Below are 72,089 nucleotides of genomic sequence, written 5' to 3'. Positions count from 1 at the left end.
CCATTTCAAAAATCAACTTAATATCAACCGATTTAACTCATTTATAAAGCTTTAAACAATCGGTTCCGCAATAAATCATTTATCAAAACCAGAGCAATTAAAGCAACCCCGGCTGGATTTCAAGAGCATTCTATCTTTCACATCATCAAATAATTGACTCAATTCAAACCAATCCTCAACAGATTAAACTCATTTCAAATATCTAAAGAATCAACTTCAAACATTACATTTCACAAGCCACACAACAATTCAGCCAAGCCAACATCCATAATCGTTCGAGTCAATCAAATAATACATAAGGCAGATACAATCACTAATTACACCATATCTCACATCAGTATCCATATGTAATAATTCCAATAATAAACTGTAGTTTTCGAAAAGCGCCCCTACCTCAAAACGCAAAACCATAGCCCAAACGCGTCACAGAATCCTTTTCGCCTCGACCCGAAATCAACAATCAAAATCCCGGCAGCCAAAACCTCGGTTCCAAGCCACTTTCGCAACAATCTCAACAACTCTAATCGCAACATACAACAACCGAAACTCAATCGTATAGCAATTAACGCCACAAACCTCAGCGTATGATAACAGAACAGTAACTAAGGGGCTTTAAAATCGAAAACGCTTACCGAACCAACGAAAGAATGGCTGAACCGAAACAGCGGCGGTCTCCGAACCGGTTCGGCGGCAGCCCGGCAGCCACCTCAAGTGGCAGCGGCGACGAATTCCGATCACGACAACTGAAACCAACATGCAGTGACCATAATATTCTCGGAATTCAAAAGGACGGAGGCTAATGACAAGACCCTTACCGGCAGAATTTTCCGGCGACGGCAGCAGGGGCATTTTCCGGCCGCAAAGGCTTACCGGTGCAACTCAACACAGAACCACAAAGAGCGGTGACAACCTCCACGACTCCGGTGAGTTCCCTCAACGACAGTGATGGCCGGAACCTCGGCGGCGCTAACGACGGCAGGAACAGCGCCGTTGGCTTCGCACAGCACGGATCAGCAGCGGTCCTTGGGCAGTGACACGCGCGACGGGACATACGGCCTCCCTCTCCCCGCCGCTCTCTCTCCCGTCTCGTGAACGTGTCCCTCTCGGGATTCAGTTGCTGCAACGCTTCCTCTCTGGACTCACGGTGGCGATAGTAGCGCCGTTGGAAGACATGGAAGCAGTGGTGGCGACTAGGACGGCGCAATGAGCAGCGGCTCTGAGGTCTCCAGCGACGGAATGGGTTGATGGGTGGCAGAACCACGACTGGCAGGGATGAACGGGGCAGCTTCGATGGCGGCACTCCTCGCGTCTCTGGCCCGCGTCCCCTTCCTTCATTGTCGCGCAGTCTCTCCTTCTCCTCGGCGCCAGCAACGGTGACAACACTCCTTGCCGGCACCGCACAGTCCCACGTCTCCGGTTCCCCCTCCTCAGTGCAACACAGCGGCGCGGCGGTAGTGACGCCCGCCGGCGCCGCCCTTCCTCCTTCTCCCTTCCGGATCTCTCTTTCTTTCACAAATCTGTGTGTTGCGTTCTGCTGGGAAGAAGAGAGGGCTGCTGCGTTCTGTTGTGGCAAAGGAAGGGTTGGGGTGTGGCAGCTGAGAGTTAGGAATTAGGGTTTCGTTTTCAAAAATTAGGGTTAAGGGCATTTTAGTAATTTTACTTAAAAATAAGGATAATATAGTAGTTAGAAATAAATTCTAACCCAACAATAATAATGTATAAAAATACTATTTACTCATCAATCTCACACTTTATTTTCAATAAAATGTCCAAATCAAAATAATTAGAAATAATATAATTAAACCCTTTATTTTCCAAAGTAACAATATTAATATTTAAAATATTAACTATTTAATCCGAATCATATAAAAATCCTTATTATTTCACAACTACCAACTATATGATTTAAATATAGAAAATAATCCAATAATTGTAAAATTGGATAATAACCATAACTTATCTCAAATTCAATAAATCAAAACTTGCCTTAATCATCTTTAATAAAATGATCTCTTAAATTAAGGCTATAAATAACTGTAGGATTTGAGACTTGATCATAATAAGACTTTTCAAAGATTCTGGGTCTTACACAAGTGGCTTCCCTATCTCAAAAAAGCTGTATGTACTATACTTTTCCTAAGTTTAATCAAGTCTTATTAACTCTTAATTAGATTCCTAAATTAATATTTTCACTACTATCTACACAATTATTATGAGGATTCATAAATTGATTGATATGTCTATACTTATGATATCAGTGGTGTGATTTGTGAAAATCGTTTCTGCAAGAAGCAAAATGGTCCAACAACAAAATTGTACCAGGATTCAAGGACTACTTAGAAAATGGTTCAGTCTCACGCTCAGGCGGGGTTTTTCTTACTCACTCCTTCTTCTTACTCAATCAAGAAATAACAGAGCCAGCACTTCATTCGTTAACTAACTACAGTGGATGAGAATTGATGCATAGAAACAGATCACAAGTAACAAAACAATGCTCTTCAAAAGATTTTTTTTCTTTTTTAAAAAAAAAATTCATAATGCACTTATGATGAAAAGAAGTTTTTCTTAAATTATTTATTTAAGACAAACAGCAAGCCAAATCATAACAAAAGCAAAATCCAAATCAGAACAAAAGTAAAATCCCTAACCAAAAATCAGTACAGAAGGAGAGTATGAAATAAGTACCACAATCATTTCAATTAAGCAGAGAAATAATATATTAAGAATTCATGAAGCAGCAAATTATGACCAGAATTTCTAGATTTAGAAAATAGGATATTACAATTAGGTCATAGTTTACACCTGAAATATGGGATTTCCAAATGAAACTGAAGTTGGCTTTGAAAAGAGTTCAGTAACAGTCAGAAAATGATACCTGGTTTTTGTGAGTTCGATTGAGAGAGAGCGGAGAAGGACCAAAGTAGGAGGAGCTACGACGGCAACAGAGAGAAGGAGCGACTGTGTGGCACGGCAGCAACGGAGCGACAGGCAGCGCCAGCAAGAGGAGCGACAGTGGTGGCGCGAGCAAGAGGAGCGACAGTGGCGGCGCGAGCAAACTGAGTGATGGTGGCGCAACCGTGAAGTGGTCTGAAATTGTGTTTCTGAATGCAGAAAAGAAATGATAAAATTTTGTTTCTGAACTTGGGGTGGGAAGTGGGCGCAGACTCGTGTTTTTAGCAATAAAAATCGATGGTATGTATGTCGATTTTATTTTATACATTCAATCCACATCATTTATTTGATTTTAAAAAAAAATCTGGAACGTTCAAATTTATCGACAGAAATATTGTCGATATTTTAAATATAAAAATAGACGCTATGTCTGTCGATTTTAAATTTTTAATATAAAAGTATTTTCATCCCCCGGTTTATATTTTAAGAAACAATCTGGAACGTTTAGATTTATCGACGGAAACGTTGTCGATATTTTAAATATAAAAATAGACGCTATGTCTGTCGATTTTAATATAAAAGTATTTTCATCCCCCGCTTCGTATTTTAAGAAACAATCTGGAACGTTTAAATTTATCGACGGTAATGTTGTCGATATTTTAAATATAAAAATAGACGCTATGTCTGTCGATTTTAATATAAAAGTATTTTCATCCCCCGCTTCGTCTACAATATGACGATAATTAAAAGAGATTTAATGCATCATCAAAAAATCGACAACAAGACTGTCGATTTTATTATTTTATTTTTAATTATTATTTTTTTTAAATATCGACGGCAAGCCGTCGAAAAATATCGACGGGAGAGATAGCCGTTGATTTTTTTCGTCGATAAATACGCTTTTTCTTGTAGTGCTTAATATTAACTTACATAGTTGATTAAAATAGTTATACATTCATGTAATAGTAGTTGAATAAGTTTGATAATAGGAAAAAAAATAACAGCGTGTTGTAAAACCCAAATTTTTAAAAATTAAATAATTAACTATTTATAAGTTATTATATTATATTATATTGAGATATAATTTTTTAAAAAATTATTTTCAACAAAAATAATTAAATAAAATTTTACGATTATTGAAGTTTAATTTAATTATTATTTATTTTATTAAATTTAAATTATCTATCAAAAAATATTTTGATTAGACAAATATTAAATTATTATTATTATTATTATTATTATTATTATTATTATTATTATTATTAAAAATAAAGTTAAAAAAAAAAGGAAGGAAAGAAAGGATGGAAGAAGTTGGCCGAAGCCTTAAGGTAATTGAAACAAAGATAGCCAAATGTGGCATATATATATACACCTATTAGCCTCCAATATTTTCATTTCCTTCATTCATAACCACCGAATGAACTTGCAAAAAAATAAGAAAGGAACTGAGCGTGTGAGAGAGAGAGACCGAACCTTGCATGAGAGAACCGTGACTCCACCAAGAACTTTTGGCTTTGATTTCTTGTGATCCGTAACTCCAATAAAAAATCTAATCTGGTAAAAGTGTTCGTAGCTTCCTTCTCTACACGTTGATGTTACTCTTATTTGGTAGAAGTTGACGGTGATGTATCTCCTCTTTTCCTTAAGTTCGGCCAATTGAAGTTCTAGGAGACACAGACGATTTCTAATGCTTTTCTCTTCAGCAGCTCGGTCAGAAAGTTTCTCCAGAGCTTTCGTTGATTTTGATTTCATACGGAGGTATGGGGTTTGTTTTTAAAATCAAATGTTTTAATTTAAGAATGCCTAGAAAGCTTATTGAATAATTGCAAATAATTCGTAAGTGTGTCATATTACTAATTGATGAGGATTGGTTGATTTATGGTTGTGAATGGTGTTTAATTGGTGTTGTTTGTTAAACTGAAACATGAATTGAGTTTGGATTGAGATTGTGTTTGTTGCTAAAATTTTTAGTTATGTTAATTTCTTGGTTTGGTTGTTTATATGAGATTTATTTGATGATAGTGGGCTCTGTTGCAAGCTGGTTTGGAAATTGTTGGTAATTGAGTATACTAGCTTGATTGGATATTGTTGTATTGAATTTTAAAGTGAACCGTTGGTTACTAACCTGAAATAAAGTAGATTGATTACTGAGAAAATAAGGGAGCCTGGAGGGGTGTTGAAGTCTAATTTTTTTAAGAGGATGTCTTGTCCGAGTTTTTGTAAAAGTGTATGAAAAAGTGATTTTGTTTTGAAACCTGATTTAAATATGTATTTACATTTAGGTGCGAACTTTGTATTAAAAATTTGATTTATAGGCATATTTGAGAAATGATTTTGAAATTGAACCTGGTTAGCTTTTAGATTTGTAAAATGATTTGGCATTGGAATTGGAATGTTTGATTTATCAAGGATGATCTTTGAGAATCGAAAATGATTTGGTTGGGATCCTGGAAGGGTGGCATAGTCCGAATTTTAGAGGAAATGCTGCCGAAATTTTTATAAAATTTGAGATTTTATTTGAAATTCTATTTTAAAAGATTTGATTTTTTGCAAAATTAAATTATTTGAAATTTATTTAGTTAAGAAAAGAATTATTCTATTTTGAATTTGATTTATTAGAGAAAAGTATAATGTTTTAAATTCTATCTGTTGAGAAGGGATTTTGCTTTAAGTTATGTTTTGAGTTTAGTTGATAAGAAAGAAAAGAAGAAGAACGAAAAGTAAAGTAAAGAGAGATAATTAAAGGGGTCTCTACCACAGTAGACTAGAGAGCAAAGATTGAAAAGAAATTGAATGTTGTTGGGCCTTAGTGCCAAGTGTCTAGTGGAGACGGCGATACGTAACGCTCACTTGACACTATAACGATAGCTCAGTGAGGACGGCGATACGTAATGCTCACTGGAGACCGAAAGGAAGGTTACAGCTCAGTGAGAACGGCAATACGTAACGCTCATTGGAGACCGAAAGGTAGTTTCCCCCATGAGGACGGCGATACATAACGCTCATGGAAGGGACGATGGCTGAGATAAGGACGGCAGTACGAACGCTTATCTCAGGACCAGTGTCGGAAATCGGGCAACTAACCGACACATGAGTTCATGGCCTGTTTAGGACAAACATGCATCATGATGTTTGCGCATATGCATTTGGTTGTGTTTGATTGTATTACTTCTTTGTGATTGTGTTGTTTGTCTTATTGCGACTTGTTTGTGTGTTGAATTGAAACCTTTACTTGTGCTATTTATTTGTGGATGTATTGAGGTGATTAATAACTGTTGTTGTGACTAATAATTAATTAGGTGGCTAAGAGATAGTTAGTATGACTAATTTTGTGATTAAAATTTGTTTTGAATTTAGAAATTTAAAGAAAAGTAATTATTTATCTAACGTAGAAGTAAAAGTATTTTCAAAGGTTTAACAAAATAGTTTTACTAAGTAAATTAATTATTTGCATTAAATTCATTACTTTTACGGCATTCTCATTCCCTACTGAGAACGTGTAGTTTGTTCTCACCCCAAAATCTTCCACCCTTTCAGTGACGGGTTCGAAGATTCAGTATGAAGCTGCATACGATTAGTAGATTTACTTGTGATACCCGTTGTTTTTATAGAGTTCCCTCGTCCTTATTGCTTTAGCTTTTGTTTTGTCGAGAGGGATAGGTTTTGTCTTCAAATTTTATATTGAATTCATTTGTATAGCATTTATTATTATTATTAATTGTGTGATTTTAATTCCTAAAAATAATTTTCTGGTTTTTTTTATAAATTAAAACGCAATATCAACGTAAAAGCTCAATATTAAATAAATAATAAAGGAAATCAGGTCCGTAACGCCTTACTTTTGGTATGATCATGACGTGCTAAAAGTTAGGATGTTACACGTGTCAACTCTCTTTTGGCATGGATGTTGAATGTTCTTCTTCTTCCTTTCCAAAGCAAGTGATACGATATTATTTTTCGGTTATTTGAGCGCCAAAACCAAAATAACATCATTTTTAGGAGTCTTTGTGTCATCCAACTGTCTAGTAGTTAAGTGCTCCGTTAATGTTATTTATTTTTTACGCTCAAATAGCCCAAAAATAACGTTATATCACTTGCTTTTGGAGGAAAAAAGAAGAACAGTCAACATCAATGTGCCAAAAGAGGGTTGATACGACATTATTTTTTGGGATTTTTGACCACCAATACCGAAACGTCATCGTTTTCTAGAATTTAGTGTGGTAACTACTTGTCCAGGCCAACATGAGTATCTCAGAGACTAACATGAGTCACGTTTGTAAATGTTATGGACTAAATAGAAGTCATTGAAATTTCAAAGACTAAATTAAGACTCACATGCGAATTTTGGGACCAAATTAAATATTATTTCTAAGAAAAAATAACTATAATTATGCATGATTGGTATATAATAAATAATAATATACGATAGTTTCTTTTTAAATGATAACTTTCTTTTGAATTAATGTTTCTTAATATTAACTTACATAATTGATTAAAATAATTATGCATTCATATAATAGCAATTGAATAGGTTTGATAATAGGAAAAAAATTTAATTAATGCTAAATTAATGTCAAAAAACAACGCCATATCAACTCTCTTTTGGCGTGAATGTTGAATGTTCTTCTTCTTCTTTTCCAAAGCAAGTGATATGACATTATTTTTGGGTTATTTGAGCGCCCAAAGCACAATAACATCATTTTTAGTAGTCTAATGCGACACTCAACTGTCTAGTAGGTAAGCATTCCGCTAATGTTATTTTATTTTTGGTGCTCAAATAGCCCGAAAATAACGTTGTATCACTTGCTTTTGGAGGAAAGAAGAAGAACAGTCAATATCAATATGCCAAAAGAGGGTTGACACGATATTATTTTTTAGACTTTTTGAGCGCCAAAACTGAAACGGCATCGTTTTCAAGAATTCAATGTGGTATCTGCTTTTTGAAACTAACATGAATCATGTTTGTAAAATTTTATAGACTAAATAAAAACAATTGAAATTTCAAAGACTAAATTAAAACTCACGTGTGAATTTTTGGACAAAATTAAATATTATCTCTAAAAAATATTACTATAATTATACGTAATTGGTATATAATAAATAATAATATACGATAGTTTATTTTTAAATGATAACTTTTTTTGTATTAATGTTTCTTAATATAAACTTACATAATTGATTAAAATAAATATGCATTCATATAATAGTAGTTTAATAATATTGATAATAAAAAAATATTTTTTTATTAATTAATGCTAAATTAATTTGATTAACAATTTTAAAGATAAATAAGTATAATTCTGCATGATTGGATCAAAGAAAAACATTAATAAAAATTTTTAGTGCAACTAATAATACATTTTTCTCTTTCCATATAGATATTTTATTATAACGTTAATAAAAAAATTAGTACAATTAGAAATATTTTAAATGAGTTAGGTTTTGTGTATTAATAATTTAAATAATAGAAATAATGATAGTTACGCAAAGTATTATAATTATATAAAATATTGTCAATTATAATTATGCATTCATATATAACGGTAATAATGATATGATTGATCTATTTTAAAATAAAAAATTTTATTATTGTAAATTAATTTAATTATTTATTTTAAGAACAAATAATTTTAATTATGCAAGATTGATATATAATCTAATTATATATGATAATTTTTTTAAATGATAATTCTCTTTCATATTAATGTTTTTAATATTAGTTTTACTTAATTCTACATTCATACAGTATAATAATATAATAGAATTGTGATCCTTTAAAATAGGAAAAACATTTTTAATTACTACTAAATAGATTTAATTATCTATTTTAAGAACAAATAATTATCATTATATATGATTGGTTTATAATATTAATAATATAGGGCAAATCACTTAAACAAATGAAATAAGAACCAAATTTACATGAATCCCCTAAACTAAGAAGCGTTGCGTGGAAAGCCTATTTTAATATAAATCGAATTCATTTATGTCGATTTAATCATGCATATGTAAATCGAATTAAATACATTTGATTTAAGGTTTTCGTAGTAAATGGAATTAATGAAATTCGATTTAGGGTTGATGGTAGTAAATCGACCTTATTAGATTCGATTTACTTGGTATAATGCATGCACTAAAGTAAATCGAATGAAGTGAATTTGATTTACGGAAGAAAAGACCATAGGGTAAATCGACTCTACTAAATTCTAAATCAAATAATTTAATTCGATTAAAGTAGACGTCCAACCTATATAAATACCAACAACATGTTGAATCCTCATTAGAGTGACACTCAAAATGGCTACAGAGGATAGCTTTCTAGTTCTTGTGCACTACAAAGGCACGATTAAGAAAAAAACACAATCGAGAATTAAGTTTATTGATAAAGATCCGTTGAGCATCTTTATCAGACCTTCTATGAGCCTAGTTGATTATCATAATATTGTACTACAGAAATTGAGTCTGCATGGAATGAAACGGATCGAGAAATTATATTATCGAATCCCGATTTCTGTTATTCGAGATGGGGTGAAGTACGACTCATTTGTGATATGCAGTGACGAAGATTTACAAGTTTTATTTCACTACCAATGGCTAATGAAAGGCGTCAAACCCATCCAGCCTAAAACCCAGGAACCGCCAAAAGATCCATGACTAGAGGAGTTGCAACAGACTGACTAACTTAACCACATTCCTGTTGGCCACACGGCATAAGCATCGGTATAACCACGACAAAGTAGCAGATCCCCAGCTGTATCCACCCATATCTTCCAATCTTGCAACGTATGGTAGCCACCGGATATGCATGCGTGTACCGGACTTGTCACCGAAGAGCTGGGTGGATAATAGCATCATGATGTGTGCCCTCGCGTACCTCCTAACTATCTCCTCGTCTGCGTCGTGGAGAATGCGACTGAACGTCTCCTGCATCCAAGTGCACTTGACGAACTGATTTCCTATCGGTAAAGAATAAAAGTGATCGCGTTGTAAGTATAGTTTCTAAACCAACAGAAAATTCTTTCGTACAAACGTTTGGTTGTCACAAGTAACAAACTCAATAGAATTTATAAACCGAAGTATTCAAACCTCGGGTCGTCTTCTCAAGGAATTGCAGGGAGGTATGACTTATTATTAGCTATGGAAAAGGTAGGATTTTGGGTTTTGAAAGGTTTGAACAAGGAAAATAAATTGCAGGAATTAATAAATTAATATCTAAATAAACTCTTGGCAAGGTATGAAAATTCGGAAGTCCTATCCTAGTTATCCTTATCGATGGTGATGAGAATTGAGTTTTAATCCCACTTAGTTAACCTTTTCTAAAGCAAAGGAAAGTCAAGTGGACTAATTAGTTAGATCCTCAAGTCCTAGTCAATTCCTAAGAAAGGACTAGAGTTAGTGGAATTCAATTCAATTAGCAAAAATAACAATTATCAATCACAATAAGTTTGATAACTCAAGAGTCTCCAGTTAATCAATTTAAGCCAGAATATAAAAAGCTAAATAAGAATCATAAATCTGAAATACCTCAATTTATATTAAATAAAGAAAATTCTAACATGAATTGTTCATAAGCCAATTTGGCAACATAAGTAATTAACAAATAAAAGCATTAAAGTATCTGGAAGTAGAAGAGAAATATAAAGTAAAAGGAATATTGAACCTGAGAGGAAATTGAAGTCCTAAATCCTTTAAGAGGAATTCTAATCCTAAAACCTAAGAGAGAGGAGAGAGCCTCTCTCTCTAAAAACTACATCTAAAATATCAAAAGTGAATGTATGTTCTCTTCTTCTTTGATTTCTCCATTCTCTGGCTTATATTCTGTGTTTCTGGATTCAGAATTGGGCTGAAAAAGGGTCCAGAAATCGCTGGGAGCGTTTTCTGCAGATTCTGGTGCGTGGCGTCTGTCACGCGTCCGCGTGGGTCATGCGGTCGCGTCATCTGGGAGTTTTCCTTGTCACGCGTTCGCTTCGGTCACGCGTACGCGTCATTTACGTTCTGATCAAGGCACGCGTCTGCGTCAATCACGCGTTCGCGTTAGTGCCTTTTCGCGCTGGGTACGCGGCCGCGTCGTCCATGCGTTCGCGTCGCTGCCCTTTTCTTCAAAACTCCATTTTTGTGCTTTCCTTCCATTTTTGTATGTTTCCTTCCTGTCCTCTAAGCCATTCCTGCCTTAGGAGATCTGAAAATACTTAACACACAAATCACGGCATCGAATGGTAATAAAGGGTAATTAAAATTAATATTTTTAAAGAATAGGAAACGTGTTTTTCACATATATCACATAATAAGGAAGGAAAAGTAAAACCATACAATTTACATGAATAAGTGGGTGAAGGATTGAATAAATCACTTAAATTGAGCACAAAATACATCATAAAATATGGGTTTATCAACCTCCCCACACTTAAATAATAGCATGTCCTCATGCTAAATCCAAGAGAAAGGGTAAAGTTAGAATGGGAGAATCTCATGCAATGCATTCTATTCTAAATGCAAGCTACCTAAATGAGTCATGCAATTCTAGTTTTTATTCACTTGTATATAAAACTTACATGTAGTTAAATTAATTCATATCCTCAAGGAATCATATATGCATAGCCAAACCCTAGATAATGTTAAAGCACTTTTACAATTGAGATGGGTAAAAGTATTTCACAAACTTGCAAGGCAATTAACAATTAAGCAGAGATATATGGTGATGAGCTATTGAACCCTCACTGGATTTTGTGTTTACTCTCTAGTCACTCAGTGTTTATTGGGTTAATCACTCTATTCTTTTTCTATCCTTGCTTTCTAAAATTTTGTTCTTCATCTAACCAATCAACAAATATGGAATACAGACATACAAAAATCATGAGGTCTTTTCAAGGTTGTAATGGGGCCAAGGTAAAGGTAAGGGTATATGTATAAGGCTAAATGAGCTAATAAGTGAATCCTTGATTAGTCTAAGATCTCACCTAACATACATACGTTATATAAATTAAAGTTTCTTAACCTATTCACCCAAAAATTTTCCACCTTGGATTACAAGCTCATCCATTAAATTTAATTTTGAAATTTTTGCCCCCATGTGCATTGATTTTTTTTTTTTTATTTTGCAATTGGAGAATTTTTTGTATCCCCTTATTTAAATACTGAAATATATATATATATATATATATATATATATATATTCTTTTTAGAATCATTAATGCACATGATAATTCAATTGTTTTGATTTCACATGAGCATGCTTCCCAAGTTTTGTTTTTGAAACAACTTATTCTATTTAAATTCCTACTTTGTTTCTATCATCCCATGTTCCCATAAAATTTTCCGCACTTAGATTGTACACAATATCTATCTTAAGCTAACCAAGGATTCGGCTTGGGATTTTTATTTTGTCTTTCTGCTTAAGGCTAGTAATGTGGTTATAGAACAAGAGGGGACTAAAAAGCTCAAGGGGACTAACAAGGGTGATGTAAAAGGTAGGCTAATTTGGGATAAGTGAGGAAAAATTCAAATGATGGCCTCAATCATCTCTTGTTATGTATCTATATTCTATATTGGACATATAAATTAAAACAAAGAAAAGAACACCAGAATGAAAAAGAAGGGCAAAACACACAGGAATGAAATTTATGGTTTGAATGTAACCATACAATTAAGCTCAAAACTCACAGGCTGTGTGTTCTCCAGCTCAAAAAATCATATATCAGTTATGTATGTCATGCAAGTAGAAATCAAGAGTTCCCATTATTCTCAATGTAAATCTTAGGGTGGCTTTTTAAAATCTTAGTGTTCCTCCTTGATGAAATGTTGTTAACTAACTAACATGTTATGCTATATATACAAGGTGTGTGGATGTTTGATTCTGTTAAAGTCTCTAGTTTACTTCCTTTTATTTTCAATTAAACCAAACTATTATATGCTAAATGGGTAAACTATACTAATTAATCCACATATTCTATAACTAATAAGTTAGAATTGCAAACTAAACTAAATGTCTAAGATATAAACTAAAGTGCAAAATGCGAAAATAAAGTAGAAATACAACAAAAGAACAATGTGTAAGTACTGAAAAATAAAAATAAAGATAAAAATACAGAAAATTAAACAAAATAAGATAAGAAAGAGTCTGTAGTGGTTCACCAAAAAGATAGGCCAGAGATGGCGACCTCCCCACACTTAAAATATAGCATCGTCCTCGATGCTCACTCAAGCTGGGTGTGAAGAAGTGTCATCACCGGAAGGATGGGCTGCTGGTGTCTCTGTGGAAGCCTGAAGGTCTGCAGACTGGATAAGTGTAGGAGGATCTGTCTGCTGCAATGGAGGTGCTGACTGTAGAGGAATATCTGGGTCTGCGGCCTGGATCTGGTGTGGCTCCACATGCTGTGGCACAGCCTGCTCTGGTCCTGCCTACTCAGCCTCTCTCTATGCATGTGTCTCCTCCTCATGCTCATCCGCCTCCTCCTCAGATGGCTCTGATGGTGTGTCAGGTTCGGAGGGGATGTCGCCGTCAGATCGGATCATCAACTTGAGGTGCTCATAGCGTCGCTTGTTGCGACGCTCAGATCTCTCATATCGCCGCCGGTTGCGGCGCTCTATTTGGTCCAGCTGCTGAAATAGGCGGTGCACGAGGTGGTAAATGTAACACCCTACCATACAGAGTCTTATGCTTAAGTCATAATTGAGAGATGGCAAGGTATTACGACCTCTAAAACAAAAATTTAGTACGTATAGTAGTATGAATAATTGATTATAACTAGGAGCCTTGTAGAAAAAGGGGTAAACAAAAACCGTAACTCGAAAATACAACACTCCGATCGATAACGTAACGAACAGGGATAAGCTAACGCAAGATCATATATATATACAAAGGAGTGTCAAAAACAGGAATATCAAGACTCAAAATCCGGCTGCGAAGATAACCGGTCTGAGCATAGCAATATATACATATAATAAAATAAGGAAAACCCCAAAGGAAACCCAAAGGGACACAAATACAGAAACCTATTCTCCAAAACCTCCTATAAGAGGAGTCATCATAGTTTGTATTATTTAATGGAGATAAAAGTATCTAAACAAGATATATAAACCAAAACAGAGTCCCGAGAACAAGGATCTTCGCTAATCCAGAAGTCCCCAGCATGCCTTAAGGAGAAGCCTCGCGTCCTGCATCTGAAAACCACAAAATCCGCATGGGTGAGAACCAGAGGTCCCCAGCACGGTAACAGCTTCCACATATATAATACATAATAATAGAGGAAAGCCGAAGGCAATCCTAGAACTTTCTCCAGATAATATCAAAGCTTATAAACAAACTAAACCGTAAGTGGCAACTGACTAAAGATCCTTCAGTCTAACTAATACTTCCCTTTCCAATTCCTTCAAACCTCCCAACCACCAACAGGAGTATAATATAACAAACACAGTTATATCAGACAAGAGATTTACAAATAGGAACATATAAGGCATTTAGACAATTAGCAAGTAATATGCAGTCAAATAGGCAATCTCAAACAATTCATGTAGTATGCTTATGATGCATGCCTGTCCCTAGTGGCTGATGATATCATCTGTCGGTTATAGAGCCAACCCGACAAGTCCTGGTAGCTAACCATTGGACTGTCCCTCTGTCGCGCATCCCCAACTCGAGTTATACTCGTCATAAACTTGATCATAATCATGATCCATATCCATCACCCTCACTGGTGAATATTTACAGGGGCGAGCTCATCCGGGTCTTTCAAAGTGCCTAGCCACACTTACAACAAAGGGTCAAAAGAGCTTCGAGTCTCAACCTAGAGCACGTGGTGGCTAGCCACTGCTTCCTCCCAGGGAAACCCTCATCTCCGATGGTGGAAGTGCAAACATTCACAATTCATTCAATAGCATATATGCATTTATACTTAGCCATAATCATGGCTCCACCGTAACACGGCAATAATCTAGCCATCCGGCTCACGGTTAAATCCATAACCAGCCAATTCATTAACAATTACGGCCCTTCGGCCCATGGCACAACAAACACTTCCACCGCCATCCACCGCACCTCACATAATCATCTTGATCCTCAATGATCATCCATTTTCCCTTGCTTCACTCGCAAGTTACCACATTCACTAGCCCTTTTTCTCATGCTAGGCATATCATAATGATTTAAGACATAAGTGGTGAGATCGGAGGCTTAGAAGTATGAAATTTGGCTTTTAAAACTCAAAAATCAACTTTAGGATGAAAACAGGGCCACGCGTACGCGCACGCGTGGATGGCCAAAAACTCATCGACGCGCAAGCGTTATACGCACGAACGCGCGGGTTGAAAAATATCCAAACGGCGCGCAAGCGTCAGCCACGCGTGCGCGTGGGTGCTCTTGCGTCCAGGCACAAAACTGGCACAATTCTGGCACAACTCTCTGGAAAATAGCTGGGCATATGGCGCAGCGCATCGACGCGCCCACGCACACCACGCGCACGCGTGGATGGTGCTTCCTGGAAGAATGGCGCGCACGCGCCAAGTGCGCCTACGCGCGGAGGGTTATTCTGCTAAAAATTTTCTAAGTTAAAAGCTGCAGAATTCACAGATTCAACCCCCAATCTTCCGACGGTCATAACTCTCTCATTTTAAATCATTTTTCACCCGTTCTTCGAACGGCATGGACATCCCGAATCCAATTTCATTTCTAAATAGATTTGGCACAAATCAGATATCCGTAGTCCAGGTTATGTCCCGTCAAAGTATGCCCAAAAACCATGTTTTCATACAAAACCACAAAGTGCCATTTTCAAAACAAGCCACTTTCAACTCTTTTCAAAATCAATCAAAACATGCCAATTTCAACCCTTTTCTTTGAAATCATTCAAAATGTACCAAAATCAACAACAAGCCATCCTCAACTCACACATTGACACTTTACCAAAATTTCCAAAACCACATCCAACCATTTTAACACTTCTCAATCAAATGGCTAAAGGACAAACACAATATCATGTCATACATCCTCCCTCACCCCAATTTCCAATAATACCATTTCCAATCAACCATCATTATACATAATCAACATCATACTCACCATCAACATGTTATCACCCATCAATTCAACCTCAATCATCCATCAAGCATATATCACAACATGCATTTCTCATATATCACACAATCAAGGCATCAATATTTATAATCACATATATGATCACATCATATATCTCAACCATTCAACAACATCAATAATTCAATGCCTATCTTAGGGCCTCTAGCCTAAGTATTTCCTACCACATTACATATTAGATACGGAAAACCGAAACCATACCTTAGCCGATTTCCCAAGCTCAACCGAAGCACTTCCAAACCACTTTTCCTCAAGCTCTCAAGGTCTCAACACCTCCAAGAACAGATTTTATCACACAAAACCCTCTTCCAAGCTTTCCAAAATCACCAATCAAGCTCCAATATTCACATATACACAACCTAAGCCACAATCACCATACCCATACACAACATCTCAATACCCAAACATCATAGAACAACAAATCACACTAGGGTTGAGAATCTTACCACACCCAAGGTCCAAGGAGACAAGATTAACCTTCTCCTTCAAGAGAGTTGGGTCCTATAATATCAAAGAGCCCAAAATCTCAACATTTTTGCTCATGAAACTCGAAATCAAGGCTGGAAATTCGAATAAAAAAACATGGCTTACCTCAAGATTGATTGTATGGGTTTTGTAGAGCTCTCCGCGGTGAACGCGTGGCCATAAACGGTGCGGCAATCGGAGCTCTAGATCAAAAGTTATGGTGGTTTGAAGATCAACCAAGGGAGAGAACTTGAGAGAGTGTTCTTCCCCCCTCCATCTTAATTTTCAGCATGTGTTTGTGTGTTGTGAGGAGAGAGAGTGCTGAAAACTAGGGTTTTAGTTTAGTTTAGTTGGGCCAAAGGCCCACTTTAGGTCCGGTTGGACCGGTTTGGCCCGTTTAGTCCAATCTTGGTCCGATTTCTATAAAATTGGTACCGAAACTCTCATCTCAATCTCCTCTATCATATTTAGCCATAAAAATAATATTTTTGGCTTTCTAGAATAAATTCTCATTTATGGGTTAATTAGCTGTTAATTAACCGGGTCTTACATTCTACCCACCTAATTAGGAATTTTGCCCACAAAATTCAAATTCAATTACCTGAGAATAAGTGCGGATAATCCGTTCGCATCTCCGACTCAAGTTCCCAAGTGTGTTCCTCAACACCGCCTCAACTCCACGCCACTTTGACTAATGAAACCTCTTTTCCACGCAACCGTTTGATACTAGTATCATCAATTCTGACTAGAGTCACTGGAAGCGTCAAATCTTCCCTTAACTGAACTGATTCAGGTTCTAACACATGGCTAACATCAGCGGTGTACTTCCGAAGCTGCGACACGTGAAACACATCGTGCAAGTTCGAAAGATGAGGTGGTAGAGCCACCCGATATGCCACCGGCCCAATCCTCTCCAGGATCTGAAATGGACCAATGTATCGAGGATTCAACTTCTTTGCTTTAATCGCTCTACCTACTCCTGTGGTCGGAGTAACCTTAAGGAAAACATGATCTCCTTCCTCAAATTCCAAGGGCTTCCGCCTCCGATCGACGTAACTCTTCTGGCGACTCTGCGCCGTAAGCATCCTATCTCGGATTTTCTTAACTTGTTCAGTGGTCTCAGCTATCATGTCCGGCCCCAACAAGCCTTTCTCTCCAGCTTCATACCAACATAGCGGAGATTGACATTTCCTCCCATACAATGCCTCATACGGAGCCATTCCGATGCTCGCATGGTAACTATTATTGTATGCAAACTCTACTAACGGCATATACCGATCCCAACTCGCCGGTTGGTCCAAAACACAAGCTCTCAACATATCCTCTAGGGTTTGGATCGTCCTCTCGGATTGACCATCTGTTTGAGGGTGGTACGCTGTACTCAAGCTTAATCGGGTTCCAAAAGCTTTCTGAAATGCACCCCAGAACCTCGAAGTGAAACGAGGATCTCTATCAGAGATTATAGTAGCAGGTACACCATGGAGTCTCACAATCTCCTTTATGTATAACCGTGCTAGATCCTCAAGGGTGTAAGTCATCCGAATGGGCAAAAAGTGAGCTGACTTCGTTAGTCGGTCCACAATCACCCAGATAGCATCAAAACCAGTCCTAGTCCTTGGCAATCCTGACACAAAGTCCATTGCAATACTTTCCTACTTCCATTGCGGAACCTCTAAAGGTCGCAACATCCCGAAAGGTCTTTGATGTTCAATCTTTACCTTTTGACAAGTTAAGCACTTTGAAACATATTCCGCCACATCATTCTTCATACTCGGGCACCAAAACATCGCCTTTAAATCATGGTACATCTTAGTACTTCCCGGGTGAATGGAGAATCCGCTTTTGTGTGCCTCCTTTAAGATATCTTGCCTCAAAGTACCAACATCCGGCACAATGATCCTACCCTTGAATCTCCATAACCCATCTTTTTCTTCCGACACTCTCCACTGTTTTCCTTGCTCGATAGCTGGTAACACCTTCCATAACACTTCATCATTTTCATGAGCCTTTAGGAGTTCGGACTTAAAGTCACTCGAGATTTCTAATCGGCTCAAACACAAGGTTCCAGATACTTCTCGAACACCAATTTTTAGACTCTCGAATCCCTTGAGCAACTTCTCCTCTTGAAGCATCATCCAAGCCGCATATAACGACTTCCGACTTAACGCATCCGTCACTACATTTGCCTTTCCCGGATGGTAATTCAACTCAAAGTCGTAGTCTTTCAATAATTCCATCCACCTCCTTTGCCTCATATTAAGCTCTTTCTGATCAAAGAGATATTTCAAGCTCTTGTGATCGGAGAAGACTTGGAACTTAACCCCATAGAGATAATGCCTCCATACCTTCAAGGCAAACACGACCGCAGCGAGTTCCAGATCGTGCGTAGGGTAACTAACTTCATGAGGTCTCAACTGTCGTGAGGCATACGCCACCACATTATGATGCTGCATCAGCACGCATCCTAGACCCTTTAGTGAGGCATCATAGTACACCTCAAATGGTTCGTTCGGCTCAGGTAACACCAACACAGGTGCAGTGGTCAACTTTTCCTTCAATGCCTGAAAGCTCTCCTCGCACTTAGGAGTCCAAACAAACGGAGTGTCTTTGCGAGTTAACTTTGTCAATGACAAGGCCAATTGCGAAAAGCCTTTGATGAATCTTCGGTAATAGCCAGCTAAACCCAGAAAACTCCTTATCTCAGTTACTGTGGTTGGTTGCTTCCAATCCATCACAGCTTCTACCTTGGTTGGATCTACGGCTATTCCCTTCTTACTCACCACGTGAGCCAAAAACTTCACCTCACTCTTCCAGAACTCACACTTAGACAGTTTCGCATAGAGTTTCTTCTCCTTTAAAATCTGCAACACGGTCCTCAAGTGTTCCGCATGCTCTTCTTCAGTCTTGGAGTAAATCAGGATGTCGTCAATGAAGACAACAACGAATTTATCCAGAAACGGACGGAACACTCTATTCATGTAATCCATGAATACCGCAGGAGCATTCGTCAACCCAAAGGACATTACAGTGTACTCGTAATGACCATAACGAGTCCTGAAAGCAGTCTTAGGGATATCCTCACCCCTCACCCTTATCTGGTGATAACCGGATCGCAAATTGATCTTAGAGAAAACCCCAGCTCCTTGTAACTGATCCATGAGATCTTCAATCCTCGGCAATGGGTACTTATTCTTTATGGTGACCTTGTTCAGCTACCTGTAATCCACACAGAGTCGCATACTTCCATCTTTCTTCTTTACCAGTAACACTGGAGCACCCCACGGGGAAACACTTGGTCGGATAAAGTTCTTACCCAACAATTCCTCTAACTGAGACTTTAGCTTGGCCATCTCTAACGGTGACATCCTATAAGGAGCACTTGAGATTGGTCCCGCCCCAGGCACCAATTCAATAGCAAACTCGACCTCTCGGTTAGGTGGAAATTTCTCAATATCATCGGGAAACACTTCCGGAAACTCACACACTATCGGAATCTGATCCAACCTCTGATCATCACCCGAAACACCAGCGGTTAACAACAGGATACCTTGACATTCGATTCCAGAACAGTTCACCATCATCGAAGTCAAGTAATAATTATTCACCACGACCGGCCCGTCTGTATCTTCCGGCATAAAGTACACCGACTTTGTAGAACAATCAAGCAGGACATGGTTCTCAGATAACCAGTCCAATCCCAAGATAAGATCAAGACCGGTCATCGGTAAGCAGATTAAATTATGGACAAAATCACGCTGCTTGAACCTAAACAAAACTTTCGGGCATCCTAGCCTAGTTACCATGGCTTCATGGGTAGCATTATACACTTTTAAGTCATAACCTAAGGTCACAATCTTCAATCCTAACTCATGGGCTTTCTCAAATACAATGAATGAATGCGATGCTCCCGAATCAAATAAAGCATTTAAAATTTGACCAGCCATTTCACAGTTACCTCGAATGAGTGTCTCGGATCCCTCTGCACCCACAGCTGAGGTGGTGAACACCCGACCAGTCTGTTGTGCCTTCCCAGCACCTTGCTTTTGCTTCTCCAGACAACTTGCAGCTTTATGCCCCGCCTTTCCACAATTGTAGCACAAACCCCATCCGGCCTTGCATGGTACTCCCGGATGGTGACTTCCACACCTAGTACAAGCTTGATCATTCTGAAGCTGCTTCCCAAACCTTTTCCCTTGGGAGTTGTTGTTGTTGGGCCTCCTAAAGGAACCTCCCTTCTTGAAAGGCGGACCTCTAGGTGCAAAACTCTTCCCTCGGTTCTGTGGAAATGATCCTTTGTGACTTCCTTTCTCAGTGGCTGCCCTCTTCACACACTCTTCAGCAACCCTACACTTGTTCACCAACTCGGAGAAAATCCTAATCTCCATTGGTCCCACTGAACTGAAAATATCGCTCGGAGTCCTCCTTCGTACTTAACACACTTCCATTCCTCATATTCCACCGGAGTCCCTTGACACATACGAGAGAATCTGAACAGCTCCTCAAACTTGTCAGTATACTCAGATACGGACATAATACCCTGCTTCAGCTGCAACAATTCAAGCTCCTTGGCCGTCCTAGCAGAAGTCGGAAAGTACTTCTTATAGAACTCCTCTTGGAAGACATTCCAGGTGATATAATCATCACCCTGCTGCAGGAGGCGTCGGATACCTTGCCACCAATGCGACGCTTCACCAGTGAGCAAATAGGTAGCAAACTCAACACGCTGTCCTTCAGGCACCACCTGTGCTCGTAGTGCTCGCTCTATAGCCTGAAACCATGTATCGGCCTCAGTCGGGCTAGTAGTTCCCTTGAACTTCGGGGGATTAACCTTCAAAAAGTTCGCCAGTGTCATCGGGCCTTGAACTCCACCTCCGTCATTACCGTGGTTGTTCATCTGTTGGCCAAGAGCCTCAGCAGTGGCTTGCATAGTAGCAGCCATGTTCTCCAGCGCAGTCATAAAATTCACGGGTCATTAGGGTTAATCCCTGGCGCACGAGCATTCGTATGACCTCTCCCACGGCCTCTACCGCGTCCACGAGGCGCCATCTGGTTCCTATACACACCAAACAATCGATATTAAGTTGATCAGTCTCAATATCGGAAGTCTAGTGCTTCAAAGTCCCAAATGCATGCTCATGAACGTTTATGCCAATTATATCAAGCAGATATACTAACAGCACATGACACATATACAGAGAATGCACAGAAACATAGTCAGTCCATTCCTCAGGCTCTACAGGAACGAACTGCTCTGATACCATAATGTAACACCCTACCATACAGAGTCTTATGCTTAAGTCATAATTGAGAGATGGCAAGGTATTACGACCTCTAAAACAAAAATTTAGTACGTATAGTAGTATGAATAATTGATTATAACTAGGAGCCTTGTAGAAAAAGGGGTAAACAAAAACCGTAACTCGAAAACGCAACACTCCGATCGATAACGTAACGAACAGGGATAAGCTAACGCGAGATCATATATATATATACAAAGGAGTGTCAAAAACAGGAATATCAAGACTCAAAATCCGGCTGCGAAGATAACCGGTCCGAGCATAGCAATATATACATATAATAAAATAAGGAAAACCCCAAAGGAAACCCAAAGGGACACAAATACAGAAACCTATTCTCCAAAACCTCCTATAAGAAGAGTCATCATAGTTTGTATTATTTAATGGAGATAAAAGTATCTAAACAAGATATATAAACCAAAACAGAGTCCCGAGAACAAGGATCTTCACTAATCCAGAAGTCCCCAGCATGCCTTAACGAGAAGCCTCGCGTCCTGCATCTGAAAACCATAAAATCCGCATGGGTGAGAACCAGAGGTCCCCAGCACGGTAACAGCTTCCACATATATAATACATAATAATAGAGGAAAGCCGAAGGCAATCCTAGAACTTCCTCCAGATAATATCAAAGCTTATAAACAAACTAAACCGTAAGTGGCAACTGACTAAAGATCCTTCAGTCTAACTAATACTTCCCTTTCCAATTCCTTCAAACCTCCCAACCACCAACAGGAGTATAATATAACAAACACAGTTATATCAGACAAGAGATTTACAAATAAGAACATATAAGGCATTTAGACAATTAGCAAGTAATATGCAGTCAAATAGGCAATCTCAAACAATTCATGTAGTATGCTTATGATGCATGCCTGTCCCTAGTGGCTGATGATATCATCTGTCGGTTATAGAGCCAACCCGACAAGTCCTGGTAGCTAACCATTGGACTGTCCCTCTGTCGCGCATCCCCAACTCGAGTTATACTCGTCATAAACTTGATCATAATCATGATCCATATCCATCACCCTCACTGGTGAATATTTACAGGGGCGAGCTCATCCGGGTCTTTCAAAGTGCCTAGCCACACTTACAACAAAGGGTCAAAAGAGCTTCGAGTCTCAACCTAGAGCACGTGGTGGCTAGCCACTGCTTCCTCCCAGGGAAACCCTCATCTCCGATGGTGGAAGTGCAAACATTCACAATTCATTCAATAGCATATATGCATTTATACTTAGCCATAATCATGGCTCCACCGTAACACGGCAATAATCTAGCCATCCGGCTCACGGTTAAATCCATAACCAGCCAATTCATTAACAATTACGGCCCTTCGGCCCATGGCACAACAAACACTTCCACCGCCATCCACCGCACCTCACATAATCATCTTGATCCTCAATGATCATCCATTTTCCCTTGCTTCACTCGCAAGTTACCACATTCACTAGCCCTTTTTCTCATGCTAGGCATATCATAATGATTTAAGACATAAGTGGTGAGATCGGAGGCTTAGAAGTATGAAATTTGGCTTTTAAAACTCAAAAATCAACTTTAGGATGAAAACAGGGCCACGCGTACGCGCACTCCATGCGCACGTGCGGATGGCCAAAAACTCATCGACGCGCAAGCGTCATACGCGCGAACGCGCGAGTTGAAAAATATCCAAACGGCGCGCAAGCGTCAGCCACGCGTGCGCGTGGGTGCTCTTGCGTCCAGGCACAAAACTGGCACAATTCTGGCACAACTCTCTGGAAAATAGCTGGGCATATGGCGCAGCGCATCGACGCGCCCGCGACACCACGCGCACGCGTGGATGGTGCTTCCTAGAAGAATGGCGCGCACGCGCCAAGTGCGCCTATGCGCGGAGGGTTATTCTGCTAAAAATTTTCTAAGTTAAAAGCTGCAAAATTCACAGATTCAACCCCCAATCTTCCGACGGTCATAACTCTCTCATTTTAAATCATTTTTCCCCCGTTCTTCGAACGGCATTGACATCCCGGATCCAATTTCATTTCTAAACAGATTTGGCACAAATCAGACATCCGTACTCTAGGTTATGTCCCGTCAAAGTATGCCCAAAAATCATATTTTCATACAAAACCACAAAGTGCCATTTTCAAAACAAGCCACTTTCAACTCTTTTCAAAATCAATCAAAACATGCCAATTTCAACCCTTTTCTTTCAAATCATTCAAAATGTACCAAAATCAATAACAAGCCATCCTCAACTCACACATTGACACTTTACCAAAATTTCCAAAACCACATCCAACCATTTTAACACTTCTCAATCAAATGGCTAAAGGACAAACACAATATCATGTCATACATCCTCCCTCACCCCAATTTCCAATAATATCATTTCCAATCAACCATCATTATACATAATCAATATCATACTCACCATCAACATGGTATCACCCATCAATTCAACATCAATCATCCATCAAGCATATATCACAACATGCATTTCTCATATATCACACAATCAAGGCATCAATATTTATAATCACATATATGATCACATCATATATCTCAACCATTCAATAACATCAACAATTCAATGCCTATCTTAGAGCCTCTAGCCTAAGTATTTCCTACCACATTACATATTAGATACGGGAAACCGAAACCATACTTTAGCCGATTTCCCAAGCTCAACCGGAGCACTTCCAAACCACTTTTCCTCAAGCTCTCAAGGTCTCAACACCTCCAAGAACAGATTTTATCACACAAAACCCTCTTCCAAGCTTTCCAAAATCACTAATCAAGCTCCAATATTCACATATACACAACCTAAGCTACAATCACCATACCCATACACAACATCTCAATACCCAAACATCATAGAACAACAAATCACACTAGGGTTGAGAATCTTACCACACCCAAGGTCCAAGGAGACAAGATTAACCTTCTCCTTCAAGAGAGTTGGGTCCTATAACATCAAAGAGCCCAAAATCTCAACATTTTTGCTCATGAAACTCGAAATCAAGGCTGGAAATTCGAAGAACAAAACGTGGCTTACCTCAAGATTGATTGTATGGGTTTTGTAGAGCTCTCCGCGGTGAACGCGTGGCCGCAAACGGTACAGCAATCGGAGCTCTAGATCAAAAGTTATGGTGGTTTGAAGATCAACCAAGGGAGAGAACTTGAGAGAGTGTTCTTCCCCCCCCCCCCCTCCATCTTAATTTTCAGCGTGTGTTTGTGTGTTGTGAGGAGAAAGAGTGCTGAAAACTAGGGTTTTGGTTTAGTTTAGTTGGGCCAAGGGCCCACTTTGGGTCCGGTTGGACCGGTTTGGCCCGTTTGGTCCAATCTTGGTCCGATTTCTATAAAATTGGTACCGAAACTCTCGTCTCAATCTCCTCTATCATATTTAGCCATAAAAATAACATTTTTGGCTTTCTAGAATAAATTCTCATTTATGGGTTAATTAGCTGTTCATTAACCGGGTCTTACAGTAAATGGGCTCTGAGGCAGTTGGAGGTGCAGTGGTGGTAGCTGGTGCAGCAGTGGATGAGGAAGGGGTAGCCGAAGGTGTGGCAGTCTCATCAGAAGCGGTGAGGAATGGGGGTCTGTGGCCCAAAGCCTAAAACTTCCTGCTGTGAGGGATAATCTTCTTGCAGTCCGCAGCAGGTGGGTTTTCATCAACAAGCTCCCAAGGCACGTCAGCTCGACGGCCTAGCTGGGTGACCAGATAAGGGAAAGGGAGGGTGCCTCTGACATGGACCCTGGCCATGTAATACCGGATGAATCGTGGAAGATACAGGTCCTTACCCTCCATCACACACCAGATGAGGGTGATCATAGCAGCGGGTAGCTCTGTCTCATGAGTGCTCGGCATCACATAGTTGCTCAGAATCTGGTGCCAGAGCCGAGCCTCATCATTTAGGTAAATCATCTTGATTACCTTAGGTATCACTGTGTTCTTTCCCATGACCCATGGGATAGTAGGATCAAGGGCTATTCTCTGCTTGACAGCATCCCAGTCAAATCTCATAAAGCGCATATCCTCTTCAGCCTTTTGGTAACCGTCAGGCTGATCTGATTTAGGCTGAAGGTGGAGGATGTCCTCAATGGCTTCCTCAGTGACCAAAATCTGTTTCCCTCTGAGGTGCACTGCATCCAGGGAAGTCTTGAAATAGTTGCAGTAAAACTCTCTAACCCAGGAAGCATTGATCTCTGTCAAGTTTCTCCCCAAGAAGAACCAGCCTCTCTGTTTTATCTGTTCGGAGGTGTAATGCTATAGTTCTTCTGGAATTTTTAGAGTTCTCTCCAGGTACAGGTTCCTGGAAATGGCAAACACTGGATACTTTAGCTTACAGTATCTGTTTGCAAATTTAACTGGATCATTGGTAGTGAAGAGCTGGTCAGCCTTCTCCTGCGGGGTAAAGTGCTTTTCCCGCCAGGAGTCATCATGCAAAATGTCCAGGATGGACATAGAGAATTCGCCTCTTTTTCGTTTTCCAGCGGTTGCTTTGCCTTTTCCTTTGCGTTGAGGGTCAGACATCCTGAAAAGCAGAAATTGCAGGATATAATTAAAGAACAAAAGCAGGAAAACGAGTAGGCAAATAGGATTTATAGCAATTTAAGCATAAAGGCAAACGAGCAGTAGAGTTATGAAATGAGTTGAATATATGTACATTTTGGACTGTATGTGAGTTAAAAAATCAAAGATGAAAAATCACAATCCAAAATATAATATAGGTAGAATTCATGTTAATTAAGAAAAACAATAATCATGCCTTGAGTTAGAAAAAGTAAGTGGCATGATAATGTTTCCTAGGTAACACTAAATTCACAAATTTAAAGAATAATCAACTCATAATCAAGCAAAAATATCAGGTTATTGATGATAATTCAGAAGGATAGAAAAGTTGCAAAATTAACATGAAATTATCAATAGTGCAAATTATTAACTAGGGGATCAAAATGAATAATAATGCTAGCCCGGGCAGTCATGAATTGGTGTGGTTGTAGCCAGGTAAGGCAAAATATGAAATTTCCAAACTCAATACATGAAAATAATTTTCAGAAAATTGGGCAGCATTCCGGCTAAAATTGGGTGTTCCCGAGTAATAAACAGCGAGAAAAACAGTTCATATGAAAAAAATATTGCTGCAAAGAGTCACAAACAGTAGGAACAGTAAAGAACAGTCTTAACAGCAGCATGAAACATGAAAGAACAGCATATGAACAGTATGAGCATCACAGCAAAATCAGAATTGCGAAATAGATAAAACAAGTAGCAAGAACAGCGCAATTATCAGGCCTAAATCCACTAACCACATCCTAGCTACCTAACCACCTAAAATCCACTACAAACATGCATCTCTAACTATCCTATTCTGAACAAAAATTGAAAAACTAACTAAGGAATCGAAAAGAGGAATCGCAGCATGGCAGAACCTGGTGTGTAGAAGTACAAATGTATGGAACAGAGAAGAGGGTAGAGAGATGGTGGTGGTGACGCGGTGGCGCTGGGAGGGAGCACGGTGGCGCGGTGGTGGAGCTGGGGCGGGTTGGGGTTTGGGTTGGGTGAGGGGGTAGAGGAAGGAAGAAGGGGGGTGAGGGTTGTGGGGGCTGTGGTGGTGGGTTACGGCGGTCGGAGGTTGGCCGCGGTGGGGGGGCAGTGGCGGAGGAGGGTGACGGTGGGTGAGAGGGAAGGTTGGGAGTGGTGGAGGAAAAAAAGAAAGAAGAGAAGGAGAGAGAGGGTGGTTTTCGGCGATGGGGTGCGGTGGTGGGGATGGCGCGGTGGTGACTGGAAGTGTTGGTGGTTGGGTGGCAGAGGAGGGAGGGGTTGCGGAGAAGAGAAGGAGAAGGGGGTATGGGTGACGCGATGGGGTTAGGGTTCGCGTGACTTGGGGTTAGTGGATTCAAATCCACGCGAACGCGTGGGGCACGCGATCGCGTGACTAGGGTGAAATGGGTTCGACGCGGTTGCGTGATTGACGCAATCGCGTGGGTTGGGTAAAAGATGGGTGACGCGGACGCGTGAGGCACGCGACCGTGTCACTGAAAATTGTGCTAGACGTACACTTCCAGCGTCGTTTCAGCGCAACTCTCTGTCTCCATTTAGGGGGCCATAATATCCATGCGACGCGGACGCGTCGCTCACGCTTTCGCGTGGGATGAGTGTTTTGCATTGACGCGAACGCGTGGGCCATTTGTGCTAAACGCACAACAGCCACACGATTCCAGCCCAACTTTCTGGGCATTGGATCTTTACGCTGATTTCCTTCTCACGCCCACGCGTGGCCTGCGCACTCGTGTGGCGTGATTTCTCTCTTTTTTTATGCAATTATGCAATTATGCAATGCTAATGTAGATGCTATGAATAACTCCAGGTTCAATGGAAATAAAATACAATAAAAACAAACAACACGAAATAAAATTGAAAAAGAGAAACGATCATACCATGGTGGGTTGTCTCCCACCTAGCACTTTTAGTTAAAGTCCTTAAGTTGGACATTTGATGAGTTTCCTGTTATGGTGGCTTATGCTTGAATTCATCCAGAAATCTCCACCAATGTTTGGAACGCCAACAGCCTCCGGAGTCCCAAACTAGGCATGTAAAGCTTCTGAGCAGCTTTAAACAAATTCTCAGGCTCCCGGGGTGACGAATGTCAGAATAGATTCCAGGATCCCAAACTTTGCTTTGAAATCCGTCTTTGTCTTGATCTATATTCTTCCATCCGGGCGGTTTAGAAATTGTATTCTCACCAAAATGACCAAACGTCTTCCGAGACCCATTCAATTGAACTTGATACCAATCCGTGCACTTCGAATTGAAGCGTGGAACCTTATTGAATCTTGCACACCAGCTCTGAGTACGAGCCATTTCTCTCTTACTCTTAAAGCTGTAGAGAGCTCTAAGCTGGCCATCTGTTTCAAGCAAACCATATTCAAGTGGAAAAGTAAAGACAAAGGTTAAGGATTGTACCCACTTGAAGCTTGTATTAGGTGGTAATGGCCTTGGGATAGGTGTTTCCAGTGGTTCTGTAAGCTCTACTCTCTTGTATTCTTCTGTGAATTCCTCCACTTCTTTGCAAAATTCTTCAACTGCAACTGAATCTTGATCAAAGTCTTCTATGTCTTCCTCGTCACTCAAGTCATACATTGGAGGTTGAGAGAAATCTACCTCGACATCATCTTCGTTTTCACTTGGATAAGGCTCTTCAAGCTCAAGGAGTTCAGTTGCGGATGTGAGTTTGTGACTAGGAGAGATTAATTCATGATCATCATTGCCTATGTAATCAACTTCTTGGTCTGTTCCGTCCAATTTTTCACAAGGTATATGCTTTGGAGGTTGTGCACTATCCTCCTTGACATCAAATTCGAACTTCTCGGCGGAATCCTTTACAGTTCTCGATTCCCATGGAGGTTCAGCATCCCCTAAATCTTCAACCACCTCTTCCTCTACAACTATTATGGCTTCCTCCACTTGTTCCAATACAAATCTATGCTCTTCATTGTCCACCGAAGTTTTTAGTGTCTCCTTCATGCTACGCTCTTCTTTTGATTCTCCACATGTAGCCATGGGAGTACTCTAAGTGCTCAGATGTCGGGAAGCTATTATATTTACTACCTCGGTTAAGGCAGTAGTGAGTTCCAGTACGTCCCTTTGCATCTTCGCTTGCCCTTGAAGAAGAACACGAAGGTTGTCATTCATTGGAGATTGGGGTGGATATGAGGATTCATTGGTTGGGAGAGAGGGTTCATAATAAGAATATGGTAGTTCTTGGGAGTAATTGGATTGGGATTGTGGTAGATAAGGGTCATACGATGGTGAATGGTGAAAAGGAACTTGTGAGTGTGGTGGTTCAAAGCTGCGTTGAGAGGATGGTCTATAAGCATAGGGTGGGGCTTGTTGGTAATTACAAGGGGGTCCACCATATCTATCAGCTTGGTATGCATTGTAGAGTGGTCCTTGCCCATGATATCTTGGAGGGTGTTGTTGCCTAAAGGGTTGATCAGATCCTCTTGGCTCCATCCATCTTTGATTGCTTAGACCTTGATGCATATTCCTGTTATAGCTTCCACTCCTTTCAACAAATTTAGAACCAAACTCAAAGCGAGAGGGGTGAGAATTCATAGTAGCTAATAGAAATAAAAGGGAAAAACAAAAACAAATAAACAAGTAAAAGAAAAATATTTACAATAACCAATAATAAGGCACACGTTTGCGATTCCCCGGCAACGGCGCCATTTTGACGAATTGATTTCCTATCGGTAAAGAATAAAAGTGATCGCGTTATAAGTATAGTTTCTAAACCAACAGAAAATCCTTTCGTACAAACGTTTGGTTGTCACAAGTAACAAACCCAATAGAATTTATAAACCGAAGTATTCAAACCTCGGGTCATCTTCTCAAGGAATTGCAGGGAGGTATGACTTATTATTAGCTATGGAAAAGGTAGAATTTTGGGTTTTAAAAGTTTTGAACAAGGAAAATAAATTGCAGGAATTAATAAATTAATATCTAAATAAACTCTTGGCAAGGTATGAAAATTCGGAATTCCAATCCTAGTTATCCTTATCGATGGTGATGAGAATTGAGTTTTAATCCCACTTAGTTAACCTTTTTTAAAGCAAAGGAAAGTCAAGTGGACTAATTAGTTAGATTCTCAAGTCCTAGTCAATTCCTAAGAAAGGACTAGAGTTAGTGGAATTCAATTCAATTAGCAAAAATAACAATTATCAATCACGATAAGTTTGATAACTCAAGAGTCTCCAGTTAATCAATTTAAGCCAAGAATATAAAAAGCTAAATAAGAATCATAAATCTGAAATACCTCAATTTATATTAAATAAAGAAAATCCTAACATGAATGGTTCATAAGCCAATTTGGCAACATAAGTAATTAACAAATAAAAGCATTAAAGTATCTAGAAGTAGAAGAGAAATATAAAGTAAAAAGAATATTGAACCTGAGAGGAAATTGAAGTCCTAAATCCTTTAAGAAGAATCATAATCCTAAAACCTAAGAGAGAGGAGAGAGCCTCTCTCTCTCTAAAAACTACATCTAAAATATCAAAAGTGAATGTATGTTCTCTTCTTATTTGATTCCTCCATTCTCTGGCTTATATTCTGTGTTTCTGGATTCTGAATTGGGCTGAAAAAGGGTCCAGAAATTGCTGGGGGCATTTTCTGCAGATTCTGGTGCGTGGCGTCTGTCACGCGTCCGCGTGGGTCACGCGGTCGCGTCATCTGGGAGTTTTTCTTATCACGTGTTCGCTTCGGTCACGCGTACGCGTCATTTACGTTCTGCTCAAGGCACGCGTCTGCGTCAGTCACGCGTTCGTGTCAGTGCCTTTTCGCGCTGGGCACGCGGCCGCGTCGTCCATGCGTTCGCGTCGCTGCCCTTTTCTTCAAAACTCCATTTTTGTGCTTTCATTTCATTTTTGTATGTTTCCTTCCTGTCCTCTAAGCCATTCCTTCCTTAGGAGATCTGAAAATACTTAACACACAAATCACGGCATCGAATGGTAATAAAGGGTAATTAAAATTAATATTTTTAAAGCATAGGAAACGTGTTTTTCACATATATCACATAATAAGGAAGGGAAAGTAAAACCATACAATTTACATGAATAAGTGGGTGAAGGATTGAATAAATCACTTAAATTGAGCACAAAATATATCATAAAATATGGGTCTATCAGCACTTCACCATGAACTTGTCGATGCAGTCCGCCGAAGGCAACACACCCAACAACTCCTGGAACCAATCCCATGCAGGTCTCCCGCCATCAATAAACCGCTGGAAATCTATCAAGTATCTGCTGATGTAATGTCCGTCGATGGGAAGCCCTAAATGGTACGCAACATCCTAAAGTGTAATCGTGCACTCTCCGAATGGCATATGAAAAGTGTGAGTCTCGGGCTATCACCGCTTTACAAATGCACTGACCAGTGGCTTATCCAACCTAAACTAGTGGTCGTTGAGCCTCGCAAGGGGGGCTAAGCCGGCCATGTGCAGGTATGGTATAATCTTGTCATCTAGGGTCATACCATGCTGCTTCCTCATGCTGGTAATACATCGATGTGGTTGTACCATGATGAAAAAATTTCTTTTAGAACCATCACAAGTTACATTAAATAAATTAATAATTTAATAAAATTAAACTACATTCAATAATTTGATAAATTAATCTTTAATAATTTAATCCTAAATAATTAATCCTAAATAACCCTAAATATATTAATTCTAAATAAATTAAACTAAATTAAATTATTAAAAATTTTAACCAACCCAAACTAAATAAATTTTGAACGACTTAGATTTTTAACTAAATTACTAGGCCTTTAACCTAAAGCTTAAGAATTACATTAAATATAAAAAATTAAACTAATTTACATTCTCATTTTATTTCTACTGCCTATTTAACCTAACATTAGAAACCTACCTAAACTCCAGAAAAACTACTAATCTAGTTAATCACTACTTTAACTAAGCATTGTTAATCAGTAAACAACTAATCTAACTACTATTTGTAGTTTAATCACAATAGCGCATATAAAAAAAATTAGATTTGGGAATGTTGTTTTTAGAGATAAGTCATTGTTCTTTCTAAGCTAATGTTGGTCATGGCAGCTAAGTTTCTTGGATAAAGATTTGGGAATGTTGTTTTTACCTTAAGCTAAATTTTGTTGCTGATCTTCAATTCCTCTTCTTTCAATTTATAAGGGAGGTGCTTATCAAGAATCTGGTCGAGTTTGGGGTGCCAAAGAGATAGCAATCCTAGCAAGGACTTGTGCATGGATGCCTCATGGTTTCATGAGTGTGAGTACATCATTGGGAGCTGGGAAAGCTTTATTGAGATCCCTTTATGAGCAGTATGCTTCATGGGGTGTTGATTTTGGTAATTGAGATATAATTTATAGTCAATTTATATATGTGATATATCATCATACTCATGTCTCAGATAAATTTAAGCAATATAATGCATCAGCTTTTCTTCTATACACTATGTGTACTATTTGTTTTTGGGAGATTGTTGTTTAGGAAGAGTGAGATAGAGTTGATATTTTAGTGGTTCTATAACTTTCAGTCAGTGATTTCATATATCAAATTTCAAAGCTTCTAGTTCAACTAAAATTAAGAAAAGGATTATCTTTTGGCCACACTTTTAAAATAGTCAACCATGGATTATGTTTTCATTTGTTAGAGAGTTGAGTAAATCTTGAAGATTAGATTGATTATTTTTTATGTACTAATTAGGGGATACTCTGAATTAAAAAAGGTAAAGAAGATTATATTTGTTTATTCATGTATGAAGAAATTACTCAATGGTATTTAAAATTTAGCAACCAGTAATTTGTTTTATACTTGCAGTGAAACATGACTATGTATTTGGTGATGACTTGGATTTAAGTGAAATAAGCTATGTATCAGAGGTATTATGCAGTTTCCTTTACTCCTGATCAGTAAATATCTTGGCAGATTCATTGACCAATTTACAATGTGACATGTCATTTCAGGTTCTAAGGAAGCTTGATCGCTCCATTGTATGTTCCTTGTCTCTTGGAACTAGTGTGACACCAGCCATGGCCAAGGATGTCATTGGACTGGTCATCATGTATCGTATTACAGGAGATGAATGGGATACATGGTGGGATGTAAAAGGTCACTTTGACGTAACGAGGTTATTAAATAATTGTTCTATTTCAGTTTGGGTGCTTGCATTGTATCACTTTATATTACCTTTCAATAATGATGCTTCTCCATCCTTGGCTATACAATAAAGTTAGTTTATTCAATTTTGAATCAGAAATTTTGCAACTGCTAATCTGATAGGAGCAACTGGCTTAAATGGGAAATCCTGGCCTATTTGGACATGCTTCCATTTGGATAGCTAGCAGATCCTGGTATTATATAGAAATTACTTTTTGTTAGATACCCGAATCATAAAGCACTAGAACTATGGAGGATTCTCATCAAACATATTTATTCTGTTAATATGAAGATATTATTGCTTCACTGATTCTGTTTGTTTACAAATACAAAAGATGTTTAAAATCATCTATCATTGATAATTGCTACAAACTCATTTTATAAATGATACTCATGGTAATGTTGATGATCATCAAAATCCGGTAGTGTAAATGAAGGTCCACACAGGTATTATAGACTCAATCTAGAAAAGCAAAAGACACAGGTATTTGTAAAAGCACAATTAAGTTGCTTTCCCAAATTGTCATGCAAATTTTGATGTGTGACATGTATTATCAGTACACACTGACTGGTTGTATTGACTTACAGATAATACTTTGGGTGATAGCAGAGTCTCCCCTAATGTATGGAGGGGATCTACGAAAAATTGATCCTACAACATATGGCCTTATCACAAACCCTATCCTTTTGGAGATCAACTCTTTTAGCTCAAACAATATGGAGGCATGTGAGCCTCATATTTGTTATGGATGATTAGTAATCATGAAGTTTCATATTTGTAGTTGAGTATGTAAAGGAAATAGATAATGTAATAGTTATTGGAATTGTAATGCATGTATTACAAATTTATGGGTAGTTGTTTATGACTTTGGTTTTTTGTTAGAGCTTGTCATGTTATCAACCACTATATTTGGTGTACAAGTTTATGAAGGTTTTATATTGTTAATAGTAATTAAAATTGTTATGAAGGTTGCATATTGTCTAAATTTTATATTATCTATGAATTTTGTTAGGTTTTATTACGAAGATTAAAGAATAAATGACCATTTGTACCCATAAAAGATGAAAACACTGATATATGTACCCACACTAAATCGAAACTAAACTTGTACCCACACAAGATACCCTCCGTGTGACAAAGTACCCTACGTAGCACTCCAACCCTCTAAAGACAGTGTACTTTTGTCACACGGAGGGCATCTTGCGTGGGTACAAGTTTAGTTTCGATCTAGTGTGGGTACATATGTCAGCGTTTTCATCTTTTATGGGTACAAATGGTCATTTATTCAAGATTAAAAAAAACAGTTGAACTTAACAAACTTATAGCCACGCTTTGAAAGCGTAACTATTCCGTACAGTAGCCACTTTTCACCACGCTTTAAAGCGTAGTCATATCTCTAGCTACTAGCAGATGTGACCCTTTCAAAAGCGTGCTGGTTGCTCAAAAAGCTTACCGAAAAGTTATTGCTATGCTTTTTTCCACTTTTTGCCATGCTTTAAAAGTGTAGCAAAATTATGGTTTTCTTGTAGTGTACTATGGTGCTATGTACACATGTTCTAAGTATTTTCATTAAATTGTAAGGTATACCAATTATGATAATTCTTTAATTATAAGCTTATAATTTTATGAATGATTTCATTTTATTTGAAATTTATTTTATTTCCTTTTTTATCAAAGATGTAATATATGATGAACGGATTCAATCAGTGGAGATCGAATATTGGATCTAAGTTTGAAGATTTGGAGATAGTGGTAATATTATTTTGCTTCAAGATGCTAAAAATGATTCATGTGCATCATGATTTTTTTTTTTTTGTCTATGCACATAACGATTTAATGAAAAGATAACAAAAAAAGAATCCATCTATCTTTGCTAACGACCACAATTTTCCATTCTTAAATATTGTACGTGAAAATTGTGTTGCAAAATCCCTTATGTAAAATTAAACAAAATGTTTGTTAGTCTTTGCCTTGATAATATATTACCAATATCTCAAGTTATAAATAAAAGTCAAGTCATATAAATACATTCTTGTATCATGCATTAAAGTTATTTTAACAAAAAATAATTAAAATATACCACGAATAGCAGGAACTTAATGTAATAGTTGGACTTGAAAATTTATTCTAAATTTTCATTAATTGCCCTTTCATATTTGGCATATTCATGTATTTTTTTTTATCACGTAATATAGTTGCATGAGAAATATATGTAAATATGAGAAAAATCTTTGCCTAAACAAATTGAAAATTTTCTTTTTCCATTTCTAGCCACATGTTCATCATCAGCTAATCAAAGATGCTTTCTAATTTTACCTAAATACTTAAAATAATAAGAATATACTAGAAGGCTATCAGAATTTATTGTTTTTAATTATTAATTAGCTAGGCATTGATCTTTAAAAATATAGACTAAAATATGTTGTTAAATTACCAAATTAAATGAATTATTAGATTGATGCTATAATTAAAAATGATAGCTAAAAAATAATAAATTCTGATAATCTTGTAACATTTTTCTAAAATAAATTTTAATTTTATCTCTATTATCTAAATTCATTTTTATATTCTAATTTTATCTGTATATTTTTATACCTTCACTTATTATTATCTACTCCTCCCTCCAACAATTCCACCACCACTTTCACCACCACCACCACCATCACATTTATCTTAATTAAAACATAAATTGTACTGGGACAAAGGGATGGTCTCCAAAGGTAATGCTTGAGATAATGAATTGCAAGGACTCCTTCAGCTGCAACACATCTTGAATTCAAAAGAAAAAACATAAGTCATACATATTGTTCCAGCTATTTTATTTTGTTCATGGCACTGGCAAGATATTATTTGTAATACGACATGTTGTGTATAGCTAAAAAATTTAAATTTAAAGAAAATTCATATGAATAATTACCTCCTCAAGTATAATAATAGAAATTTTTGGTACTTTATTGAAGTGATTTGATTTTGTCATGATCATTATCATCACCTCTGTATATAATGTTGAAAAATCATTGATACCAAGCAACGATTCTTGGAATGGCATTGATAAGAGAAAGAAGTCATTAGCCCTAAAACTATTTAGAGAATACATAAGAATAACAAACTCCGTGATGTTTCAAGTTTTTTCAATCATCCTATTTATAATGGTTCTACAAAGAACAAAAAAATGTTGACGTAATTCATGGCAAATATGGAAGGACAATAAACAGAAATTTTGAATAAATTTTTTCAAGTCAAAATACATTAAATAAGAAGATTTTTTTCATAAATGGGGAAAAGATGTTTATAAAATTTATTGTAAAAAATTAACAAGTTGAAAAATAGAAATTAATTTCTTCATTTATATTAAATTCCATCCATTCATTGTATATTTGAACGAAAATATTTTATTATTATGCAAAGATTCTTTATTTTGTGTTTCTTAATTTCTATTTGAATAATTGAGTAAATATTAAATATAATAAATATATAATTGTAGATGTTATATGCATGAAAATATTCATAAAGTTAAATAAGATAATTACTAATTATTATCTCTCTAATATTAATGATATTTGTTTTATCACATTACTTATTTCAATTTTTTTCTTAAATTTTTTCCTTGTTAAAATATTCAATAATATTAGTTATGCTAACAAGGGTATTAATTTATTATTTTTATTTATGGTCTTGTTAATTACATGAATAAGTTCTTATGATAACTAAATCTAACCAAGTTGGTCTAGTGATTAATTGGTTCTATTTACGAGAATCACACACTATAGTCGCATGTTTCTTTATCTTTCTATATTGTGCTAAGTATTTCCAAAAATCGATAAATTTCATAAAAGGATAGAGGAAAAATGATTGTTTACATTAGCTTATCCTACTTTCTTCCTAAATACAGAATTTTTAGTGTATGAAATTATATTAAATTTTTTTATTTTGACAAGCATAAGTTAACTTTAAAAAACTACAAATACAAGCGCATAATCTTCTTTATTTATCAAATACAAATAAAGTGTTTTTACTTTTGAAAAACGCAAACACTTTTTTAAAAAATTGTCATACCAAGCCTGTGATAGGAGAAATATAGGAAAATCTAATAAAAGAGTATTATTGTCTATTTATAATAAAATTTTCGTCTTTCTGCTTATATACTTTTTTAAATAGACCTTTTTTAATAATTCAAATAGAAAACTCTTTTAATAATTAAATCTTATTGGTGGTCCTTAAGATTAATTTTTCATATTACAATTTATATTAGAAATATAAATAGATGGATTAGACAAATTTAATGATTCCGGGTATTTTTAGTATCTGTTTATCTGACTTAAACTAATTATTCTTGCTATAAAATGGTCTATCCAAGGGATAGCTCATCGTAGAAGGGAAGACATGTCCTATCTTTTCCACGAATGAGGTATACATCGAACTCTAAAGAACATCAGATGAGTTGGATAACTATAAAAAAGTATTTTGACACTCAAGTCAGTAATATTTCAAAGAAAAAAATGAGAGTGACATGAGTGAGTATTAAATTTTCAGATATATTCTACCTTTTACCTTGATTTACCTTATATAGATTTACTTATGGAGATATTATCGTTTTCAAATATATTCGGTTGCTAGTGAGAACGTATGTGGGCTATAGTGAGATAATGTTTAAAGTTCCAATGTCTGTTTTGATTACTTTTTTGAGCTATTAGGATGACGTACGAGGAAGTTATTTTTCTATTTTATTTGAATGGTTATATCTATTTGTTTGACTTGTTCTCCGAGTTATAGGTGGCAGTTATCGAGTAATACGAGATGAACCAGATTGTAATGGCCGAGTTATGCGCAACAATGCGAGTTATGGTTGTTTATAAGTCATGAAAATTCTAACATTCTTTTGATCTAATTTTCGAATTATAGCTTATAACCGCCGAGTTATAGTGACCTGATCACTAATAACCATCTTTTATATATTATTCTAAAATATTTCATGGATACTAGCTAAAAATTAGTTATTACATCAATAACTGTGTATTTATATATGAGTAAAGTATCGTTTTTGTCCCCAAAATTTGGGATAAGTTTTAAAGTTGTCCCTAATGTTTGAATTGTCCTATTTAAGTCCCTAACGTTTCAAAATTGACTCAATGTTGTTCTACCGTTGGAAATCTGTTAACAGAATTGACGGCGGGACAAAATTGAGACGATTTTGAAACGTTAGGGACTTAAATAGGACGAACACGTTGGGGACAAAAACGATACATAAAAATAAATTTTAATTTTATCCTTCAATAATATCAATTTTTTACGGTACATAGTTATTCAATTATTTTTTAATCACATCTAAGTAAATTACACTTAATCACATTGATTTTATTCTAAAAAAATTTATTTTTTTATAATTTTACGCTTAAAAATGTTTACTCATCATAAAATATTTGTAGAATGACTAGTACATAAACTTGTGGAAAAAAATGATACATATACAACAAAGTAATATGATTTTAGTCATTTTACAAACATTTTATGATGAGTAAAAATATTTAAGAGTAAAATTATCGCAGTGTAATCAAAACTTTGTATGAATATTTTTTTTATCGCAGTGTAATCAAAACTTTTTTGTGTTCATGTAGTATTATTTAATATTTTTATAATCAATTAATTGTTTACAAGATTAGTTGCTTTATTTTTAGGAAAAAAATCTATAAGATATTTCATTAGATACATTTGAAAATTTACTTACCACCTTTAATTTCTACTTATAATTCATCGATGTTTACCATGAATTATGTCCGTTATATTTACCAAAAGCATTATAAATACCATTAAAAATAGTTGAAATGTCAAGGCTTTTTTAAAAATAAATAAAAAAATTCATATTTACTATTTTACATTAAAATACAAATATTTATCATTTTACATAGTATTTCTCAATTTTGTAGGTACTTAATTTTACAATTAATGATTGCAAAATAGAAAAAGAAAATTTAAGTTTTCAATTTTGTAAATAGTGGCAGCAAAATTGGACGAGTAAAAAATAGATATATAAATAAAGAAATATTCTCATTTGGATTCAAATATAATATTAAAAAATAAAAAAAAGAAATTTAAAATTTGTGTTTTAGTTTAAATTTCATAAAATCTGTATTTTTATAAACTTATGAATTTAAAATAGAACGATAAACGGTAAAATTCATTAAAAATTATTCTTTTACTCATTAGCATCTAAAAAATTATTATCCGAACTTTTGATGATGAAAAAATTAATATGAAGTATAATTTTCTAAAGTGTCAATAATCTATTTTCTGCTGGTCTAATTTTGCTGGCATTGCCTGCCAAATTAAAAACTTAAATTTTCTTTTTTTTTTTTTATTTCACTGGTATTGACTGCAAAATTCAATGCCTGCGTAATTTAAAAATACTATGTAAAATGATAAATATTTATATTTTAATATAAAGTGATAAATATGATTTTTTATTTATTTATTATTAAAAAAAGTCGAAACTTCATAATAATTTGTTAATTCTCTTATGTGTTCTCTAAATCATTTCATGTCTAACGGACAATGATTCCTTTCTCTTGTTATGCCAAGAGCAATTGCTTCATTTCACGTTATTTAATTCTTTAACATTCAATGCATATGTGATAGTTAATATACTGAAAAAATATTCATCAAATCAAATCAATAACGTACCAAACGATTCTACCAGATTGAAGGAGGTAAGTGATGATTCCCTTCAAGTAACAAATTATTTCTTGTAATTGTTTCATGAACAAAGTACGTAGTCTAACATATATTATATTTACTAACATTTCATTATAAATGTTACTTTATATATAATTTTATAATAATCACTAACACTTTAACAAATGTTAAACAATAAATATTACTAAATGTTCAAAATGTAGTAATGATAGAAATAGAAAAAAAATCAAAAATTAAATTGGTAGGACTTGTAGGGCTTATAGACCAGCCCTATTTTAATTTTTTGTTGGAAAGACTTAATTAGGATTAGACTTACAAAAGATGATTTTGTAATTTTTAGAGCTGTGGGCTAGAATTATTTTGGAGGGTTGAGGGCTAGTCCTAAGGTTTGGGCTAAATTGATACTTCTAGACTATCCACCACCTTCATGAATTTTTCTATTAGAGTGTCCATGTTCTATGTCTCAAATCTCAATCTTATGTCTCTCCGATCTTTACCTTTATCTTTTTCTTTGTGAACTAGCTTATTTACCTTCGTCCGTTCACGAAAACGCAGAAACCCATGCTCATTTAACACTGCGCACCAATGCAGCGGCTCTTACTCATTTGACACTGTACACGAGCTAGACAGCGTGTTGTTTTTAGGCAACGGACCTAGCTTTAGCATAATAACGTCTTTGATCCATGTCATGAAGATTCGGCTAAGTTTTTATGTTGGCTGTCGAAGACCTAACACAACCCTCCTCCTATATCCGAACTTGAGATCAACTATATACCGCAGGTATAGCATAGGCGGAGTATTAAACTACTCTTCCACCTTAGCCCATGACAACGATAAAAAAGTCTTGTGACCCACAAATTCAGCCCAACAGAATACATAAATTCAGTTACAATTTTAGTCTTTATTATTTTACCTTATCTTATCTTTATGTTATCTTTTTATCTTATCTTATCTTTACTTTTATCTTTCGAAAGGCAATGCTCTATATATATTTAGTTTTACCTTCATAATTCAATACAATTCAATTAATCAACAATCAATAAAAGTTCTTCATTTTTTTTTATAAAATAGTTCTATTATATATATATATATATATTATATCAAAGTAGCACTATTAAAAATAACAAAGTAGACAAACAGCAACTAAAAATATTCATAAAAATATTCCTCAATTTCCTAAACCACAAAAATAGCACTATTAACCGCACTACTACTATTCCAAGAAATCTAAATCATAGGAATCCCAAACTTGAATGTTGTTAGGGTGCCATCATCGAATGATGTATCAAACTAATTCAATCTTTCCCTTAACAACTATAATTGACACACTGTCATCACCATCACCGTTATTCTCTCCATTATTATAGGAGCAGTAACAAGCATATAGTATTAGCTGAATCAATCCAGACAATGCTCCAATTCCATTACTTACCAGGACGTAAATATCGAAAGGGTGGATGAGAGCGTATGTTGTCCAGCACACTCCATTGAGAAAGTTAGTTAGAGATAGCCAAAATGGCATATATTCCACGCTCTTGGTTTTTATAACCTTTGTCATGATCGTAAGAGGAGAGACATACATCATGATATTAAATATATCACACAGTACACCAACCACTAACGATCTTTCGTGAGTGCCATGTAGTACCAGCAACGTTATAAGAGCAACAGCGGCAAAGAACAAAGCCTCTGATCCCAGAAGGAACAGTACCTTCCTCCGTCCTTTGTTAGTGGCATAAATGTAAAAAATGGTGAGATAGACGAACTCGAAGACAAGGCCAACGCCATTGATGGTAACCACAAGAACACTGTGAGGGTGCACGAAAGGAAGCCCATAGAACACCCAAAACGCACAGTTTAGAACCGTTGCTATATATGGATCGGGTTTGAACTCTTCCACGGACTTTTTCTTTATTATCCGATAGAATGTTGGCGCTGGTGAGAAAAACAAGCCAAAAGAGATCACATTCCCTATAATGCCGATAACGGTACGAACAAGTGCAGCGCTCACCATCCTTCTTCTTCTTCAATGACACCCAAATAGAGAGAAAGAGTTAAGTAAGCCGAACTGCAGAAAAGTGGAGAATTGACGGCTACACCTTAAAATTATGAAAGAATAATAAAAAAAAGAAAAGATGAAAAACTTTTATTGATGGTTGATTGATTAAATTGTATTAAATTATGAAGGTAAAACTAAATATATATAGAGCATTGTCTACGAAAGAAAGATAAAAATAAAGATAAGATAAGATAAAAAGATAATATAAAGATAAGATAAAGTAAGATAATAAAGACTAAAATTATAAATGAATTTATGTATTCTGTTGGGAAGAATTTGTGGATTACAAGACTTTTTATCGTTGTAAAAGAATAGTTTAATACGGAGTTCAATTTTATCTGGATGCTTAATATAAATTTTAATTTTATTCTTATTATTTAAATTCTTTTTTATATCCAATTTTATTTTTATATTTTTATATTATTTACTTATTTTTATTCTTTCTTTCCCCCAATGATTCCACCACCACCACCACAGTTAACAACGCCGCCACTACCACTACCATTGCAGTTGTTGCTGTGGCCACCATCACCATATTTATCTTAATCAAAAGAGGAATTTTATTAGAAGCAAGGAATGACTCTGCCAAAGGTAATGCTTGATACAATGAATCACAAGGACACCTTTAGCCGTAAGATATCTTGAATTCAAAAAAAAAAAAAAAGCATAAGTCATGTACTTTACTCCAGCTATTTTAGTTTTTCATGAAAGTGACAAGAAATTATTTGTAATACAATATGTTGTGTATAGTAAACAAATTAAAAGAAAATGTAATTACCTCCTCAAGAATAATAGAAAATTTTGGTATTTTATTGACTTAATTTGATATTATCATGGTTGTTATCATTACCTCTGTATATGATGTTGAACAATCTGCAGAATGCTTGTGTCAACAAAAGAGTGAGCACATTACTTTATGAGTTGCATAATTTTTTCTCTAAAATCTGTATCGCTCTGAAATTTGAACTCATCATTCTAGACATATCAGCCTTTTATTTACCTTTGTAAGTTACTCAAAAAATATTTTAGATTAAGTGAAATCCAGATTGGAAGTTACTATTTCAAATTCTAGAAAACTGCTTTTTCAGCAAGAAAGGACAAAATCTAAAATTGTATAACTTCCAATCTATAACTCCAAAAATTATGAAATTTTAAAACAATGAAGTATACTTCTCAAAGTTTCATAGAAAATCAATTTTACTATTTTTTGAGGTCTGGAGTGAGAGCAAAAATTCCAAGAATCTACTGCCCTTGCTGAAAACAGGTTCTGCAGAATTTGGTTTAATCTCTTCCTAAGAGTTTAGTGCTCTAAACTTTTAATCTCTTTTAATCCACAATCTTAGCTTTCTCTTTTAGTTATATACATCTTTTATATCATTAATTATGCCCGAAGAGCTCAACACTTTTGAGTTCAATCACCAGCCTCTAAAGGGATTTATAGCATATATCTATGCTTTCCATAAAAACAACATACAAGTATCATCATCATTAATCATTCATAGCATGCATTTCACTTTCACAACCAAAATCAACATGTCAAAACATCATCATAATCATCACGTATGCAAATTTCAACATCATCACAAGACATTCACATCCAAAACTTACTTGCAAATGTATGTTATTAACAAAACCTCGATTTGCATACAATCAACTTTTATTATAATAACATCACAATCAATCACCTTCTCAATCAACCAAAATTTAACCACACATTAATTATCAATACATTTGCAATAAATTCACTAAAATTTTTAGACATCCTGAATTCAAAACCTTTAATTTGAAAATATATCCCATACCTCAACGTAACCCAATTACACGACTGGACCAGGAGTAACAACATCGTGGCAACAAGAAGAGCCTCTGTGGCAATGACAGCACCTTCAACGAAGGACGGTGATTCCATCAGCAACAGTGGCGGTTTTAGGGAGCTTCAACAGTGACTGCAGGAGCAACGAGGTGTCGAGGTTAGTGATCATGGTAGCAGTGATAATTTCAGCCAGCAGGACAGTAGTGGCACGAGGTAGCAACTACTTCAACCAATTTTCCTCCATCATTGGCTCCAATGGCAGCAAAATTCAACAATAAAGAGAACGGGAGCCAGAAGCAAGAAACGATCGTGTCTGTGATAGCAGCACCAACTTAACCAGCTCCGGCAGCTAGGGCACGAATTGGTTCATCTCCAACGGTGGCGGCGGTGAACTCCAGCGATGGCGACAGTAGTAGCGGCGACTCCTCCTAGCAATGGGGCTCGATGGTAACGACGAGGTAGCTCCATCCTCCCTCTTCTTCGTTGCACCTTCTCTCTGCGTTTCTCTCTCTCACATGCAGTGACGGCGATGGGACCTCCGACGGTGGTGACGGCAGTCCCAATGACGACGGCTTGGCGGCAGCGCGAAGCGAGACGGCGTGAGACAGCGCCTCCTCCTCGGTCGTGTCTTCTCTCTCAATGCTTCTCTTTCTCTTCTCTTCGATCTCTCTCTCTCCCCCTCTGTTCCCATCCTCGACGGCAACAGCAGCTCCCGATCCCGCCAGTGTCGTCCCTCCCCTATTCTCCCTCTCTTCTCCTTCTTCCTCCCTCAATCTCTGGTGTCTCTCCTTTGTTTTCTCCTTCTAATTTTGTGTATGTATGAGAGTGCAACCATGCTATGTGCGTACCAATTTAACCCACCGTATACAAATACGTATACAAATACAAACACTAAAAAACTCAAATAAAAACTCCACTCTCACTCCATAACACGCGCCCACCCCATTCTCACCCACGCGCCAAAACTACCTCCTTTTCTCTCTCTCTTAAGCGCGACGCAATTCTCTTTACCTCTCTCTCCGGCACAGCTTGATTCTCCTTCCCTCAAGCAAACTTTTTTTTTTTTCAAAGTTAATTATATATTCATTTAAATTTAAAAAATGAATATACAAAGATAAGGGTCCAATCTAGACAGACAATGAAATAAAAGATTACCCATTAACCCATTACACTACTAACCCATTACAAGAATTAAAATATGACAACCTGAATTTCTTGAATCTATCTACTGTAGCCACTACCGTACATTTCTCTTCCCAAATTCTTCAAGGAGTTTCACGGCAGATGAATAGAGCACATCAATGGCAGAGTCTTTAGCTTCAAAAATTTTAAGGTTTCGTGCTAGCCAGATCCTCCAAGCGAGAATTGCAGTAAAAGCACTATTTATCTTCCAATTGGGTCTTCTCCTCAGCGCCTCTATAAGCTTTATCCATCGCCTCCAGAAATCTTCAGAGCTGTTGAAGGTAACAAAATTTTCAAATTCAGTTTTTCTCCCGATTTTCTTTGCATGCTTACAGTCAAATATGCAATGATTTACTGATTCCCCTAATTCATGGCACATCGGACATATATCTTCGATCGTCTGCAGCCTACTGTGTAATCGGTTTCGGACAGGTAAACCACCGTGGAGGGCTTTCCAAAGGAAGACTTTGACCTTTGGTGGGAATTGCAATTCCCACAAGCTATTCCAAACTCTCTTCTCTCTGCACACTTCCGGGTGCTGTTGGATTGGAGGGTGAGAAAGTCTAAAAGCAGTACGGTACCCAGAAGCCACCGAGTAGTATCCGTTTCGTTCCCACTTCCAGGTAATGCTATCTTTCCCATCTTCTGAGATAGTTGTTTGTAGAATCTCAGTAGCAATATCGGCTCTAAATATGCTTTTAACTAGTTTTTCTTGCCACTGTCTGGAATTGTTGATGAGTTGGTTTACCCATACCATGTCTGGATTGTGATTGTTTTGCTGGTAGTCTGAAATAGGATTAAACTTCCTTAGCCATGGGTCTTCAAATATCCTAATCCGATTGCCTCTTCCTACCTTCCATTCGATCCCTGCCTCCAGAATTCTCCTTTCGTCTAGTAGACTTCTCCAGGCCCATGATGGCTGCTGACCTGTTGGGGCTTGTAAAAAGGAAGAATATTTGAAATATCTGATCTTGTAAATTTTGCTTATTAGGGACTCAAGCTTAGTAAGAATCCTTCAGCTTTGCTTGGCTAGCATAGCTAAATTGAACGCTTTAAGGTCCTTAAAACCTAGCCCCCCATACTTCTTCTCCCTACAAATTATATCCCATCTCACCCACTATAGCCTCCTTTCAGAGCCTCTCTGACCCCACCAGAAACTCAGAATCTTCTTTTGTATTTCCTCAAGCAATGAATCAGGGAGCTTGAAGCAGCTCAATGTATAGATAGGTACAGCTGTAGCTACCGCCTTCACCAAAACTTCTCTACCACTAACGGATAGTAGAGATCTCTTCCATGTTTGCAGCTTCCTTTCCACCTTTTCCTTAATGAAATTGAACGTCTGCCTCTTAGATCGATGTACTACTACTGGGAGTCCCAAGTAGTTATTCTGTCTGCCCACATGTGAAATTTGTAGAGATTCAGCTAGGGCATCTCTAATCTGTATTGGGGTGTTTTTGCTAAAGAATACTGAAGACTTAGAGAAGTTAATAAGTTGCCCACTAGCGTTCTTATAATCTTCCAAAATCTTTAATAGTCTCTGGCACTCCTGCTCATTAGCTTTGCAAAATAGGATTGAGTCGTCTGCAAAGAATAAATGACTAATCGTAGGACATCTATCGTTGAGTCGTAGACCTGAGATCTCTCTCCTCTGTTCTCCTCTGTGGAGCAGATGGGAAAGCCCTTCTGCACAAAGAATAAAAAGATAGGGGGAAAGGGGATCGCCTTGCCTCAATCCCCTGCATGGTTTAAAGTAACCATGAGGTTGACCATCCACAGTAACAGAGTATGACACAGTGGTAACACATTCCTTGATCCAGTCAATCCATTTAGAACAAAAGCCCAACTTCTCCATGACTTCCCAAACAAAGCACCATTCAACCCGATCGTAAGCCTTACTCATGTCAAGCTTCACTACCATCTCATGATCCCCATGGTTCTTGTTTTTCAAAAAATGCATAAGCTCATGAGCTATTAGTATATTATCACTGATCAGGCGACCTTTAATAAATGCACTCTTATTAGCACTTATGATTTTATCCAAAATATCCTGCATTCTATGGACAAGAATCTTAGATATAATCTTATAGAGGACCGTGCTGAGGCTAATGGGGTGAAGCTGGCTCATGGTTTCTGTGCCTTGCGTCTTCGGAATTAGGCAAATATGGGTATGATTGAATGCCCTTAACATCCGACCTCCAGAGAAAAAACTTTTAATAGCACTACATAGATCACCTTTAATAATCTCCCAATAATGTTGATAAAACTTTCCAGTGAATCCATCATCTCCTGGGGCTGAGAACGGGTTAATGGAAAATGTAGCTTTCTTGATCTCTTCCTCGGAAATGCTTCTAGTAAGTTTTCTATTAGTAGCATCATCAATTTTCCTCTCCAGAGATTGCAGTTCTGCCGAGGCAGTACAGGGGTTACAGGAAGTGAACAGCTCCTTAAAGTATTCAGTGGCAATTCGGGCAATACCTCCAGAATCTGTGCTGAAATTACTCGAGCTGTCTTGTAGTCTGAAAATCTTGTTTTTTCGATTTCGACTTTGGAATTTAGCATGAAAGAATTTTGTGTTTTGGTCACCCCATTTCAGCCATTGAATTCTAGCTTTTTCCTTCCAATATCTCTCCTCTTGTAAGTAGGCTTCAGCTAATTCTTCCTCCAGCTGTAAAATAGTTGATCTTGTTGCTTCTGTCCCCTTTAATTTTTCCAGCTTCAATTGATTTTCCAAGTCTAAAATCAGGTGTTGCGAATTGCTAGAGCCAGATTTCTGCCATTCTACCAATACATGCCTGCATTTTTTCAGTTTAGAGAACAGCTTGAACATTGGAGAGCCATGAAATTCAGTCCTCCATGTTTCTTTCACCATATTAAGAACTTCCTCATTGTCACACCATCTTTCCTGAAATCAAAATCTTCTTTTTGCCTTGTGCTCCTCCCTGTCCGCCAGTAGCATCAAAGGGCAATGGTCAGAGCCTGTATCATCTAAATGTAGTATTGTTGCTTGCGAATAATTTGCTCTGAAATGATGTGTAGAGAGGCATCTATCCAGCCGTTCCATGATTAGGTTGTCACCGTATCGTCTATTGCTCCAAGTGAATTTTCTCCCTTCGTAACCCAAGTCCACCAGCTCACCATCACTAATGAATTTATTGAAAACCTCTATTGATGAGGCCGACTTCATTCTTCCTCCCTCTTTCTCATGGTAGGCGGAGATGGCATTAAAGTCGCCTATCACAAGAAAATAGGGGCTGGCTGTCATTTTGATCTCCATAATTCTTCGGAATTGATTAAACCGAATGTTGTCATCACAATGTAGGTGAACAGCAACTACTTCCCATTTTCTTTGTTTGGTAGGGTCTGTCCACTCAAAGAAAATAAAGAAGTCATCGCTAGAAAGAATTGAGACAACTGCATTATTCTTCCATGCCAGCACTAGCCCACCAGATTGACCCCTAGGATCCACACAATATGCCTGCTGAAAACCTGCTTTGTTGCATTGAGTTGTAACATTCGTGGTAATATTCTTAGTTTCACATAAAAACATTACCTCGGGAGAATGAGATCTAGAGATCCCTTGTATGTTGTAAACTGTCAGGGGATTCCCCATACCCCGACAGTTCCACATCATCATCTTCATTGGTCACTGGGAGCCCATTGTGGGTGGCACCCTCTCCCTCTTCCGCTTGCATCTTTTCTTCTGAACATAATTTCTTCTTATTGAGTGGAACCCTTTCTCCATGTGAACTCCTTTTAACTCCAGACATTGTAGTAGGTTTCCTTGCTAGCTGCTTTAAGTTTTGTCTCTTGCTGGTAGATTTTGTGAGCTGCTGCCCTTGTTCTCCAAACACAAAGCACGTCGTTGCTTCAATCCACTTTGAATATTCCTTTTCGTCTCTTCCTTCAGCATTGTTTCTTTCTATTGCTGATCCGGTACTGATTTGTGGAGGATAGTTTGCTGTTTGTATCTTCTTTTGAACGATAGCATTGCTCATAACTTCTTCTTCCTCACTTCTTCCCTCTCGTCCTTGAGACTGCATTGATAGATTAGCCAGTCCCTTAATTAAGTTTACTGGAGTTGGCTTTTTGGCCCTATTGTGTGAGCTGTCTTTCCCTTTAGGCAGATTAGTATTAGGATTATCCTTTGTAGCACCCTCTATTCTTCCCGTCTGGTCGGCTTTCAACCAATCCCCCCACTTTTCTTCTTCCACCTCTCCCTTCAACGAATCTTCAATTTGAAAACTGCAAGCTCTTGTCTCATGTCCAATGAATCCACAATAATTGCAAAAAGTGCCGATCCGTTCATACTTTAATGCCACTTCAAGTTGTTAGTTTTTGGGACCAGCAAGCTTGACATATCTTCTGAGAGGTTTTGTTACATCCAAGTTTACCTGTATTTTAACAATGCTATGCTCCTTGCCTCGAACGTGGAAGATATCCACATCCAGCACCTCTCCAAATGAGCCTCCTATCTTCCTTCCTAGTTCTTTAGTCTTGAATTGTTCTGGAAAACCCCAAATTTGTATCCATATTGGCACGTGAGTGAAATATATTTCTGCATTATTCTCACCCTCCTTCCATCTCCTAAGATTCAGGATGTAGTTTTTGAATAGCCAAGGGGCACCCCTCTCAATACGAAGCATATCCTTCTCATCTCCAAAGAAGAATTGAAATATGTTTCCTCCATGATCTACCACTTTAAAACCCTCCGGTTGCCTCCATATAGAGTACATAGCAGCCTCCACAGTACCGCTTGAGAATGGTTTATCCGCCAAAAGTCTCCCAACTAAACTTCTTGCACAACGTTCAATCCCAACTTGCACGTCTTTCTCATCAAAACTGATTATTGTGTTTTCTTCTTCAGGTTGCAGTCTCGGATTGCTAGCAGCGGTAGCAGCGTTTGCTGCCATGTTGATCAAGTTGACACAATGACACTAGATTACTCGAAATGATCGATTGATCACAGAAAATTATAGATAGTAGAATTTCTCTGCTAAACCCTAGCAGAGCACTTTAAACCTCAAGGGCACCAAATCCCTCCCTCAAGCAAACTTGCACTTCAAATAATCTTAAATTTAAATAAATTTGAATCTCAAATAGTTATAAACCTTAAATAAATTTGGACATTAAATATAAGGTAACTTAACCATCAAATTTAATATCATTTGAAATCCGACTCTTCTAAAATAAGTACACCATTAATAACCATTCTTAAATTAAAATAGTAAGACTCATAAATAATAAATGATTATAACATCATTTTATTATTTTATTAGTATTATCACTTTAAAAGATTTTTTTTATTATTTGTGTCAAATTTTTGGCACAACATTATGATATTATAATTTTAAATACATTAATTATTTATAATAATTTATGATTAAATCAGATTATTTTAATATTTAAATTTTATTGATATAAAAAATATTTAAACATTATCAGAATTTATTATTTTTTATTATTATTTTAAATTATTAATTTAATTTTTTTAATCTAATATTATTCTAATAACATATTTTTAATTCACATTTTAAATATTAATAACTAACTACTAATTAAAAATAATAAATTATGTTAACTCTCTAACATTCTCTTTCAATATTTCACGTTTTATATGTTTTTATCCTTTACTCATCCAATCTGATTTTTTTATAAAATCACGTACCTTATCTGCCCTTAAATGTCACCTTAAATGGATACTGAGATATGATATTTGAAAAAGTTTCCTTTTCATTTTCAAGCATAAACCAAGTCTCTCCTCGAGCAATTGGATAGTTTGATCATTTTAGAGAATCTTAAGGACTTCTCTTCAACTTTGACGATTCTTTGGCTTTTCAGTCATTTTCGATATACTGATCTAACTTTTTCACCCTGATTATTAATTAATAAAGAGTAATTATTTAAATTAATTTTTAAATATTTTAAAAGTGAATATTTAAGTTCTCAAAAAAAATTAATATATCAGAACATCTTTAAAGTTTTATTCTGTAGATAAATTAGTTTCATTTTTTAACAGAATAATATACAGATTAATTTCTAATATTTTTTTCTATCAGACATAATAATTTTTCATCTATAAAAAAAGTAAAATTAAATAAAATTATTATTATTATTATTATTATTATTATTATACAATAATACTCTACCATAATTTTTTGTATTTAGGATAAGAATAATAATAAATTTATTCATTAAATTCTTATGTATGTATTTATAATATAAGAATTTTTGCGTAAAAAATATAAATATATATATTCACTCAATAATAATAATAATAATAATAATAATAATAATATAATAAATAATAATAATAATAATAATAATAATAATAATAATAAATTATATTAAAGATTATTTTACAAAAAATTTAAAGTTGAAATTATTTAATATTTTTATATTTAATATAATTAAAAGATGTCCTATTTTAAAAAGTATGTTTGTATTAAAAGAAAGTGTTTTAATTTGAATTTCAAAACATTATTATTCATCTTACTTGTTTTCAATGAAAAGAGTGTATTAATATGATAGTGTCATCGTCAACATGCACAAAACTAAGCTAATAATAATAAAGGTTGACATATAGTAAAAGTAAAATGAACGAGAAACTGTTATATCTGATAAAAAAAACGTTAAAAATTGATCTGTGTATTAATATTTTTTAAAGACTAAAATGTCCGCTTTAAGAATTATTGAAGATTAATTTGGATAATTACTCTACTAAAAAATAGATTAAAGACAAATTTATTTCACTACAACAATATAGATTATTTTTTAGGGTTATAATGTATAAAAGAAAATTAAAATTTGTCAAAAAGATAAATTTTGACACTATTTTAACTATGAAAATATGTTAATAAAAATTTTGTCAAAAATAGTATTTTTAACATATAAGTGATTGTGAAAAAAATTTAAATCTTATTTTGATAAATATTGACTGTCAAAAATAATTTGTTAAAAAATTTTGAGAACATATTTTCTGTGATACTTATTAATTGTCAAAAATACTATTTATTTTGACACTTATTGACAATAAAATATTTTCAACAAAAAAATTTTAACAAAGAATGAAATGAGATCTTGAAACTAAAGAATAAATTGAGATTTTGAAGATAAAGAATGAGTAGTATAACCTTAAACTGAGAGCAGTATGATGTCAAAATTAACAGAGCCCAAAGAAGAAGAAAAATAGTGGAGTAAATTAAAAACAAATGAGTATCAAAATTGAGGAGTAATTTTCTACGGTTAAATTATTCATCAAGAAAATATAGAAAATTTGACATTTGTGATATTTGTCAAAAATATATATTAATTTTAACATTTAATTATGGTGTTAAAAAATAAAATATTAAAATAACTCTATTTTCTTGTAGTGTTTGTTGGAGTAAAATTTTAAAAATTAATCTGTATATTAATTTTTTAGGAACTAAAATATCCATTTTTAAAAATTTTTTAAAACTGATTTAAATAATTACTCATTAATAAATAATAATCATGAAGTCCGGACTAGTCACTACTACTTCCTTTTTCTCTTTGACTACTCTGCCAGTTACTTAGACTACAAAATTTCTAACCATGCTATCTTCCGATGCTTTTATTTAGGGGGATAAGAATATACTTAAACAAAACAGATAATCATAGAAGAAGATATATAATAATTATATTTTTAATATTTCATTTCAATTCATAGGCTTTTCTAAGTTTATGTAAATTTTGTATAAAAATTTTGTCTTATGCTAATTATATATATGTTTTGTTTATAAGAATTAATTTTTAAATTTTTTAATCATAAAATTTTGATATTATTATATCATAACATTATTTTTTTTAAAAAATTAAATTGATATGAGAAGATAAATAAATAATAACTATACAATTGTAAGGTAAGAAAACAAAATAAAAATATTTTTTAGATAAAAAATTATGAATTCAACTAAATTGTATATCTTTTTCTGAGTAATAATACAAGCTTAGTAAATAATTTTTGTCTTAATGTGAACTAAAATTAGCGTGGGAAAAGCGAAACAACCTATTGGGACAAATATATAAATTTATATATATTATGCAATAAAAGTTTAGTTAATATCTGCCATAAATTTAACTATAAAAAATGTATATATTTTTTGAAATTTTTTTATAAAAAAATATATAAATTTTAAGTTTTCAATATGGTTAACCAATTTATTAAGATGTCCAGAATATCTTTGGTAGTATCCAGTTTATTAAGATGTCTAAGATAGGTCATTACACGAAAAAATCAAAGTTAGACACAGCATGTCAGCAACTTCAAACAAGTTCTGCTGCGGCTTCATCTGTGCATCAAGTAGATTGTCCAATTCCCCCCTCTAATAGTGCTGATGCCCAAGCAACCTCATCTTTACGCCCCTTTCGACCGCCCAGTACCGAATCACTACCTGCTCTACAGGTTTGCACGAATGGTGCTCAAAACTCAGAGGTAAGTGATGAAGACTTAGACCCAGAGGCAGATGAGATAGATTATTTTGAGCAACACGTTGATAACCTCTTTGCTCCATCGGAGGCTCCGAAGCGCAAGGGACGCAAGACCACCTCATTTTTGGATGTTAAAACAATTGGTATACAAGAATTTATCTCATATAATTTTTTATGCTTAATTTTTATATGATTTTATCGCATCTTAGCCACAATGGTTACTCACACAGACTAACTATGATTTACAGAATTCGATGGGACATTCAAGTAACTTCATTTGAGTGTGAAGGAGGCTATGAAACCATCTAACGGTAGAAAGATCGTACTCAAGTGCAACGAGAGACTACAACCAGTTGAAAATAAAGTTGGTATACTGAGTGGCGTTCTCAGATTGCTAGGATCTGACTACACCAAATTTTCAATATGCGAGAAAGACTGGAAAAAGGTTCGCTCGAAGGACAAGATCTATAAAAAATGTGTAAAGGTAAAACGTTATATTCTTGTAGAGTTCGAGAATCTTAATTTGACACCTACTAACAAATTAATTTTACTGGTGCACGAAATATTTCATTTTGATGAGGATAGTGGAGGAATTATCAAGCGTACAATATTAAAAATGCTAGGGAGGGCTTGGAAGGACACAAGGAACGGGTTGTACCATGATTATTACAAATCAGAACTGATTATATATTGAACAAAATATTGAAGGCTGTCCACCGGGAATTACTACGGATCGTTAGAAATGATACCTTAATTATCGCAATAGTGAAGACACAAAAGTAATATATTTTTTTTCTTAACAAAAAAGTCTATTTATGTTATATTTAGTCAAAATGGTGTCTAGTAACTTTTACTTTTGATGGCATGATAGGAGAAGTGTAGAAAAAATATTGTGAATCGATCGAAGCAGTTATACACTCACACTGGCGGACGAAAAGCTTGGCAATGCTCAAAGAAGAAGAGGTAATTTACGTTTGACTCTCTTTTTGAACCTTCTATTCTTCTACTTATTCACTATTTTAGCTATATTGTTATAGACGGAACGACAAGGGCGTCCAATTGGTAGAGCAGAGTTGTGGACCTTAACGCACAAACGACCTAATGGCTCATATCTCCATGATGCAGCTCGGGCTATTGGTGTAAGTAATGCGTTGTGAATCGCTAAGTTGTTTCTCATAGGTTTTGTTTGTTAAAATTGGGTTGAAAGTCTATTCGGTTAGCAATTAGCTAATAAATGCTTATGTTCGCTTATCTAACTGTGTAGGAAAGAATTGTAGAGATTGAGCAGCATGATGAATCATCTGGACCGTTGTTTCAGAATGATTCGCTTGCTCAAGCTCTTGGAAAGGAGCACCCGGATAGAGTGCGTGGCATGGGTATCGGACCGACTTCTAGTCAAGTGTTCTATACGAATTCACATCAGCCGAGCAATGAAATTCAAAGAGAGGAGACCCAAAGGGTGCTGCTTGAGCTACAAGCAGAGCTGGCGGCCGAGAAATTAAAAAGGCAGGCAATGGAGAGTGTAACAGCCCAGACCACCCGCTAGCACGATATTGTCCGCTTTGACACACAAGGCCTCACGGTTTTGCCTTTGACGATAGGGATGATAGCCAAAGCCCCCCACACTCACTCGTCAAAATGCGTCATACTAGGGAGAGGTATCCACACCCTTATAAGGTATGCTTCGTTCCCCTCCCCAACCGATGTGGGCCTTACAATCCACCCCCCTAAGGGAGTCCAGCGCCCTCGCTGGCACATCGATCCGGGTTCTGGCTCTGATACCATCTGTAACAGCCCAGACCACCCGCTAGCACGATATTGTCCGCTTTGACACACAAGGCCTCACGGTTTTGCCTTTGACGATAGGGATGATAGCCAAAGCCCCCCACACTCACTCGTCAAAACGCGTCATGCTAGGGAGAGGTATCCACACCCTTATAAGGTATGCTTCGTTCCCCTCTCCAACCGATGTGGGCCTTACAGAGAGTGCTCTGAGATGTCTAATTCAAGGGCAAGGTGGGGAGCTGCCACCAGACATGGCTGCACGGATGAATTCGTTGGAGGAACAGAGTAAAAAGTAGAACTTAGGATTTGAAATTAATTTTTTAGTTAAATATACCCTTTTTTTTATTTTTGACTATGCAACTCTTAGTAATGAATACACTTTATTGATATTTGAATAAATATATGAGTATTTTTATCAGTTTTACTAATGTCATTTACCCATCAATTTTTTTTCAGTTACAAATAATTAAGATTTCTAATATCAGGAAAAATTAAAAAAAAAACAAAAAAAAAACAAAAAATATTACCTAGTACATTCAAATTAAAAAAGCATTGATTGACGGTGCAAAATACAGTATTTTTGTAGCCATTTAGCCGGGCAAATAGCGAAGGTTACAAAATGGCCGAAAATAAATTTAAAACTATTGAATATCAGATAGCGGCAGCTACAAACTACCGCGAAATACGTTTAAAAAATACATCGGTCAACAAAATAGTAGCGGTTCAAAACTGTAACACCCTACCACACAGAGTCTTATACTTAAGTCATAAAGTTGAGGTGGTAAAGTATTACGACCTCTAAAAGTGTATATATATATAATAGTTGAAAGAAATTTTAACTAGTTAAGCAAAGCGTTGAATAGAAAATCGCATCACTCGTGTAAACGATAACTATGAGAGAAGAATTCCAAAGATACATATAGCAAGGCTTTCGACTCGGCTCGTGAAGCTAAAACCGGCCAAAGCATATATACATACACAAATAAACCCAAAAGTAAACCAAAATAGAAAACTGATAACCTGTTTCTCCGAGTCAACCTCTAAGAGGGACAAACATAAAATACAAGTGGAGATCTTATATACATATATAAATATAAACAAAGATACAACCCTGAGTTCTAAGAGTTCTTCGCTTCATCAGCGTCTCCAGAATACAGAGTGGTGCTTCTCAACATGCATCTGAAAAACAACAATATTGTATGGGATGAGAATCGGGGATTCTCAGTATTGTTAAGGTGCCCACTTATATAATAAATAAGGTCTTGGGAAAGCCAGAGGCAATCCTAGAATGCCGGCACTCAGATTATAATTCTTAAGGAACTAAAACAGAAACCATAAGCAGGGGTAGATATCTAAGGTTCTTAAGGTTTTAACTCAATCCTAACTTAATCTCTCAAATTACAATCCACTCACTGTCTCATTCAACTCTAACCCTTACTACTGACCCAACCAGTCACGGCCTATGGCCCAAATCAAACCAGCTCGGCCTCCGGCCCAAATAAACTCAAACCCGGCCTCTGGCCCATTTCAAATCAAATCAACATTATCATCCATCCACCACCAAGGTACCCAAAATAGAAAGACAATCACAAACACAAGAAAATACAAGGCAAACACATTTAAAGAACAGTTACAGCAAGTATCACAGTAATCAGTTACACAGAATTTATCAGATAGGCAAACCAAAACAATTATGCACACCCAAACAAAGCAAGCAAATGCAACATGATACATGCCTGTCCTACTGGCCGTGAGCTCACGTGTCGGTTATATCGCCAGAACCCGACACATCTGGTAGCTAACCCAGATATTTGTCTCTAGGTTGCGCATCTCCAGGAGGATCATAAACGAATGAGAGTGCCTTTCCACATCGAAGGAGTGTGCCTTTCTACCTTCTCCTGGAGGAGATACAAAGGAGAATGCCTTTTCACATCGAAGGAGCGTGCCTTTCTACCTTACAACCAGAGAAGAATGTGAGAAAATAATACGAAGGAAAGTGCCTTTCCACTTTCTCCACATCCTCATCACGAAAAAAGAAAGGGAACTTCTGTCCTCAACCTGCCATCCAAATACATTTTTCAAGTTATCGAGCAAGCAGAATCGCACCTAAATCTTGCCCTCTCAAGCATTCCGGCCACACACATATCTCGACCGTTCCGGCCACACACACATCTCGACCAATCCAACCACACATAGTCATCTCCAATCTCATCATTAACATCTCAGTGCAGTTACTCTAGACCTTCCTTTACTTCTAGGTAACCTTGCCTTCCATAGCCTAATCTCATCACTTTCGACCTTTACTTCATCTCCAAGTTACCTCTATTTCTTAACTCCATTTTATTACTAAACTTACTATCTAAATTTAGAACTAACAGTGTGAAAATAGAGGTTTAGGAGGTCAAATTGGCTTGAAAACACAAAATAATAATTTGCTGAAAAACAGGGGTATGCGTACGCATGTAAGAGGTATACGTACGCATAGGTCACTTTTTGGGCCAAGATGTATACGTATGTCAAGGTATGCATACCCATGCCTGCCAAACAGAAACGACCCTTCGCGTACGACGGGTATGTGTTCGCATGCAACCATGTCTTATCAAAATTTAGCTAAGTCTGCAGAATTTTAGCTTCGCCCTCTGAACTTCCGACGGGCATAACTTTTTCATTTTAAAATATTTTTCATCCGTTCTTCGAACGGCGTAAACTTCACGGATTCAATTTTTATTTAAAATAGGTATGAATAATTTGGGGGTTCAGAAGTCAAGTTATGACTCACCGAGGTTCGGCTAAAAATCAACTTTACTCTAAAACCTTCAAACCTTTATTTTCATTAATTCACCATTCAATATCAATCTTTCTACACCCAAAATTAGTTCCAACACATGCAATATCACAACAACACAGATCTACATCCTTCCATCATCTATCATACCTCAATTCTAAGCAATTCTCATGCATAACTTCACAATTATATCAAGAAGACCATCAACAATCCATCATCCATACACATTCATTATTCTCAATTTATCAACCATCAGTAAATCATTATTTAACATTTGAATTTCCATTCTAAACATTAAATAACAAATCCATACTCAACTTGGTTCATAATTATCAACAAGGCACTAAGCAATTTACACCCTCATACATTCATTCATAACCTATGGTCATCTAGCCTAAGTTTTCACAAGACATTATATATTAAATACGAGAAACCAAAACCATACCTTGGCCGACTTTTCGATAACCCGAAACACCTCAAGCATTTTCGAACCACAAGCTCCACAACTCCAGCCCCTTCACCAACAATACCCAGCCTCCAAAGCTAATCCTCTAGCTTCCAATTTCTCAAATTAACTCCAACCGATAACCAATTTCAATCTAACATCATAATTATCACTATAATCAATATAGAGTTCACTAAATTAACATATCACAAAAGGTTAGAGGGTTCTTACCTGACCCACAGCTCAAACAAGCTAAACCCGACAATACCCGTAGGTTAACTCGAACCTAAACACCGAAATCATGCAAAATTCAACATAATTTCACATTGTGTTTCGAAATTGGGGAATAAAAAATTGAAAAGAAAAATGTGGATTCCTTACCAAATTGACCACTGTGCTTTGTAGAGCTCGACGCTGCGGTCGCGTGGCTGCAAATGGTGCGGCGATCGGAGCGTGAAGCGAGAAGTTATGGCAACTTGAATGGAGGACAAGGGTTTTTGAACCTTTTCCCTTGCATGCTTCAGCGTGGAACAGCATGAATGAGGAAGAAGAGTGATTCTTCTTTAAGTATAAGGGTTGGTTGGGTTGGGCCTTGGGCGCAGTTTGCCCAGTTCAGCCCATTTGGCCCAATTTTGGGCCAAAATCTTTGAAATTGGTATCAAAATTCTTGTTTTAATTTTCTCTACCACATTAAACTATAAATTTTAATTTTCTAATTTTCTTGATTAATAAATAATTATTAGCTAATTATTTACTAATATCTCGAGTTTTACAAAAACTGCTGGAAAATGTCGTTGAATTCAAGGTTCCCGCCGTTAAATCAACCGACGCTATTCAAGGGATTTCGTTGCGGTTGTGCCAGCGGTTCAGTGAAACCGCCACAAAATCAAATCTCCACTCCCCATACTGCAACGTTTCATGAAGCGCTACTAACTCGTTTTGCAGTGGTTTAAAACCGTCGCTAATACTTATAAAAATCGCTGCTAAGTACCATTTCTCTTGTAGTGGTTGTTATGCATTTATTAAAATAAAAAATTTAAAATTTTCTACCACTATAGATTATTTAACTTTATGATATCTATTTGCTTTATATTTTTATTTTCTACTTTTATTTTTAAATTTTATATTTTTTGAATTTTGCGAAGAAACAAAATGTAAAAACAGTATAACACTACAAGAAATTATCGGAATAGCAACCAATTTAACGACCGATTTAGCAACCGATTTTGGTGGTCGCTAAAACCTTGGTCGCTAATTAAAAAATAGCGACCAAAGTATTAGTGACCGATTTCAGCGACCGATTTTTGAACAAGGACACCAAACCCTCATCATAGAGTATCGGTCGCTAATATAATCAATCGCTAAATGGTGACCAAATTTTTCGGTCACTGATTATATCGGTCGCTAAATAGTGACCAACTTTTCGATTGTGAAATCGGTCGCTAATTTGCGACCAGCATTTCGGTCTCTAATTTGTTACTAGTGTTTCAGTCTCTAATTCGATCACTAAGTAGAGACTATATTTTAGCAACCAACATTTCAGTCACTAAATCGGTTACTAACTAGCAATCAAAGATTATTAGTAACAAAAAGCATTTAAGGGTTAGAAAGAAAAGATTATATACAAAAATAAAAAGAGATCGTTATTTATTTTAGTTTTACCATAGACAATCAGATTAATTAATGATGTGATCGATATCAACACAGTGGAGATATTTCTATATTCCTTGACTTATGATCATTTAATTTAGAAAATCTTTAAGACTAGAGAGCATTTTTATTGATATCAAAATTCATACAAGGGAGATTATAGTCCATGCTCCATACTTAATAAGCCCGAAATTAGAATGAACAGGATTAAATATTGAATGATAGTCCTATTGTATGCAAGTTGGACCTGGACATATCCTACATAAAATAATATTTTACTCAATAGTGGCTATTCCTTCAAAATATATTTAATTAATAAGGATTATGGTAGGATGGTACATTAGTCTCTCATCTCATCTCATTCATCTTCATAATGGTGAGCATTTCGACCTTGATAAGTTTTAGGTAGAGAAAGATAAGAGGCGCCTGAAAACTGGTGAATCGAACCTTTAACCGGTTCTAATTAAGTGTCTGATCGTTTGAATTATTGACCCATAAAGAATCGGTCTAACTCGGATTGAACCGGTCAAATCTAAATTGAATCGAATCTGTTAGTCCGACCGGATCAATGTAATCCGTGCGTTTCCACAGTGCACTAGCGGGGAGTGGGATCACAGTAGGAAACAACTTTTTTGTATTAATCATCCAAAAAGCAAGTCCATGGAACAAACTTGGGACTTTCCAAAACTAAAGCACGAGCTATCCACTAGGGTAATATTTTCTTTGTTAAATTATATGCTAATAATTATATATACACTAAAATCAATACTTTTTGTTTACAAAACACCTGTCATCCTAAAAAAATTAATAATTATATAATATTAAAGTAATTATATTATAAAACATTATTTTTATTCTTTAATAATAATATTATATTTATTTATTTTTATAATTTAATTTTAATACATTGATATTATAAAATATTTTACACAATTATTTTATTATATCATTTTTTTAAATAATTATTTATACAATTAATATATAAGATAATTATTTTTATTAACGTAGCGTTATTAATATACTTGTAAAGATATATATTTTAAATTTTAACTTTGATTTTAATTTATTTTTATAATTTTATTATTTTTATTTAATTATGACCGGATCAATCGAGTGAATTAGTAACCCACCAATTAAACCAGTAACTCAATGACCTAATCGTATGACCAGATTAATTACCGGTTCGATTCTGATAACTACGGTTTACAGAAGAAGAAGCACGTTCCAATGAGTGATGCATATTGCATATTGCATATTCTGATAACTATGCTCATTTCATCAAGATGAGACTGATGCATATTGCATCATAAGTTGTTTTGATTGTTCACTTCATAAAGAAAGTCAATAAACTATGCTCAATCTTCAAGTTTTTACATTAATTAAGGATATGAGATTTTTGTGAAGTAAAAAAAGAAGGAAGGAAAAGAAATTATACATACCCTATTAATTGCCTGCATTTTGGGCATTTTTTGCCACATTTGTCTGTAGCAGATCGAAAGCACCTTTTACAAAAGCTGTAAATATATATTCAAGATTTTGAATTAGAAATTTAAAAAACGGCCAGGACAAATCATACTAAGTAAGAAATTCAGAAAATTTTTATTTGAAGTGTACCTGTGACCACAAGGGGTGGTACTTGGCTCAAAGCATATCTCCAAACAAATCTGCACAATGATAAATAAAAACAAAAATGAAATGATTTTGAAACTAGGAATTTATGAACCTTGAAAACAATTATATCGACATCAAAACCACTCACCGCGCAAGAAAGCTCATCTCTGAGCTTATAAATGCAGGGAAGTGCAGCAACACCGGATTCCTTCCCTCCTTTTTTACTCTCTTCGTTTACAGTGGCCTTCTTTTCTTTAGTCTTTTTCTCACTATCTGCACAATAATGATAACATAAGAATCTATTATGAAAGACTAAGAACCCTAAACCCCAAATTGGAAAAAATGCAAATAAAATAACCTTTTCTTGGAGTCTCTTCTTCGTCAAGATCAAAAACAGCCACTCGTATCGATTCTGGGGAACTCTGTGCCCTGCGTTTCCTAAACACAAAGTTCACTCCAATAATCACATAATTGCAATAACGCAATTCAAACAAAAAGCGTTGAAGAAAGCAGGATTAGAATACCTTCTTGAATTGGTTGGTGGAGTCTTAGAGTTCAAGACAGAGCGCTTCTTGTGTTTGAAATCTCTATCGAGTGTGTCTTCAACGACGAGGCTCGCGAGAAGCAGTGCCTCTTCGTCCTAGCCGGCAATAGCTTCTGGTTTCTCGGGCTTCATTTTTCGTCTTCACTCACCATTTTTTTCATTTACAATAAACTAACTTGCATACTGTTACACCAACTAACTAATTAACTATCTTAGTGACTTAAGTTACAAGTAATAATCAACTAAACTAAATGTCAACTATCTTAGTAACTTGCATACAGTGACTAATATCTTGCATAGCATTTAAGTAATGCCATTGTAACAGAAAATTCATAATGCTAAAAGTGAGATACAACTCCAGTAACAGAAAATTCATAATGCTCCATTCCAGTAAATTGCTCTATAACAAAGCAAATATCTTGCATCAGCTTTTACTAACCTTTTTTAACCCCATTAAAAAGGGTATGTTTGGTTACATAGGTGGGAACCAGAGACAAATAAGCATTTTGCTACAAAAATGAAGCACATATATTTATCCTCATATTTTGTTACTCCAAGCAACTATAAATTGATTGAGTCTAATTTTTATTTTCGGATTTGGATCCTCTAAAATTTGAATTTCACTTTAGAGAGTAAAGTGTGATCTTCTACCCTTGAATAGTTTCTCTTTCATATTTATTCTTGGTCCCAGCTATGGAATCAATAGTGAGAGATCACACTTTACTCTCTAAAGTGAAATTCAAACTTTAGAGGATCCTCAGCTACAAATTTCCTATATACTCAAACAAGCACACTAGAATCAATACCAATCAACATACATGAACAATAGCAACCATCTATTTTGATTAATTTAATTGGAACAAAAAAAGGTTTTTTTTTTCCTTTATTTTTTTTCTACTTGATTCAGTTTTATAGCAACCAATAAACAATTACTAATTACATCCGAAAATTGTGATAAAATGAAGTGGATTACATACCGGCAAAGCAGACACTGATTTTATTTTTGAGGTGTCATGGCCTCTAAACTGTGCATGGCCATTTGAACTCGCGATACCTTATCAGGTCCACCAGCATTGAGTAACAATTATATTTGCTTATCCTCTGTAAAAAAAAATCAGAAAAGTAGAAATCATGGTTGCAAAATTAGTTAAAAAAGAATAAAGAGAGCCTTTGAAAAGGGCTAAAAGAAAATGAAAATGCCAAGGAAAATTATATTTACTTGAGATTCTGTATTTATATGTAACTCAGTTATAATATATGAATAATTTTCATAGATAGGAAGTAACCTCCTCCAATATAATGTTCAGAATGACATACTAAATCTCTCATTTAGATCTTCTTTTACTTAAAAACATTTTGATCAATATATAAGCTTTGGTTCTGAAACTCCTATTACCTGATATTCATAAGCTTGTTAAAGCTAGTATTATATTTACAAGATCCTTAACAAAAATCGGACAACAGAATTCATCGTGAAAGAACTGCACTTCTTCTCCTTTAGCAAGGACACCATCCATCCACTGCATCAAGAGATAGATTTAATTAATAACATCGAGTAACTATTAATTAATAACATACAAAGTTCAAATACTGCATATCCACCTGAATTGGAAGAGATTTTGGAACAAGTGAGACTGTTTGTGGTTCATAGATGATATTGCTTCTCAAAATTGCATAACTCGAGTAATTTTTGAAAATGAATTACTCAGCTGCGACTTTAGTTTTACCATAAACATTTACCGGAATAGTAATGTCTTCTTCCTTATAAAAGGACTTTTCCCCTTCATAAACTGATGAGAAGAAATATAAATATAAGAACAAAGCATTCGTATGATAAGAAAAACGGATAAAGAAAAATGGAAAGCATTCATATGCTGTTACATTTGCATAAAACATATGATAAGAACAAAGCTTAATTAAGCATTTTATATTATAGACTATGAAATTATCAAGGCTTGTATTTTTTTTTTTAAGGTATGTAAGATGTAATATTTCTATATTGAAGAACAAAGAGGTAATATGGACTTTTCAAATTAAACAAAGTATTCTATGTAATCATCAGTTTAATTTCCTTAAAGAGGCTATAAGCTATTAATCTTCATGAAGATAATTTAACTTTCAGAAATTTGTTTTATCCTATTTCAAAAGATAAAAGGTATTATATTATCAATTAAATGATTTAATTCTCAAACAATAATAATAATAGAGCCAATCACCCATCATGTGCTGGTTAATCAACTTATGATCTAATCCTCAGCAACCTAACATCACATGCACCATCGTGTACCACTTAAAAAGATATCAATGAATAATGAATACCTGAAAAATAGATTAGTGGGAAATCTGAGCGATTTAATAGTCCAATAAGCCATCTTGTCCAGAAATGTTACCAGCGTATGGTGCTTCTTCAAATCAATGTTCAGATCCGCTTTGTATGTCTCCAATGGCTTCATTATAATATATATATATATATATATATATATATATATATATATATATATTCAATGAAACAAAAGAAAACTTTTCAAAAAGAAAATAAATAACAATAGATTTGAAAATAAATATCCTAATTGATAAAACCAAATCAAAATAAAAATAGAGATATTCTCTGAAATTATAATGAGAAATCAAAATCAGAGATACGAAGTTGAAGTACCTTGACTGAAGGAGAAAATCAGCTTAACCGGAAGACCGTTGTTGTTGTTGTTATCGGAGAAGCAGTTACCATAGAAGGCGACGCTGATAAAAGAAGGCGAGCAACGGCTGATCTGAACGCGGATGCGACGATCTGTGACAATGGCGGAACGAGCAGAGGAAGTACGCAGCGAGTGTAACACCCTTCCACACAGAGCTTTACACTTAGGATGTAAAACAGAGGTGGTGTGATATTACGACTTCTAAAATAAAAATATATATATAATAATATTGAAAAGGATACAGTATACGAGGAGCCTTGAAAAATGGATAAAGCAAAAATCGTAAAATAAAAAGTGCAACACTCCGAAAACAAGATTACTTGCGTGTGAAGAAACTAAGGTTCAAAGGCATAAATAAACAGAAAGTAGGAATAGAGGGTAAAAAATACAAAATAACAAGCTTCTAACTCAGCCTGCGAAGCTAAGACTGGTCGGAGAATATTTACATACAGAATATACAGCCAATAGCCCAAAATACATGTTTAAAATCCTAGTTTTCCATAAACCTCTAGGAAGTATAAAATAAAATAAGTATATATATATATATATATATATATATATATATATATATATATATATATATGAAGAGAGTCTAAGTACATATAGTAAAGGACCAAAAGTAAAATCCCAAAATTAATCCACTTCGCTGCAGAAGCTCCAGACGCCTACCGAGGTGCCTCTCGACCTGCATCTGAAAAATAACAACATAGTATGGGATGAGAACCGGGGGTTCTCAACATAGTAAAGGTACCACACACATAAGATATAAGGCCCTGGGAATGCCAGAGGCAATCCTAGGATGCCGACACTCAGATTATAGAGTTTAAAATACTAAAACAGAAACCATAACGGGTGGTCTTCTAAGGTTCTAACTTAAACAAATCTTGAACTAGATTGAACTCCCTAACTTCCCCGCATTTCCTCTAATAATCTTCCAACACCAATGATACTGCACAGACAATTAAGCAAGCAAAGGCAAACACAGTTAGTATACAAGTACTGCAATTAGCAAATATAATAATTAACATAATAATTCAGTTAGGCATTCTCAATTAATGCACAAACAAGCAAAGCAAACAATATGCATATGATTCATGCCTGTCCTATGGCTGATGATATCATCTGTCAGTTATATAGCCAACCCGATACGTTCTGGTAGCTAACCATGAACAGAAACACCCATGCAGAGCAAGTGGGTTTGAGCTACAACCCCCTTGCTACTACCCGCTTAAACCAGAGCCAGTAGAATAACAACTACTGCGGTTGATAAACCACTATTTTACGGTTTATTTTGTATTGAGTTGAGTGGATTTTATCAATTATTCATACACTTATCCATATAATTTGCATGTTTTACATTTTCCTTCCTAATTTTGTGCTATGATTGAAAACATGCTTCTTGGACCTTAAATTTGCTAATTTTTAATCCTCTTTTATTATCATCGATGCCGTGATATGTTTGTTAAGTGTTTTCAGGTTTCATAGGGCAGGAATGACTTAGAGGACAGAAAGGAAGCATGCAAAGTGGAAGGAACACAAAAAATTGAGAATTTCAGAAGCTGATAGCGACGCGTACGCAAGGACAATGCGTACGCGTGACCGAGCCATAGCCAAATGACGCGTACGCGTGACGAGCGTCACGTGCTGCATTACATAGAATTCGTTGGGGGCGATTTCTGGGCTGCTTTTGATCCAATTTCAGGCCCGAAAATACAGAATAGAGGTTGTAGAGTGGAGCTGGGGGGGAATCATTCAATCACTTTCATTCACACAATTTTAGGTTTTAGATGTAGGTTTCTAGAGAGAGAAGCTCTCTTCTCTCTCTAGGTTTTAGGATTTTTAGTCTTGTTCCTTCTCATCAAATTCAGATTTCTACCTTGTTTTAATTTAGTTTTCTTCTACTTTTATTTGTTTTAGTACCTTAGTTATCTTCTCTTGTTAATTTCTTTCACTTTGTTGCCTTCATGTTATGCACTCTTGCTACTCTTGATCTTTATTAATGCAATTCATATTTTTTATTTTATTAATGCTTTATTTAATTTGTGTTATTGATTCTTTGCAATTGTTGGTTTTAGATTTTACATTCTCTTATTACTTTTCTATGCTTTTATTTTGTGCCTACTAAGTGTTTGATAAAATGCTTGGTTGGATTTTAAATTAGATTTTTGTATTCTTAGCTTGGATTGAGTATTTAGAGACTCTTGAGTTATCAAAAGTATTTTGTTGAATGGTAATTAGAGATTGCCGGTTAGCTTGAACTGCACCAAAGCTAGTCTCTCACTATGAGTTGACTAGGACTTGTGAACTCCAGTTGATTGTATGCACTTGACATTCCTCTATTGGTTAGAGGTTAACTAAGTGAAGACAATTCACATTTACCATCACAATTGATGATGATAATGAGGATATGACTTCTAATTCTCAATCCTTGCTAAGAGCTTTCTTAGTTATTAGTTTATTTTTCTCGCAATCTATATTTTCTTGTTCCTTATTTCAAAAACCCCAAAAATATACTTTTCCATAACCAATAATAGACTACACTTCCTTGCAATTCCTTGAGAGACGACCGAAGGTTTAAATACTTCGGTTTTTATTAGGTTTGTTTAAGTGACAAACAATCTAAACGTTGATTGAGGTTTAATTGTCGGTTTAGAACAATACTTGCAACGCGATATTTTTGTGAAAAATCTTTACCGACATTTTTCCTTCGTCAGCCGTTACTACCCAGGCGGGTGTTTAAAAAGCTCAACCTGGAGCAAGTGGAATAACCACTACTGTTGCTACTACCCAGGCGTCACAATTGCTAACTTGGAGCAAGTGGGACGAACCACCATCCTTGTTACTATCCAGATATCTCAAGCATTGACCTGGAGCAAGCGGGATGAACTGCAGCACTTGCCGCAGCCCTTGCCACTGCCCAGGTATCTCAAACGTACATTCATTTATTCCAAATCAGTTCAATCATCAATCATCACATCATTATCACAAATGTTCATCATTTCCATAACACTTTCACACTTCTCAACCATGATTCATCATATTTTCAAGCTTTCTTCTCTTGCAAGTTACCATCCCTTCCTAACTTCACCTCATCACTAAGCATACAACTAAGGTTTAGGGGCTAAACAATGAAAATAGAGGTTTAGAGGTTCAAAATTGGGTTTTAAACACAAAATGTTCATTTGCTGAAAAACAGGGCCGTGCGTACGCATGTCATGTGTATGCGTACGCATACGTGTAATTTTGCTCAGGTCATGCGTACGCGTGGGCCACGCGTATGCGTGGACGGGCATTTTGGCCCATTTCGAACGGCTAAGTCTGAAAATCTGCAGAATTTTAGTTTTGAGTCCCAAACTTCCGACGCGCATAACTTTTTTGTTTTAAATTATTTTTCATCCGTTCTTTGAACGGCGTAAACTTCACGGACCCAATTTTTTTATGAATTAAGTTTAGAATCATTTGGGGGTCCGAAATCCGAGTTATGGCTCACCAAAGTTCGACTAAAAATTAATTTTTTACAAAAACCTCAAACCTCAATTTTCTATCAAGTCACCTTTCAAAAATCAGCCTATAATACTCAAATTCAGCACCAACTCATACAATATCATAGCAACATCACTCTACATCCTTCCACCACCCATTAAACTCCAATTTAAACAACTCTAGCACATAAATTTCACACTTATATCAATAAGAACATCAATAATTCATTATCTATACAAATTCATTACTATCAACATGTCAATCATCATCATAGCCTCATTTAACATTCTATTTCCACACCCAATATTCAATAACACCCAACTCCCAACCTTGTTCACAATTGTCATCAAGACACTAAGCAATTCAACATACACATGCATTCATTCTTATCCTATGGTCATCTAACCTAAGTTTTTACATAATATTATATATTAAATACGAGAAACTAAAATCATACCTTTGCCGATTTCTACGTATTTTTCAAGGCAACCCACTAAAGCCAAACACAACCCCAAAGGTCCAAGATCACCAAAGCATTGACACCCAACCTCCACCAAGTTCCAATGCCCACAATTCAAGCTCCAATATGTATATATATACACCTAAATTCACATAACCACACATATATATCCAAAACTTAATATCCAACACACAAAATCATAGAATTGACTAGGGTTAACAATCCTTACTGTACCCACGGACCAAACGAACCAAGTCCAACAAGTTTCGCAAGCTAAATCGAACCTAGAGCACCAAAATCAATCAAAATCTCAACATAGATACTCACAAATTTCGAAACTCAAGGGGTAGAGAAACGGGAGTGAGGGTGTCGCTTACCTATGAAATTGTTCCGATAGATTCGTAGAGCTCGACGCGGTGGTCGCGTGGCCGCAAACGATGCAGCGATCGGAGCTCAGAGTGAGGATATATGGTGGTTGGAATTGGAGTCAAGGGTTTTGACTTCTTCTTCCCATCCCCAATAGGTTTTGCAGCGTGAATGAAGAGAAGGGAGGAAGGGGAAGCTGTGTTCATTAAGTGTTATTGGGTCGAATTGGGCCTTGGGCCAATTTTGGGCCCGGTTCGGCTCGTTCGGTCTAATCTTGGGTCAAATTTTCTTTGAAATTAGTGTCAAAATTCTTGTTTTAATTAGCTCTATCATATTTTACTACAAAATTTACATTCCTAATTTCTTTTATTAAAATTTAATTTATTAGTTAATTATTCGCTAATTTTATGGGGTTTACAACGAGAGGCAGACGGCGATAAAGACTCGAGAGGAGGAGGGATGGCACCGATGATCGAGAATGGCTCCGATGAAAACGACGCCGACTAGGACTCGACGGAAAGTGACTTCTCTCTCCATTCCTCCGGAGAGTGAAAGAGGTGGCGAGAGGGACGCTGTGTGAGGACTGAGGAGAGAGCTTAGGGTTAGGGTTGAAAAGTGATGGTTTTTTTAATTTATTTTGAAATCTAATTTATTCCTATTATTTAAAACATACTAATTAATGTGTAACTTTTGTTTTTTAGTTGGTCACAAATTTAGTCGTTAATAGCGACTGATTTAGTGACCAACTGCTCTAATGCTAAGATTTTATAGTTAGTCACTAAAATCGATCGCTATATTAACCCTTTGTAACCGATTTAGTGACCATTACCTTAGCGACCGAATTAGCGACCAACTATTTTATCAACATATTTTTAAGTCGGTTGCTAATTCGGTCGCAAAAAAATTATAAAATAGCAACCAATTTAGCGATCAAATGCTTTAAAACCAGCATTTTATAGTTGGTCGCTAAATCGGTCGCTATCTTAACACTTAAAACCAATTTAGCGACCAACTTCTTAGTGACCAACCATTATTAAACTTGTTTTTATATTGGTCGCTAAATTAAAAATAGCAACCGATTTAGCCACCAACATATTCTAAAATCTTGTTTTTTTGTTTTAGTTGCTTATTCGGTCACTAAATTAAAAAAATAGCGATCGATTTTAGCGACCGACTACATTGGCTTTGTCATTGGTAGTTAAATCGGTCACTAATTTAGTAATCGATTTTTTTTTTTAAATCCTAGAAAAGTTTGATTAGTCGCAAAATCGGTCGCTAATAGGACCAATTTTGTTGGTCGCTAAAATCGGTCGCTATTTTAAAACTTTCTTGTACTGTAAATAATAAAATAATATATTTTTGAATATTTTCTTTCATAAATTTTGAAAATAAAAAATATTAAATATAAAAAATATAAAAAGTATGAAAAATTGAAAACGCAAACTAAACTTACTCTAATTATATTAAGATTATTTTAATGTAACTTTTTATTTATATCTTTATTTATAACTATAGTACACTTGATTAAAAAACCAAAAAAAAAAAATTAACTACACTATATATATATATATATATATTATTTTCAATAGAATTTAGAGTATTTATAAAAGAAAATCTTATACATATTTTCGAACGAATTGAATTAATTGAGAATTAAGAAGTTCGTGTTTTTGCATGCAGTGGTGGCTAATGTGAATTTTCGCCTCCCATTCCATGGTCAATACGGACAATACCATTCTACTTAGTGGGAGGAATAAAAACCATGGTCGGATGTACCCATCGCATGGTTTTATTTTTCCATGGTTTCAGGTTTCACACTTCTTAGCCAATAATTGATACTCTTATTGGAGCATAAAAATCATGGCATAATGGTCGCACTTTAAAAATGAGTAAAAGAGACCAAAAGTGTTATATAACATTGACAATAACCCCTGACCCAAAAAAAAAAAAACAAACATTGACAATAACAAAATTTTGCTACTTATTTTGTTCGTCGTGTGAGCGAAATATACATATATTTATCTCCTTTTTTATTATAATGGAATTTGGAAATATATATGTAATGTGAAGTAGAAATGTAAATACTCTCATATTTATTTCTATATATTAATAAATAGTATATTTATTTCATTTATTTAAAAAAAATCAATTTTTCTTTATTATTAACTAGAGTTTACTATATACATTAAATAATATTATTATATCTCATCATGTACCATATATTACGGGGTTAATACTCAAATTCGTCCCTAAAAGATCACGCGATCTTTATTTTCGTCCTCGAATGATTTTTTTAATCAAATTAGTCCCTGAAAGATAAAATGTAAGTCAAATTAGTCACTGACCTGCCACGTGGCATTTTTTGACAAAAGGACTAATTTGACTTACATTTTATCTTTTAGGGACTAATTTGATTAAAAAAATTATTCGAGGACGAAAATGAAGATCGTGTGATCTTTCAGGAACGAATTTGAGTATTAACCCATATATTATGTGTATTTCTCATATTATATGATAAAATTAAAATATTTGAAGATATAACCGAGTAAATGGAGATAGAATAAACCTGTAATGTGTGTGAGTGTATGAAGAACAAGCCACGGGGAAAGGAGAGATGTCGGTCTCTGTTGTTAATATTAAAGTATATAATAA

General features: G+C 35.8%; 2 protein-coding genes, 1 long non-coding RNA gene and 1 pseudogene across 3 annotated transcripts; 1 reads left to right on the top strand and 3 right to left on the bottom strand.

Annotated features, from left to right (window-relative positions):
* Positions 1 to 32,408: 32,408 nt before the first annotated feature.
* Positions 32,409 to 34,172, top strand: LOC112778122 (alpha-galactosidase-like; annotated as a pseudogene).
* Positions 34,173 to 41,260: 7,088 nt separating this feature from the next.
* LOC112779842 (bidirectional sugar transporter SWEET5) lies at positions 41,261 to 44,964 on the bottom strand. Its single transcript, XM_025824196.3, has 2 exons — positions 43,972 to 44,964; positions 41,261 to 42,134 (listed from the first exon to the last, which is right to left on the bottom strand). Exons 1-2 carry the CDS (start codon positions 44,076 to 44,078, stop codon positions 41,396 to 41,398), a joined length of 846 nt encoding a protein of 281 aa, XP_025679981.1. The 5' UTR covers positions 44,079 to 44,964; the 3' UTR covers positions 41,261 to 41,395.
* A 3,108-nt stretch (positions 44,965 to 48,072) lies between these two features.
* On the bottom strand, positions 48,073 to 48,711 carry LOC112778120 (uncharacterized). The gene has a single exon (XM_025822483.1). The coding sequence runs from the start codon at positions 48,709 to 48,711 to the stop codon at positions 48,073 to 48,075; it is 639 nt and encodes a 212-aa protein (XP_025678268.1).
* Positions 48,712 to 62,246: 13,535 nt separating this feature from the next.
* Positions 62,247 to 64,875, bottom strand: LOC112777262 (uncharacterized). Its single transcript, XR_003190359.3, has 6 exons — positions 64,752 to 64,875; positions 64,035 to 64,222; positions 63,829 to 63,952; positions 63,410 to 63,533; positions 62,413 to 62,832; positions 62,247 to 62,326 (listed from the first exon to the last, which is right to left on the bottom strand). It is a non-coding gene; the product is annotated as an uncharacterized lncRNA (long non-coding RNA).
* Positions 64,876 to 72,089: the final 7,214 nt, after the last annotated feature.

Source organism: Arachis hypogaea, chromosome 19 (assembly GCF_003086295.3).
Source record: "Arachis hypogaea cultivar Tifrunner chromosome 19, arahy.Tifrunner.gnm2.J5K5, whole genome shotgun sequence".
In the NCBI taxonomy this organism is placed as follows: domain Eukaryota; kingdom Viridiplantae; phylum Streptophyta; class Magnoliopsida; order Fabales; family Fabaceae; genus Arachis; species Arachis hypogaea.
The sequence above is the reverse complement of the archived record's forward strand: the minus strand, read 5'-3'. Positions and strand labels throughout refer to the sequence as shown.

Bases quoted from the DNA above. Each gene is read 5' to 3' on its own strand.
- LOC112779842 (XM_025824196.3), bottom strand. From the start codon at position 44,078: ATGGAATCACCGTCCTTCGTTGAAGGTGCTGTCATTGCCACAGAGGCT. The intron at 42,135-43,971 runs GTATGGGATATA...GTGTCATTGAAG, and splicing joins TGTAATTGGGTTACGTTGAG to AAGAAGAAGGATGGTGAGCG.
- LOC112778120 (XM_025822483.1), bottom strand. From the start codon at position 48,711: ATGTTTTTATGTGAAACTAAGAATATTACCACGAATGTTACAACTCAA.